Source organism: Humulus lupulus, chromosome 6, assembly GCF_963169125.1.
Source record: "Humulus lupulus chromosome 6, drHumLupu1.1, whole genome shotgun sequence".
In the NCBI taxonomy this organism is placed as follows: Eukaryota; Viridiplantae; Streptophyta; class Magnoliopsida; order Rosales; family Cannabaceae; genus Humulus; species Humulus lupulus.
Window position 1 is genome coordinate 222,724,741 of NC_084798.1, and position 72,089 is coordinate 222,796,829.

Sequence of the window (72,089 nt, forward strand, 5' to 3'; positions counted from 1 at the left end):
TCATTGTGGGGAAACTGAACATGGGACGCATCATCCTCAGTAAAGGTTATCGGTTGAGATTCAACCTTTTGGCACTTTGGAGCTCTAGGTTCGAGTTCATAGGGGGACCCTTCCCCAGTTTTTAGCTCGTTCACATATAACTTTTGGGCATTCTTGCCCGTCCCTGCGAGATGAGGCCCGCCCGAGATGGTTGTCACATCTTCTCCATCTATCGGAGGGGGTCTATCCTCTTCTCTAGCTCGAGAATTATTGTTTTGAGCAGGCTGTGGCTCAGCTGCCCTCTGGCTAGTAGAAGCCTGATTATTATTCTAGTTTCTAACATATTGTCTAAAATATCCTCTCGAGATCAGTCCTTTGATCTCTTCCTTCAACTGCCTGCATTCATCAGTAGTGTGCCCAGGGTCTCTGTGAAATCGATAGTACTTGCTGGAGTCCCTTTTGGACTTCTGATTTCTCATGGGGTCTGGTCGTCTTAAAGGGACCTGGTTTTCATTAGCCAGGTATATATTCTCCCGGGACTCGTTGAGCTCAGTGTAAACTTTTTATATGGAGAAATACCTTTCCCCTTTCTTCTTCTTTCCCCCTTTCGCCTCGGGGTTACTCCCTCCATTCTTCTTCCTTTTAGAAGGGTTTTCTGCAGGGGTTTTGAGGCTGATGGGTCTGCCAAAACCGAGGCAGAGTTTACGTTTATCGTTGTAGTTACGGGCTGAGAGGTCATATTCAGTGTTGGCCTCGCCTTTTCTACAATGACAAACCTTTGAGCTCGCCTATTAAACTCGGTCAAAGACCTCACAGGCTTTCTCTGCATATCATCCCAGAGGGGACTTCTCGGCATTATCCCAGCTTGGACGACCATTAGATGATTGCTGTCGTCCACATCTCGAGCTCGGGCAACCTCCAGGTTAAACCTCATAAGGTAGCTTTTCAACGTTTCGCCTGGCTGTTGCCGAACGTTGGTCAAGGTTGACGCTTCAGGTCTTACACCGATCATGGCTCTAAACTGTTTCTTGAAATCCTTTGATAGCTGGTCCCAAGAAGTGATTGAATGTCTCTTATATTTCTCGAACTAGCTTTTTGCTGGTCCTGTAAGTGATGCTGGAAATAACATGCATCTGAGCTCGTAGCCCACATTACTTGCTCTCATTATGGTGTTAAATGTACTCAAATGACTGTACGGGTCGGATTTCCTTTCAAAAGGAGGGACATGAGGAATCTGAAACCCTTGAGGAAACAGAGTGTTGGAAATATGGGGAGCGAATGGTTCGAGCTCCTCGTCAGAATCCTCATCATGACTCCGACCTTGCTCATTCTGCAAGAGCCTAAATGTCATTTCCAGCTGATCAATTCTTTCTTGAACCGGGTCCGCGAGGGGTCTCGCCTGAAATTGGCTATCATTGATCACAATTCCAGGCTCATGTCTTCGTAAGGGATCTTTGCTCCCATTTAGGCGATCTCTCAGGTCTGGGTTCGATGGATTACCACTTCCCCGATTTTGATTTAGGTGTTCCCGCAGGTCGGAGCGATTCCTATGGTTTCCAGTATTTCTTCGACCTTGATCATACATGCTGACTGATCTGGTGTCTCCTGAGTCGTCACTGGCGAGGCTTGTGGCATGGTTATTCTGAGATGGATTTCTTTCATGCTGCCTCGTCTCTGCAGTGCGAGACCAAGACATTTGGCTTCTCGCAGGCTGGGTGTCTCTCTGTTCCCTAGCAGCTCCTCTATTACCTTGTTTCCATCCTACCCGCCCTTCCTCATCACCCTGAGTTGGCCTTGAGTTCCTCCGAGGTGGTGAGGGATATCTTATTGGCGATGGAGGGAACCGTATGGGTGACAGTGGCTGCCACCCATTCCGGGGTCTGGATGGTCCCGAGTTCGCTCGCGCCGACTCGATTGCATTATGCGGGTCGCCAGGAGTCTGAGTCCGAGCCTCTGCAGGGGCTTGGTTATTCCCAGTTTCTGTTGGTAACTCTACAGTTGAGTTGACTGGGGCTCTAGCTCGAGTGTTTCTCCGAGCTCTCGAGGGAGCAGGTTGCTCCGCTGGTGGCGGAGGTTGCTCCGGTCTCCTTGTGGCAGCGTTCTTTCCAGGCCGCCCACGAGGCCTGCGGGGAGGGACATGAACGTCCCGAGGAGGTGGGGCTTGGTACTCACGCGGAGGTTGGGGCTGAGCCGCCTGGGCCTCCGCAGCTAACCTTGCCAATTCCTCGTTCCGCTTCTTGGCCTCAGCCAACTGTTTTCTTAACTGTCGGATTTCAAGTTCCACAATGGGGACGTACCATTCAGGATTGTAGTACATGTCCTCATCATCCCTTGGAATCGGAGGTGCTGGAGGTCCCCGAGAATCGGAGGACTCACTTCTCTCTTCAATTTCTGGTTTTACCATTGGCTGCTTCCCAGGGCATCGTGGATAGTTTTCTTTAGGAATATTCTGTTCATTCGCGGCCATAGCTATTCAAGGATTGTACTGCTTAAGGCTCTCAATGAAAGCACCAAACTATTGACGCCGTGCATGCCATAAGTTTACGTTGGGATTGTACGCCTGAGGTTGTGACCTCGAAAGCTGGATTCGTCAGGTGTGAGCTCGCAATATCTAAAGTGCATGTTCGTGGTCCAGGTGCCAAACCTCGAAGCAAGGTGGCAACCTCGAAGATATGTAACCTCGGAGTTCTTTTTAAGCTCGAAAGACGTAGCATCGGAGTATATCCATTGTCAGGTGTCTCGGATCAAGTAGCCCGAGCTTGGTATGGGTATGAGCTCGGAATGTGACAGCCTCAATGATATTTATCTGCTCCAAGCTGGTCTTGGGGAAAGTTATACAGCTCGTAATTTACCTAGAGACCTGGACTGACATGATGCTGACTGCTGACCTCGAACGGCTTAGTGAGTCATCTGATGAGACGCAGTCCATGCATTCAAAAGATATTTATTGTTGTAACTTCCCTACATTAAAGGGATATTAACTAGTCTGTTATATGCCCCCTGGTCTTCAAGGGACGTTTCCTTGTATATAGGAGTTACAGAATTTAATGTCATTATTCACATTAATGAAGAGGAGTATCTTCCTGAAATATGTGGGAATGAACTCTGAAAACCTCTATAAATAGAGAGGTCATGAACACCTGAGGATCAACAGTCCAAAACAGATAGGTGACAATAGCCAAAAGTCACAATAATGGGTATAGCTCCCTCTAGCCATGTGACGATAGGGTCACCAGGGCTTAATTGATAGGTAGTGCATTCACAAGTTTGATCAGGATAGGTGCATGGTGATTGGTCACCATCATAACCTTCCTCTCGACTCTAGAGTCGTAGCTAAGGATAGCGTCCCCCAGCCGTGTGACAAGCAGTCACCGGGGTCAAATACCCTGGCTATGAACATCTAGTCTTAGACCAGGCAAGCGCTTATAAGTTCTTCGACCTTAGGGTCGGTCCCGCATTAATGTCATTGAGCCATTCAATGCATGTTCATCGACTTTAGGGTCGGTCCCTGACTAGTCAGTGCCATAAACCAGTATTCAACACTCACTAGCATTTAATTTGCAATCCATGTCCACATATATCAACCAACATGCTTCAATAACAAACTATGCATGTCATATACATATACAGGGTGCAATTGTATCCATACACTGTTTTCTTACCTCTGATTCGAGCTAGAATGAACAAAAGAACGACCCTTGAGAACGGTTTAGCTTTTAGTCCTTTAGCGGTTACCTAATCATAAAACATTACAGGATACCGTCAACAACATGATAATCAAAGGTTCTCAAACCAATATCTAGCCTCCCAGAGATCAATCCAAACTAATCCAAGTAGTAGGGACACTCCCGAGGCCTAAAACTAGGTTTCCGGGGTCAAAATGAGCAAACGGGGCAAAAACTGGGGAAGGGCCGCGGCCCCCAGAGTTTCCTGAAGCAAGGGCCGCGGCGCCCAGCAGGCACACAGCCTCCACCTGCTTCTTCAAAGCAGGGCCGCGGCCCTCAACTCTGGGCCACTCCCAAATGAGTTCTAAGCACTCCAAGGCCTCCATAAACATATCTAAACATTCCCCAATCATCAAAACAAAGTTCCCAAGCTTCCCAATGCATCAAAACCCTCAAAACCCAAGGTTCAAACAGATCGAAAACTCAACAATTCACAAAATCAATTCAAAGCTTAGAAACTCGAAAAACTCAAAACTTAAACTTCGATTACCTTTGATTGAGTTGTTTTCTATCGAATCCTTCGGTTAAGAAGCTTCTAATCTTTCCTAGGATCGCTATGCCTCGATCCTCGCTCGATTCCGACTCCTAGAACTCAAGATTTCTTCGAAAAGGCTCAAATGGTGAAACGGACTTTGAAAAGGAAGAACGGGAGGTTTTCTATCGTACGTTCTATCTGATAAGCTACTTCAAGCTTAAGTAACCTCAAATAAAACCTAGTGCTCGGGGTACCGAAAACACCCCCGGGGACATTTTAGTCAAAACCTCCGAAATTTCACCCTGATCTCAAATATTCCCAATTTATCATCAAATAAACATTTATATTACCCCAAAATTTACCCCGTTATAACAAAACCGCTAATCCACTAAATATGACCGTCTCATGCCGAATAGCTCGAATATATCTCCATAATAATAGAATCTTATTCACAAATCGCATCATGCACCCAAATACACAAATTACCCTTAATGGGCCAAATTATCAAAACAGCATAATATTTCAAATGCGGACACACATGCATGAATATAACATCATATCATAATATAATTCACATAAACATGCATATATTCATTTAACGGCTTAATTAAACAAGTATGGCCCTCCCGGCCTACTTAACCGCCACTAAACCATATTAGGGAATTCGAGGCATTACATTTGGCCTTTTTATTTTTCCAATTAGTTCTTTTTATACAAATTTTTATTGCCCACTATCTAATAAATATTATCTCCATAAATATTATCCTTACAAGAAGGTGAGAATGATGGTGAACATCATACTCACACAAATATACATTTCAATCTCCTTATCGATACTCGATCTCTTCTAGTACAAAACACAGCATTTCTTTATTCTTAATATATTTTTTCGTCTAAATATATAATTTATTTATTAAAAGAAAAATCAATATGGAGTGGTTCTTTTTGAGCCCTTGATTGGACAAAAAGCATTATCTACAACACGGGTTAAAAGAAGGAAGATGTTTAGCGACATATTACACAATGACAATGGAGGAAAAAATTAGTCTCTTTGACATTCTTGATGATCAAGTTATCAAAAATGAACCAAAAGAAGAGATCTTAATTGTTGTTGACCTTGCACAGAGATGTTTACATTTGAGTGGAAGGAATCAACCTACCATGAAAAAAGTAGCAATGGAACTAGAGATGATACAAATAATTGATAAAGATTCTAAGGATAGTCAACATAATTATGAAAAGCTAGAATATGCGCAACCTAAACTTGTGGACTACTCTTGGAATGTTTCAGTCATCGAAAGACCAAATATTGTAGTCGTGTAAGAGCACTTCTAATGGAGAAGGTAAAATGTTTCATTCTTTATAATATAGAGAAAAAATGGCTAAATAGTCTTCCAATGAATGGTGTAAACTTATATTTTTTTTTACCTAAATGAATATTATTTCTCTATATGTAGTTAAACACTATTCATCAAGCTATAAATATTTTATTATTTTTTATAAACTTTTGTATATATATATATATATGAGTGTGATACTATTATATATTTAATTATTTTATTTCTTAAAATGAATAAAATATTTTTAAAAAATATAATATTTAAATGATGTAGAGAAAAAATAGAGAAGCTGATGTATGGTATAATGTAAAAGTTTAAAATAAATTATGTTTTGGTGATGTATTTTGTAATATAGAGGAGAACATCCATTCTGAGTGCTCTAACACGTGCAAGTACGAACATACTAGTCACCCAAGCAGCAAAGCCAAAGAACCATATCCCAACCATTTTCTGAGCATGAGGTCCTCCATTTACAAGTAGCCTCAATCCTTCATTACTTTTTGCATTAAGAGACTGCACGTTGGAAACATTTCTCAAAGATGCATGGCACATACTGACCTTGAATTGCATTATAAACTTGTTACTAATTTTTGAAATATAGGGTATTTGATAGGAATTTCTCTTATTAGATGGTACTAAAATTATTATATTTCAATGTGTTACTAAATTAGTATATAAAAAAAAGATTAATTTGTATATTATAGAAAATTTATTGACCAAAATAGTGCAGAATGTACCATTTAATTTTTTTTACAAATATAGGAACCGTATTAAATATGTATATTTCCTGTTTTTTTTTATAGTATGGTTGGTCAGTTATGATTATAGAGACTAAACATGGTCCTATCAGATGATGAATAGGCATACAATAGTTTGGTATTTATTTGTCAGTAAAAATGAAAGTTTTAGTATTTTAGCAGTAAATTTCTTAATCAAATATTTGTGTAGTGGGTCATCAACAATTTTCATCTCAACTTTTCTTCAATCTAATTAAATTGAAGAAAATCTTCAAGCAGTCACTGCCAATGATACAAACTATATGTTCTGCTTCTGTTCTCATTTTGGTGCACATTTTAAGTACATATATCATTATTGCAAAACTTCTTACAATATAACAATTGGATAATTTTATAGTATAATTTATTACAACACAAATGTAAACAATATAACATCCATCATTGACAACTAAAGAAAAAGATAGTATTAAAATATATTGTAATACTTTATCTAGTCTCGTGCTATTCACACCACTCTCTCACAACCTCATTCCAATATACAAATATCTTATCTGATCAATCAATGTTTCTCTGATACGTCTTCTTCGATCAAGCTTTTTCTAGTTGATCTCCATGAACGAAAATGTGGTAAGTTTCTTTAACCACAAAGGCCCTTATAACGTTTCAAGTTCCACAATGAGGAATTGAATAAACCACATTAGCTAAACAAGAAGAAGAAGAAAAACAAAGGCCGAGCATTATGCGTTTATGAAACAAATTTTTCTTATGACACCAACCAAAAGGGCAGGCATCTGCACAAATTTGTGCGGTAAGCTAGATTGTCTTGGCAACTTTTGGCAGAGATTTAAGAAGAGCGGGTGATGGCTTCCTCAGAGTGTGAATGAGAAGGATCATCAGTGACATTAGTGTCAAAGCCCCAGCTTGATGAGCACTGCCCAGGGAAACTGGCACGTATGACAAAAGGGTAGATATCCCCAAGGTAACCTGCAATGATTACAAGAATGATCATCAAATATCGTTCGGTCCTAGCTACATGTTCAAGGGGAAGAACCAAGTTTTGATCTTTAAAGTCAAAAGAACATTAATAGAAATTGAGTTATCGAAACATATGTACCTGAAGACCAGCCATGCCAACAGTGCTTCCAATCAAATATCGAACAGCAGGATGAAGATCCACCTTCCTCGTTAACCACCATAATGAGCCGATTGAAACTAAAGTGGCTGTTGCCAGGATACGATGGTCAAGCTGTAAATGAGGTTAAAAGGAATATTCTAAGATCACATTGATGAGTATAGGTTCACACGGATTTCAGGAAACTACTGGTCATGCGGAGTTTGAGCCATTGAGCTCGTAGTTCAATGGATTAAAATATATTTTTCTGAATTTGAGATCTCGTGAATACCTTTATGAATCAAAATTCAATGACCGACTGAACCTAAATCATGCTAAGGAATTCTCTCAATAATACACAGTAAAGAAACACCATAGGAAAATTACCTGCACCAACGAAGTATTCTCAAAGAAGTTGCGAATAAGTGGCTTCATTTCTAGAACATCCTCAGGTATCCATGTGTCACCCATCTTTGGAAAAGTATTGTAGGCATGCCCCTGGAAATTCACAGAATCATTATCATGATACGCTACTAGCAAAAAAAAGAAAAGCATACCACCTACTAACTAATTTGTTAAAAACTGAGCAATACAATAACAGTTGAAGTTACATACAGCATCATTTCCTGCAACAAATGCTCCTGAGACAACAGTAATGCCGACGAGTAAGCTGACAGGAAGAGCAAATCTCTTTACTTTTGCGGCACCCTTAACCCAGGACATTGAAACTTCAGGTGGTTCGGGCATTACCACCGAGAAACCTGTCCAAAGAAGGCCGCTGTATATAACAAATGCCGAAGTGAGATGAGCTGCAAGCCGATAAGGGCTTACTCTAGGCTGTGCATATTCAGATGGTGGTTCCTATTTGAAAAAAAGAGATCATTTAAAAAGGTGCAAACCGCAACATTTTTCGATTCAAAATTGCAAATACACTTAATATAAAGTGTCCTACCTCTAAACCACTTTTAACCATCCACCATCCAATCAGACCCTGCCCAGCACCAAGGACGAAAAGAGTAGAGAGTTTTAGTCCAAGTCATACGGTAATATATCCCTTACGAAGAAAATATGAAAATGGCAAAGCAAACATGATACCAAGAGCTCTTCCCCACATACGATGAGCATATTCCATCCAGTATATAAATTTGAAATCATCAATGCTCATTCCTTGATTAACCCTGCAAAAACCATCATCCATAAATTCAAAAAATATTAATAATATTATCGCAAATGCCATAAAATAATCCTTGTCCGAACTCCAAAAAAGTTCATCTCAAAACCGTTAAAAACTAGAAAGCTAAGCATCACAAACCATTAGCAATGCTACAAATACATGTACTGTTCTTTTCTTTCACTGACCGCTTATATTCAGGGGACTGCTTGTACTTCTCGAATTCCTGTAACCATTCTTCATCAGATAGAGGAGGGAGCCCACCACTGAACTTCCAATCAGTTATCGAAAGACCAGATTTTGTTAGTCGTGTAACACCTCCAAGTACGACCATACTAAACACCCAAGCAGCAGAGCCAAAGAGCCATATCCCAACCATTTTCTGAGCATGAGGTCCTCCATTTACAAGTAGCTTCAGTCCTTCATTACTTTTTGCATTAAGAGATTGCACGGTGGAAACATTTCTCAAAGATGGCACATACTGTCACTGAATTGCATTATAAACTTGTTACACAAGTATTACATTTAAATTACATGAACATGATACATGAATTGTGTTCCAATCCCCAAGTGAAACTGAGTTAGAACAAGGACTTCCATTACATTTAATTGTCATGGAATATAGGGTTGCCATAAGAAACACATAATATCAAAAGCAAAAATATGCAACTATCGACTTTTCTGCTTCTGTGGTTACTTCCCACTATCAAATTAGCAATTTAGAATATAATAGCTGAATATGTATGAAAAACCTAAGTTTTAGCCTATCTTTTCAGATTTACAATCTTTATCTTGATTTAAGCTTGTATATTAACTGAACAGTTATAAGAGTTGACACACAAGAATTACAAGCTTCATCTGCACTGAAAACACATTTCAGCCGACTAGTGCTTGGGTTCCCTGAACCAGGGTAAGAACTTTCACTATATTCAGAAGTAATTTTACATAAACCAGTTCAAGACACAAAATGTAAAATCAATACAAACTATCTCAATATACAATGAAGCTTTTACCCTAATCAACCAAATCCCTTGGTTATTAATGCAAGATCCCCTTGCTTCAATGTTGAACTCCCTTCAACACTTTCTCAAATCCGAAAACCTTCAAATCTACACCTTCAAGACCCAGCTGAACTCCTTCAGCAACTACGGCTTGAACCAGGAGTTTGCACAGAAACCTCCAGCTATCTTCAATGGAGTTTCTTGAAAAACACCTGCAAAAAATCAATAAAAGAAGAAGAAAGAAAACAGAGCAAAAACCCCCAATCAAAGCTTTCGAACAAAGAGAGTTAGTTATAACTAATTGCCCAGCCCATTATATAACCTTGGCTGCAATTAGGTATAATCCCGAACTAACTAACAGCTGTAACTCACTAACAGACTTGCTTTACACACATGCTGACGTGGACTCTAACTAAAAACAAATATACTCCAGACATAACAAAAGTCCATTCCAGACGCAACTGAACCTAATTTGTCATACACAAAATATTGGTCCTTACAATGTAGCTAAGTACTTAGATACCCAAAAACATATATATATATATGATACTTACAAGAAATAAATTTTAAAGCAGGGAATGAGGTCGAAATGGCATTTATGAAACCAATGAATTTTTGCAAGTTGAAAATTTTAAACTTTAATCTTGGGTTACTGCTAGCTGATGCAGTAAGAAGTAATGATGCTCAACTAAAATATAAAAATATCTACATATAAACTTAAATGTAAGAGCACATACTGATATGAAGCAAAGAACAGAAAATTTAGAAAACGAAATAAAAAGAAAGACAGCAGACAAGGAACCGGCCATTTAAGTCCTAAGAACCAATATTTATATATATATACTTATATCATAGCACAAAAGTTAAGAAAAAAATTGTTTCCTGATATCCCAAGCTATGATTTTTAAAATATCTACAACTGCAATAACAGTTTACAGAACTCCACAATCAAATCTATGACTACTATGAAAATGCTTTATGGATTACATATATATAAAAAATGAGAAAGTTGTCATTTTCGGGGTCTCGAAATGGCATTTAATGAAGTTGAAGCTAATCAATTCAGCTCAAAGTGTTTGAAGTTGGTTCAAGCTTCCATATAACAAAATTTAGCAAAGTACAATCTCTCAGTTCTAAAGATAAAGATAGAAGAACCTTAGGGGAAGATCGGAAGTCATGCAGAATTCTCCGTACGATTCCAGTGGAGAAAAATCTAGATGTCTCCTCCCTTGCAACTTTAGACGAAGATGATGTTGCTTGGGTGAGGTGGTTGTAGAGAGCCATACGGTTACTCTTCACCAACAAAAATGGTGATAATCGGCTCCGGAACATCTCTCTTTATTCTGTCTCAATACCAATGCCAATGTGTGAGGGTTTTACTAGCCCATATAGGGTTTTAGCTTCTACTAACTTTTTTTAATAATAAAAATGTATTTCTTTGAAAACTAGTAAAATAATTATATCATAAACCATTTTCAAATCACAACTGAGATTCTACTTGCAAGCAATTACAACTGTGGTGTGGTTGGTATAGAAATGGAAAATGCTAAAGGATTTCCAATCTAATCTCATGCCAAGTAACTAAAGAAGTTCGATATAAAGCTTCCTGACAAAACAGATGTAGAAATAGTTGTCAAAAGTTGAAACACATACAAGAGAAAGATGAAGTATTCAATCTAATGATGGGTGTTGAGACATTAGCTTTAGCCATACTATGGTTAATTAAGAACAACAAAACCTTGCGCATACTACTAATAATACATGATCCCTTAACTCAATCATTAGTTTCTAATAACATTAAACAACGAAACATGAAGTAGTTTGTCGTCACTATAACCAATTCTTCACATAGACATTTTATCAAACACTACACATACATTTGATCGAATATTATCTATCTATCTATCTATCTATCTATCTATATAGAAACATATACATATAACAACTACCACAATATTGAATACACAAAGCTATAAAATGGAGACAAGTTGAGCCTGCTCCGAGAGAGAAATGAAAAGGAGAGATTTTTACAGTGTGGTAGCTGAGTTGAGTTGAGGAGCGGAGAGTTGGTGCGTGAGGTGTAAGGAGGTCGACGATGACCGTGGGTGTAGCGTAGCCGCTGCTCGGTGTGACAGTCAGAATCCCGTGATCTATAAGGGGAAAGACCGGGTAAGCTGTGCAATCCCACACCGCCTGGGGAAGGTCAAGTGTAATGATTCTAAGACTATGTAGGTATGGGACTACACAGTTGAAGAGGGCTTAAATGGATTGATGGGTACTACCTATACCAGGAAGGTGCATCTTCTTTTCGGTAGCCCATCTCTTGAGAACTCCATTGTTAAGCGTGCTTGGCCTGGAGTAAGCTAAGGATGGGTGACCTCCTGGGAAGTTTTCCTAGGAAGTGTGCGAGTGTGGACAAAGCACGCTGGAAAGACTCATACTGGTTTGTAGGGCCAGTCGTCATTCCAGAAAGCAGCCATAGTGACGTGGGGCATCACATAATGGTATCAGAGCCTTGACCCAGCCGGAAGTGTGGCCGACGGGGACGTCAAACCCTTAAGGGGGGGTGATTGTGACAGTCAGAATCCCGTGATCTGTAAGGGGAAAAACCGGGTAAGCTGTGCAATCCCACACCGCCTGGGGAAGGTCAAGTGTAATGATTCTAAGCCTATGTAGGTATGGGACTACACAGTTGAAGAGGGCTTAAATGGATTGATGGGTACTACCTATATTAGGAAGGTGCATCTTCTTTTCGGTAGCCCATCTCTTGAGAGCTCCATGGTTAAGCGTGCTTGGCCTGGAGTAATCTAAGGATGGGTGACCTCCTGGGAAGTTTTCCCAGAAAGTGTGCGAGTGAGGACAAAGCACGCTGGAAAGACTCATGCTGGTTTGTAGGGCCAGTCATCATTCTAGAAAACAGCCATAGTGACGTGGGGCGTCACATAATGGTATCAGAGCCTTGACCCAGCCGGAAGTGTGGCTGACGGGGACGTCAGATCCTTAAGGGGGGGTGATTGTGACAGTGAGAATCCCGTGATCTGTAAGGGAAAAGACCGGGTAAGCTGTGCAATCCCACACCGCCTGGGGAAGGTCAAGTGTAATGATTCTAAGACTATGTAGGTATGGGACTACACAGTTGAAGATGGCTTAAATGGATTGATGGGTACTACCTATATCAGGAAGGTGCATCTTCTCTTCGGTAGCCCATCTCTTGAGAACTCCATGGTTAAGCGTGCTTGGTCTGGAGTAATCTAAGGATGGGTGACCTCTTGGGAAGTTTCCCCAGGAAGTATGCAAGTGAGGACAAAGCACGCTGGAAAGACTCATGCTGGTTTGTAGGGCCAGTCGTCATTCCAGAAAGCAGCCATAGTGACGTGGGGTGTCACATAATGGTATCAGAGTCTTGACCCAGCCGGAAGTGTGGCCGACGGGGATGTCGGACCCTTAAGGGGAGGTGATTGTGACAGTCAGAATCCCGTGATCTGTAAGGGGAAAGATCGGGTAAGCTGTACAATCCCACACTGCATGGGGAAGGTCAAGTGTAATGATTCTAAGACTATGTTGGTATGGGACTACACAGTTGAAGATGGCTTAAATGGATTGATGGGTACTACCTATATCAGGAAGGTGCATCTTCTTTTCAGTAGCCCATCTCTTGAGAACTCCATGGTTAAACGTGCTTGGCCTGGAGTAATCTAAGAATGGGTGACCTTCCTAAAAGCAAGTAAAGACATTTGTTTTTTCTGTGAATAAATAAATACGATAGTTTATTATTATTGTCATATTTAGATTGTTAAATTATTGTTTGAATAATTTTGTAAATATCAGAAAAATTTCATATTCATTATTGAGGATGTGATCTTGTATTAGTACGAGAGAATTAAGATCACATGAATGAATAAAAATAGTCAACAACAACAAATTAAAGTTATGGAATTCCTTAATTGGAGTTGTAAGTAGGGTTTACTGAGTATCATAATGATACAAATAATCTAGATTCAGATTATTGATGTGGAAAGACATCTCGGTAAAGGTGCTTTACATAATATGATTATATATGACATGGACCGATATGAATTAATGTCTTTATCCAAAAACTATTTAATAATAAAGACTTGTAATTCATATCATAACTGATGATCATTTATAGATCAACCTAAATCCTGAGTGTTCATGAACTCCTGTTCATGTTTATTTAATCTTTTGATTCATTTGTTAAGGTCTCTTCAAAGAATGAGGCTAATGACTTTTGTTTTGGAGATTTAATATCATGGATGGCTGGGAACATGTATCAACAATACAGAATCTAATCTTTCCTAATGGATCGTATATTAGTTCCCTTAAGGGTTAATTCTGGAACTGAATGATTTTGAGCTCAAATCAATAATTAGATTATAGATTAATTATTCACTAGTGAATTAATGGTACTTAAGGAATAAGAAGTAAATTAGAAATGTTAAATGGTAATTCTTCCATTCTAATTTATGAACTAATTAATTAGAGGGTTGAACTTGTAGAGTCCAAGAACTTTACTTAGCTAGTTAGATAGTAGTATTATAGTATTTATAGCATTATCTTTATGACTGTGGATTTTTGGTTTAGACCGGGAATTATTTGGACACTCATAGTAGTACTTGTAGATTTTCTAAGTTTAACCTATAGTTTAAGAATATTAATGTTAACCTAAGGTTTGATTAATATGACTGATATTAAGGATAATATTTATTATACTATAAGGTTTAGATAAGAACCAATAGGATTTTAAGCACATGTTATGTATGGGTGATTAAGGATTAAGTATTTTGAGGATTAAATTTAATAAGGGTAAAGTTTGAATGCTCTAAGGTCAGTCAGCAGCTTTGAATACGTTTGAGGGCTTAGTCAAGGCTGTTTACTCAATTTGAATTAAGCTAAAAATGTGTAATTTCGTGTTTAAATAATTAGTGAATGCCGATATATCGCAGCTATAGGGGGCGATATATCGCAGCACGTAAATACGGAAAACACGAAACGATGCACGTTTGCCTCGGGCATAATGGTCCTGGCGATATATCGCCTCCTTCAGCATATTTTGAATGCTTTTGAATTCGTTTTCCATTCAACCATTCAACCTTTTGATAAGTCCGGCACCTTTTTGAACTAGTCTTCAGCCTCTGCTGAACGATTATTCAAATTATTTTCACCTAAAAAGCCATTATTTTTATTCAAGTAAAATTAAGATCCTTTCATTCCTAAACTCTATAAATAGGACCTAGTACCCATCCATTATTCATCTTTTGCTCTAAGTTCAGAGGCTGCAAGTTGCTAGGTGAGTGTGAGAGTGTAAACACTTGGGTGGGGAAATCATAAGCTTGGTCATCATAAGCTTATCAAACACTTGGGAAAGTAAGGATTTATAGTATTTCGGTTCGAGGTTTAGATTGGTCTACAAATCTTCAAGGTATTTCTACACCTTAGATCATTGGTATTATTTTATTTTAAGTTCTCATAGTCTTCTACTAAGCCTCTAACCTTAATCTTTATTTTGGTTAGGAAATCTAAGTTCTTGAGCAAAAAGGTTTTGGTAAGTATTTTTCTCAATGGTTTAGTCCTTCCATTCCTTTCATTTCTCTTCTTCTCTATACTCACTCTTTTTCAAATGGTTCTTAGGAGTGTTCCAAAGTCCCACCTCTATCCTCTTATCCCGGTAATTTTGGTAAGGAAAATAGGATAGAAATTCATATGTTATATGTTTTATATGTTATCTTATGTTTCTTATGTTATGATAAGTGTTATGATATGTATGTTTGTAGGCTTGGGCATATGACCCATATGACTAACAAGACCCAAATAGATTATGGGCATATGACCTGCTTAGCTAGTAGGACCCCACTAATCTAATGGGCATATGACTTGTTTAGTCTATGGGACCCCAAGTAATAATGGCCATTATAGTATGTGTATGATATAAGTGTAATGTATGTTATGTTATGTTTTTATGTTTCTTATGAAATTTATGCATATGAACTATGTGGTAGATTTTCCTTGCTGGGCATTAGGCTCATTCCTTTTTGTTTATGTGTGCAGGAAAATAGCTATAGTGGCGGTAAGATTCGTGGATGCTTGGGGAATGTGTATCGGTGATGAATGGATTCAAGGAGTCGAGAGTTCGATTTTCGAGGATGTAGTATTGTTTTTATGGTTTTACATGTATTTTTCCGAACTTGCTATGTAACTCCTTTTTATTTTAAATTATGTTTTGTTTTTAAAACAATGGGATCCCATATCCTACTTGATATTTTATGTAAGTAACTCTTATTTTTACAAGTTCCTAATAAAGTTATGGTATTTTCACAATGTAAGTTTTATTAAGGATCAGTATGTGTAGTTTCGTTACTGGTCCAAAAGTCTAGAGTAGTTGGGTCATTACAGAACTATTGTAAGATGGTTATATCAATGGACGACTTAAGAAAAATATTTCTGTAAAAGTATATCTATAACATAAAGAGTGCAATTCTGAATTTATAGTGGAGTAATATCAGACTTAATAAACTAACTATTATAATTAAAGAGTTTAATTATTTAGGTTCAATTTATTGGAGCTTAATGTTATACGTCCATGGTCCCCGAAATGGCTCAAACAATCACTGTCAAAGGCAAATACAAAAAAAAAATGGCAAAAATGACTTATGTGATAAGTAAATATTTTTCTATGTATCAAACATAATTATTGTTTAATTATGTGTAATTAATTAATTAAGAATTAATTAATTATTTTGATTTAACAAAAATATAATTAATTTTGAATTAATTTATTTTTGGGATTTTTGGTATTTAAATAATAATAAAAATTGAGAAAAATCACATGCCATCACAGGCATGTGGTACACGTGTGGCACAGTGCACAGGCACTGGGCTACACGCATAAGAGAGTTTACTCAGTCTCTTGATTCCACAATTTTAGTTATTTAAATATTAAATAAATAATGAGATATTTTAATATGATTAAAATATTATTATTTAAACAAAAATCTGATAATTGATCAGTGATTTTGAATTTGTTTAAAATAACAAATATTTTAATATATTGGATATTATTAAATATTGGAGATCAGTTTTTCCACAGACGTAATTTTTCAGGGATAGAAAAATATCTATGAATCTCTCTCAGAGAAAGAGAACAGTGACATAATCAAAAGTCATTGTTCTTCACAAAACCTCGGTCCAAAACTTTATCAGGTCTCATGTGTTGAGAACATCTGATAAATTGTTTATTGCCTATTATTTGTATAGCGAACCCACACTCGTTCTTTGTGTGCCTGAGAACATTTTGGAAGATCTTGGTGTGAGATCTCAAGGATTCAGCCATACGAAAAGATAGCAGCAAGGAAGGACCTGAGGTATTTTTTCTATTCATGTTCTTGATTCAATATATATGCATGTGAAGAAGTAGATCTAGAAATCTTATGGGATTAATCTAACAATTTGATTGTTGTTCCACTGCGCATAATCTCTGATTTGATCAATAAAAACCAACAGATTGGTAGTCTTCTTTATCTCACTGCTAGTCGACCTGATTTGAGTTATAGTGTTGGTGTGTGTGCCAGGTACCAAGGAAATCACATGGAGTCTCATGTTGCTGCTGTCAAAAGAATCATTCGATATGTTCATGGGACTGTTGATTATGGTATTTGGTACTCAAAAGAAACTAACCCTAATCTAGTGTGTTTTAGTGATGCTGATTGGGCAGGTAACACTGATGACAGAAAAAGCACTAGTGGAGGATGTTTCTTCTTGGGAAATAATCTAGTCTCTTGGCACAGCAAGAAACATAACTCTATTTCTCTCTCAACAGCTGAGGCCGAATACATTGCAGCAGGAAGTTGTTGTGCACAACTTTTGTGGATGAAGCAAATGATGATGGATTATGGGTTTGATCTTGACATTTTAACTATTTTTTGTGATAATACAAGTGCAATTAATATTTCAAAAAATCTTGTGCAACATTTCCGTACTAAACATATTGGTATTTGTCATCATTTCATAAGAGAATTAGTTGAAAATAAAGTTCTTGTCTTGGAATATATTGAAACACATAATCAAATTGCTGATATTTTCACTAAAGCTCTTGATTCGGTTCGCTTTGATTTCCTCCGAAAATCTTTGGGGGTTTGTTCTCTTTAAATTTCCTTGTTATTTTGTTGTCCTCTTGATCAATTGTGTGTTATTTAAGTTTAAGAAAATTGTCAATTAATTTGAAAATTTGTTGTGTGTCAAGCTGGATAATCTGACTTGTGTTTATGAGCTTTTAGTCGTATATTCTTGAGAGAAAAATAATCAATTCCTCCTAGGCATATTCGAGTAAATTAATCAATGTTAAATGTTTGAGCTTCCTTTTGTGTAGCATTGTTTCAAACTCCTGTGAAAGAATAGAGCTACCTACATCAGTGTGTGAAAGCCGTCTTTTGAGTAAGTTGGAACTTTGTAATTCAGAGTTATGAAGAGGATACGCTACCATAGAAAAGGGCTACCACTGGTGTAGTGTGACAGCGTCTTCATGGGTTACAATTATTTTTAATTTCAAAAAAGACTTATTTGTCATTGGGCAATGTTCCCTTGCATACACTGTCACACACTTATACTTGAAACAATGCAATAAAAAATTGTACACAGTTTATAAAAAAAAAATGTGTGTAAGACTCATACATGTTGATTGATTCACTTAAGAATATGTGCTTGTGACTGAATTGTGCTTTATTTATCTCGAATATTCTTTCTAAATTTTTATTTTCACAAGTGTTTTTATCCATGGTATACACTAACACTTTTTTTCATTTGATTGATTTTATTCTTATCAGGATGACTCGCATTGATCAAAGCAGAAATTTTTGGTTGAGTTTTATATTTTTGTGCATTTATATATATATAATAAAAATAAAAAAATAAAAATTTTGACAAGGAAATTCATGGTGGACCGAATCTTTGTGGTAATTGTGTGAAATTATACATTAATTTTGTGTGATTTAATATATTCTTTATTTCTAAGGATTTTATTTTTGTCTTCTTCCTCAATTTGGAATACCATGATTTGTATCATTATTGTCATGTACCTTATTTAGAATTGTTAAAAAGAAAAAAAAAAGGAAAAGGTCAATAAGAAGATCGTGTGGGGTATTTTTTCTGGTTATTTTTTATGGATTGGAATTTTATATCTATTTCCTTTTATAAAATAAAAAAGGGTAAGTTTTTATGTAGATCGTGTGTCTTAAAGGATGTTTCCTTTTATTTGTTAATTAAAACATTTTAAAAAAAAAAAAAGGGGGGGTGGGGGGGGGAACCTCTTATTGCCGTGGGTGTCCAAATTGGGTAAGTGTTGCCCTTAAAAAGCTTGCCATTACCCTTTTTCTTCTCACCCACGATCTCTCTAAGTCACTTCTTCTTCTTCTATTTTTTTTCTCTCATTTTTTTTGTAAGTACTTTCTGTTTTTCAGAGAAGAAACAATGGTGAGAACTCATGGTGCTTCCTCTAAGAAGACCCCTGCTTCTCAATCCAGGAAGGTGCCCTCTCCATCGCCACCTCCATCTGTGTCAACGGCGGCTCCATCTGTTCCAGGACCTGCCTCATCTGTTGAAAAGACTTGCAAATCCAAGGTGCGCAAGAAGGTGTTCTCCCTCTCTCATGAACACCCCCTGGTGTTTCCAGATATCTCAGCTGACATTGTCGATGTTGCACCACCATCTGAAGTGGTGGTGCCCTCTCGAGCCAAGGACCCATCTCCTCTTCCGATTGATTCGTCTCTAGCGGCTAGGGCAAAATCAAAATCTGTTTCATCTTCTTCTAAAGCTGCTGCTGCTGGGTTGCTCAAATTTCCCTTGAAGCTGAGGTTGGACACGTCTTCTTCCCACTTGACTGCTGCCAAGAAAAGATTGAAGGCTCGTCCCCCTTCTCTGTCTTCCTCCGAATCTGACCCTGAGGAAGAAAAGTCTGAATCTGAAGCAACCTGTGATACCACCTTATCTAATGAAACGGTTCTTGACAATGCAGAATCAGAGGCTGAGTTTGATGAGCCAGAAAAAGAAGACATTGTCCCATCTGAACAAGAAGCCGAATCTGACTCAGAACCAATTGCAACTCCTTTGTCATCCAAGGCTAAAGGGAAGAGACCTATTTCTGATCCTACACCTTCTCCAAAACGTTCAGGTGTAAATTTCAAACCTTATTCTTTAACTTTTTGTTATAATGATAATGCTCGTGATATGGTTCTCTATGCTCAACGGAAATTTATCATTGAGAGAAATTATGTCTTGAGTGATCATCGGCCTTATGGTGTGCTAACAATGCTTCAAGATCGAAAATGGACAGGTTCTTTGGTTAAATGTACTGGTTTTATGGATAGAATATTCAAGGAATTCTATGCCAATCTTACTAATGAAATTATTGAACCTAAATCTTCTCTGTATAATAAAGTGTTTGTTAGGGGCCATTGGTTCTCTTTTTCTCCTCAAGACATTGCCCTTGCTTTGCATCTTCCCCTTGATGTCGGAGATGATGATGATCTTGCCTCTCTTGACAAGGATATGGTTATCACTGAATTAGTAGGGCAAAAAATGGTATGGCCATCTCATACAGTCATCTCGGTCTCTAATCTCACCTACACTTATGCTGTCCTCCATAAGTTTTCCACAACGAATTGGAAACCCACTTCTCACACTGCAACTATCTCATTTGACATGGCCTCGTTTTTGTACAAGGTGGGGACCGGTATTGGTATAAACTTGGCTATGTTCATCCATTATCAAATCATTGGATTTTGAAAAGGTAATAGGAAAAACTTGAATATTCCTTTTCCTCAAGTTATTTATAAAGTGTTGAGTATGCAGAAAAAGATCTCCAACGTGATCAAGAAGACTTGGTGGCTCCCACTATTGCTGCTTCCTACAAGGCCTCTGCTCCTCCTGCTGAAGCCACTGATGCTCCATCAACCAAGAAAGTCAAGCCTCAATCTCTGAAGTTTGCCTCGGATGACATTCCTCATGCATCCTCCTCTGTTGCCACAGATTCATGACTTGTTGCAACAGAAATAGCTGCTGTTTGAGCCTCTGTTGATTCTTTAACTGCTCGAGTGATGTCCATTGAAGGACTGCAACGTTCTGTGTTGGAGGCTGTTCAAACTCTGTCCAAAGATCCTGTTGTTTAGTTTTATTTTAGTCTTTGTCTATTAAACATTGATACTCTCTTTTGTTTTATGGTTTATAGTCCTTTGGCTTCTTTGAAAGACACAAAGGGGGAGAGTAGATACTTTTAAAAACCTGTTTGTTTGTTGTTTTGTTTAACTCTGGACCTTCTTATTTTGAGGGGGAGTTAAATCTAGTTTCTTTATATGTTTGTTATAAGTTAATGCATGTTTGCATGGGGAGTTCTTTCTCTTTACTTGTCACTAACATTTGTGTTGCAAGTTTTTGAATTAATTTTGTCTATCAAATTGCCAAAGGGGGAGATTGTAAAATCCTTTATTGGCATATTTGACAATATTGACAAAATTAATGAAAGGAGAATTTTCGAAATGGGTAGTTTCCTGTTTTGTTGAAATGTGTCTTTTTATAATCAGATTATTATATATATGTTAATAAAATAAATATATAATTTCCTATAAAAGAATATATTTTCTTGAATTAGAAATTATTGGTATTTTTTTTTTATCTGATTTATTTGCCCAGAAATCGTGTACAGCTTGCAGAGATAATGTATATATTGTTTCCTTATTTATTTAAGGAAACTGGGTTTAAAATACTATTCAGGTTCAATGAATCTGTTTGAACGGATTGCCAGTCTGTTTGAACAGATTCTGACTTTCTTGTTTTGGAAGATTTTTCATTTATTGGCTGATTGGTTTCTGATTTGTTTTCCACGACCTAAAGGGATTCTAAAAATTATATAATCATCCTTAGGTCGTTGGTTTTTGATCATCTCTCTTGGTGTATTATTTTCCAAAAAAAATTCAAGTTTTAGAGAGACTTTTTATTATGTGAAGAACTTGAGTCCAGCATGTTCTTAGTGGTTTATTACAGTGTACTTTTGTATTGTTTTCTTTGTGTTAATTGTGCATATTGAACACACTTGGACATTGGTCATCAAGCTTCGGGAGAAGTCTTGTTCGTGAGTCACTTTTCGGGAGGAAAAGTGCAAGTGTTATGATTTGAAAGGAGTTCAAGATCTTAGCACTTCAGAAATTTGATTAGGAGTTTAGATTATAACAGTTGCGACAAATTCAAGAGGGAGTCTTTATTTGTATAAGTCAATTTGGTTTTGTAATCGTTTAGATATTCTTCTAATAAATTTCATTCTTTGGGCGTGGCCCCGTGGACTAGTAGCAATCTGCAAAGATTGCTGAAACCACGTATAATTTCGTGTGTTCTTTACTTTATGTTCGTTTTTATCTTCTGGTGATAAACTATTTAAACATAATCGCTTTCTGTTCAAACAGTCTCTGTGTCCGTTTCAACATTTCTGTAATAGTTCAACAATTAATTATTTAATTTGAATAATTAAGTGGGTAATCATAAAAAAACGAAATTTCACAACTCCTAATTACCTTCTTTCAATGGGGTAGGGAATGATTCAAGTTATTTAGAATAAGAGTACTCTAGAGTTAGACGTATATAATTGTGGACTTAGACGTATATACATTTATGACTAAACAAAAAAGTCCTCTAAACTATTGCATTCAAAGACTTTTAAGCTGTTGATTATTGCTCGAGTCTTCTTTGCAATCCACTGCAAGATGAAGATCCACCTTCCTCGTGAACCACCTTCCTCGTGAACCACCATAACAAGGTGATTGAAACTAAAGTGGCTGTTGCCAGGATCCGATGGTCAAGCTGTAAATGAGATTAAAGGAAGCTACTGGTCATATGGAGTTTTGAGCCATTGAGCTCGTACTTCAATGGATTAAAAGAAAATTTTCTGAATTTGAGATCTCATGAATCCCTTTATGAATCAAAATTTAACGACAGACTGTCCCTAAATCATGCTAAGGAATTCTCTCATTAATACACAGTAAAGAAACACCATTGGAAAATTACCTGCACCAACGAAGTATTCTCAAAGAAGTTTCGAATGAGTGGCTTCATTTCTAGAACATCCTCAGGTATCCATGTGTCACCCATCTTTGGAAAAGTATTGTAGGCATGTCCCAAGAAATTCACAAAATCATTATCACGATACACTACTAGAAAAAAAAAACGAAAAAAGCATACCACCTACTAATTAATTTGTTAAAAACTGGGCAATACAATAATAGTTGAAGTTACATACAGCATCATTTCCTGCAACAAATGCTCCTGAGACAGCAGTAATGCCAACAAGTAAGCTGACAGGAAGAGCGAATCTCTTTACTTTTGCAGCACCCTTAACCCAAGACATTGATTCTGCAGGTGGTTCGGGCATTACCACCGAGAGACCTGTCCAAAGAAGGCCGTTGTATATAACAAATGCATAAATAGATATCATGTATTTTTTAATTAAATAAATAAGCAAATTTTAAAATAAAAAAAATATGAATCCCTCTTTCCCTCTATCTTCCTTCTTTTCCCTCTATCTTCCCCGAGCTCTATCTTCCCTCTTTCCCTCTATCTTCCTTTTTCCCCCCTCTTTTCCCTCTATCTTCCCCAAAGCTCTCTTCTCCGAAGCCCTCTTTCTCTCTCTCTCACTACTGTGTTGCCTCTGCCAGGCCCGAACGACCATCATCCCATTGTCGGAACAGTACACGTGCCAGCCCAATCGAACCGCCGGCCCTCGAAACGTCGACCCACGCGAGCTCAACACCACACGCGCTACCCAGGGCTGTCGACCAACGGTCCGAAGCCGTCCGCCTCTTGTATTGCTATATGTTTGTTGGCTCTTGTATTTCCATTTTTAGTTTGATTAACTTCCAATCTACAGAGAGATGCTTTTGCTCGTACAACTAAGAAGAGGTGTTGGTTTCTTTCTTCTGACAACATAAAGTCTTTTGTTTGTATGGATATTAGGTAAGTGAAAATAAAAGTTTTGATAACTTCTTTTTGCCACTTTGAATGCTTTGTTTATGATTTTCTTATAACTCTGGGCTCAACAAATTTATCGGTCATCAAATATATATATGTATTTGTAGTACGTAAAGAAATAGTATATATATATATGCATATCATGAACTTTGGGTAATGTAGAGAATTTGATTTTTGTGTATGTACATATACAATAATTTTCCTTGGAAAAATGCACAGAGCAAGACCTATAGAGAAGAGTTTGTTTTGAATTATTTTTGGTGAAAAGTATGTTGGGTCATTTCCTTACCAGATTTTCAACACTTGATTTTCTTTTGGAAATTTTCCAACAATTCTAGGCACCACCTGCTACCAGTCTAGAGTTTCATTATTGTACCAAGCTAAAGCCCTTCATAATTGATTTGGATTGTTTTGTATAGATGTCCAAGAAGAGCAAGAAGCGAGGAACAGGTGAGTGAAAAATTGATTGACTTTGAAGCTTTTCCCACTACAAAAAACCTTACTTTTGCCGGCGTAAATTTGCGCCGGCAAAAGTCATATATTTTTGCCGGCGCAAAACCCCGTCGCTAATTTCAGTTTTGCCAACGCAAAATTTAATGCGTCGGCAATAGTACCTTTTGGCGACGAAAAAATGCGTCGGGAAAAATAAGGATGCGTCGGCAAAAGAAATTGTCACGTTGTTGTGGAAAATGCTTTATAGCGGCGTAAAAATGCGCCGGCAAAAGTTGACTCTTTTAGTGGCGCATTTTTGCGCTGGGAAAAGTGTATATATCACTACAAGAAATCTGATCTTTACCTGCCAATATTTTACCTACCAATATATATTGGTAGGGAAAGTAATGTTTTGCCTACTAATATTTATTGGTAGATAATATTAGTAGGTAAATGCTAGTCCATTATATTATATTTCAGAACATAGCTTTACCTACCAATAATATCAGTAGGTAATGATATTTACCTACGTATATTATGGAGGGAAATTTTTTAACCATTCCCGCTCAATTTTCCCCCCATTTTTTATTTTCATTATATTATTTTATTATTATAAATGCTTATTTGGAAGCTTATGTGGAGTAAATAATATGATGTGTACACATTGTATAACATGTGGCATGCCACGTGTGTACATAGTTGGAAAAAATATAAATAAAATATATTTATAATAAATTTTTATTTAAAATTAAAATAAAAACTAAAAATTCTACCTACCCACGTTTTTTTCTTTTCCCCCTAAACCCTATCTCTCTATCTTTCTCACTTCTCAGCCGCAACACTCACTCTCTCAACTCCCTCTCCCTCACGCTCGGCGAACAACACGAACGACTTCAGAGTTTGTTGAAACCTCTCTCCCTATGACCCCGCCACATGACGCGCCGGAGATCACCGCAGGTGGAGCTCGGAAGTTGCACCGCAGTTGTGGATTTCGAAGCTTTTTCGGACCTCCACCGTCGTCCAAACTAGATTCCAAGGGAATGGTTGTGCTCCGGACACCGAGAGGATGAAAAGCCACCAAAGAATCTGGGTAATTATGAAAGCTCTTAAATCTGAAGACGTCAAATCGCAAGGTTTGCTTTCTATCTCATTTCATTTTCAGAGCTTTTAGTTATTCAAGCATTATATTGGATGAGGTGATTTGGCATAATGCAATTACAGTGTAGTGGTTTTGAGTTAAATAAGTGAAATGTTGTTATGCTTGCTTTTTCATGGGCTCCTTCTCTAACCTCTGTTTGCATCATTGCTTGTATTTATAGTACTTTTTTTTTCTTACAGATGATTTCATTTAGTTTCAAATCTCAGATGATAAAATTTGTCTACCACCTGCTAAATTTATAAATACTTTTGTAACTATGCGGACCTTGTCTTTCAATCGTAGGCTCATTATATTAAATCTAGACGATGTAATACCGCCAGAGCTGTTCTTTCTTTAGAGTCCTCATACAAATGGGCTTTAAGTGGTACTCCTCTTCAGAACCGTGTTGGAGAACTTTACTCTTTGGTAAGTTTACTCTATGTTTACAAATGTTGGTTAAGCTTAGTGGCCTTCCTTTTTTCTCACTTATATTAGTTATTATGAACAGCTACACTTTCTACAAATTGTTCCATATTCCTATTACTTCTGTAAGGACTGTGATTGCAGAGCTCTTGATCATAGGTATGATTTAAGAGGATATAGTCATTTACGTTGTGCATGCCTTTAAAGATGAACAAAATTTCAATAACTTGGTATCATATTTCACGATTTATATATGTGTGTGTTTTCTCTACTCCAATTATTTTCTGCAGTTCCTCATCACAATGTCCAAATTGCCCTCATAAATCTATTAGACATTTTTGTTGGTGGAATAAAGTGAGTATCCAATTTATATTCTTCTATTATCTCACAGTTGTTTTTGTGGCAAGGTATTCTTATGTGCTAATGTGAGATCTTACTCTTGCAAGTTTATTGCTACACCTATACAAACATATGCGAATCAAGACCCTGGGAAAAGGGCGATGATGTTGCTAAAACACAAAATTTTAAAGAAGGTAGTGCTGAGAAGAACTAAAAGAGGGAGGGCTGCTGATCTTGGTCTTCCTCCACGAATTGTAAGTTCTAGATTTATGGCTTCTGTTGCCTATTGCACTTGATGATGTGTTAAATGTTCTAATGCTTATCCTGATTCTACCACAGGTATCATTGAGGAGGGACGTACTGGATATCAGGGAGCAGGATTATTATGAGTCATTGTACAATGAGAGTCAGGCACAGTTTAACATGTATATGATCTATCCCTTCTTTGTTTTCTTTTAATGCGCTAAATATAAGTGTTTTCATTAATTCTCTGTAATAGAATTTGCTAGAGATTGGAACTTGCAACTTGTTCTGTAAAATTCATTTCTTGTGGTTGCTTCTCAGTAATACTAAAATATAGTGCACGAATCTTTTTATGGTTATTTAATATGTTTTATTGCTTCCAGATATGTTGAAGCAGGAACAATTATGCATAACTATGGTCACATTTTTTACCTTCTCACACGTTTGCGTCAGGTGAGCAGTTAAAATAATGATTCCATCAATAAAAGATCTGGTTGCCTTGTTTCAAACTTCACATGTTTTAAGTATGATTTTGTATCGTATGTGCAAAGCAAAAAGAAATCTTATATCATCCTTGTCTGCATTATGCATTCTGCTTTTTATCATTCATATTGTTGGTTCTAATTACTCTCTTTGTTTATTGCAGGCAGTTGACCATCCTTACCTTGTGGTATATTCTGCAACTTCAGCAATGAGAAACACAAACAAGGTGGAAATCGATAATGAAGAGCGCATATGTGGCATTTGTCATGAGCCAGCAAAAAATCATGTGGTCAGTTCCTTGTTTTCTATTTACAACAAATCCTCCCTTTTGTTTACTATTTCAATTTTCAAATATTCAACTCTAGATATGAGACTAAACATTTTCCAATCACTGTGTCCAATCAAGTACGATGCTAAGTGATGCATAGCTATGGCTTTTAAAGTTGAAATTAACAGTAGTTAAGTTACATTTTAGGTTGAAAGAAGTCAAAGAACTAAACCTTCTTCTTTGGAGTAGAAATGGACGAGGCAAAAACATATATAGATGGCATAGCCTCTCACAGAGACATTTTCTGTCTGGATAAAGGATAATTTAGATTAATTCAAAGATAATTTCTATGGGTATCCCCATGGATTGAGATAAAGATTGGGGTACATATGGATCTCGATTCACTTTTATGGTTAATTTTAGCTAAACTCTCTGTTTTTTGGTTTGAAATGTTAAAGTGCTTTGGCAACCAAGGAATGGTTGTAACAGATTATTTTCTGAAAATAAATTAAATGTTTATTTGTTGATTTCTTTCATAAGTCCTGAAGTAGTGTATATTTTTCTTTTAAATGTTTGCTTTTTAGTTTTACTGAGTTTTGCTTGGATTTTCCTCTCTTTTCAGGTTACCTCTTGTGAACATGCATTTTGCAAAGCTTGTTTGATTGATTATGTTGCTTCCTTGGGACAAGTCTCATGCCCTTCTTGCTCGACACTGCTTACTGTTGATTTGACAGCAATTGCAGATAATGGGAATCAGACCAGTAAAACTACAATAAAGGGCTTCAGGGCATCAAGTATTCAGCCAGTTCACATTAAATTAGGGATATTTATTTTGCTAAAATTAATTATAAAGTCCTTCTCACTGGCGCCAATTCGAACCCCACCTCTGGCCATTGTCGGTGTCCACCTCCCAAAGTCATCATCGACATTCACAATAAGTTCAGTCAAAGAAAAGGAGGCTCTCATGCAATGATCCCAAAGTGAAGAATAGAAAGAATGTCATGAAAAATGACATTATTGAGTTTTCAATGACCTAAAAATAATGTATAGATATTTTTTTTTTATGAAATGTGCTTCTTAATAAGCAATGAATATTGTAGAATATATGTTTGCTTATTTTTTTTATTAAAGTTAAATAATTTATTTGATTAATAATGTTAAATATTTTTCAAATTAATTACTTTCATTTATTATTTATATTAAATAAAATTTATATATAATTAAAATTACCTACATAGAAATATTATATTTACTCACAAATAAATAAGTGTAGGTAAAAATAAGTGTCCTACAACATGTCACGTGGACCAATCATTTAGTGCCACTTAACCGATAAAAAGGGGATAAGTAACACAATCATTCGAATTTCTCGTAGCACGTGGACAAATTATTGTCTAACACGTGGAGCAACCATAAGATGCCAAGTGGCGGTTTTGATGTATGCCACGTAGGATGCCACATCATCAGACGCATAAACTATGGACACCATGTCAGCAGACATGTAGGATGCCACATCATCAAACACGTCATCTGCTGACTCATCAATTGATTTATAACTTAGTGGGGTCCACTGATTCTTTTACCTACCAGTATTAATAAGTGTAGGTAAAGACTCTTTCCCCACTAACCTTTACCTACCAATCTCTACCAATTCAATATTGATAGGTAAACCATATTACTCACCATTAGACTAGTTTTACCTACACTTACAATTGGTAGGTAAAGACCCAATTTTCTTGTAGTGTATCCAGTGAATATTAAAACTTTTGCCGACGTAATTTTGCGCCGGTAAAAGTATTTTTTAAATAACATTTTTTATTTATTACTAATTTTATCTTCAATATATTAATATTAATTAATAATTTTCGATTTTAATATATTAATAATTATTTAATGTTTTAGTAATATTATTTAATTAGATATAAAATTAAATTTTATAAATAAATAAAAAAAATTACAACTATTAATATTTAATGTCTTCACCAAACATGAAAATATAAAAGTAGTTAGTAAAATAAATGTCTAATAAATTAAACTTTAAATAAATAAATAATAAGTTCTACAAATGAGTACTGGCCACCTCATCATCCCCACCCCCGTCAGCATCGTCGTCATCATCTGAATCCTGTTCTGGTAAGTCAACAGTAAAACCAGGAGCCATTTCACCAACCTGCTTCAACAAAGCACTGAGCAGGAGATCTTGACGTCGTTGACGACTCTCAAGTTTAGAATTATGCTTTTTTAGGTTCTGATTTTCTAGCATAATGTCCTAAGTTCACTGCAAAAGGCTATCCACTTCAGGTGGCAATTGCCCGGACATTTGAGAAGTTGACGAAGATGCTGCCCTCTTTGCGCCAATTGCCTTCAACCTAGGCAACCCCCCAAACCCTTTCTTATAACGCAAGCGGGGTCCAAGGACATCCGTGACAATATCCATATGAGGCGGGAACTAACCGTCGACATTATCGCCGACACAAGAAGCAGCAGATGATACAGGAGCCGTACTCTGCGATGCTCGATGCTCGGTCATCTCAGTCTGCACAATAAAAAGCACGTATCTTGAATTCCAATATAACATTATTTGAAAACCTAACTTATAAATTTTTAATATAACAACATATAAAATATAACTTTATTATCTATCTGCCAACATCCTATCATTAATGACTGCAGACCAGTGATTGAAAAAGAATGTAATTAATTTTGTTCCCGTATCAAGGAGCAGGTGGGCTAAAGTAAATTTGGTCATGAAAATCCATATCTGAATCAAAATCATGAAGATGTTGTTGATATATACAGTAAGTGCAGTTAATTCCATTAATGGAGAATTTATGTCTCTAAACATATACATCAACTATATTTCCATGTTTTTTATTCAGATATGGATTTTCATGACCAAATTTACTTTAGCCCGCAAGCTCCCTGATACGGGGACAACATTAGTTACATTCTTTTTTTTATCTTAGTCCACAATCATTAATCATAAAAATATTGGCACATAGATTATAAAGATTTCATTGTTAAAAATTTAATTAATAATTAATAAATAATTACTAATTGACAACAACCAATTAATAATTAATATTTATTAATTATTTACTAAACTTTTTTAAAGTTAAATGATCATAAATTAGTTAAGGTTATGCAACTTACATGTTTTGTGGCCGCTACATCACTAATCCACTTATCATTCTTCTTGTGGAGGTGCTCGAATGTGTCGATCATGCTCGGGAGCTCGCTAGTAGATGGGTTCATCTAAAAAAGCAAATTATTTAAACATTGTGACATTTATAATATTTTCGTAAATGTAAGGATATAGGTTATTATAATTTACGTGATCATAAACATGGGCAACGATGGATTTGGAACCGTGTCCTCCTCGTATGGTCATTTTTGCTCTAGCTTCTTTATTTTTCTTCGATATACGCTTCAAACAGAAAACAATACTCATTAATCTAGATTGTAATTTTATAATTAAAAATTAATGTAAAATCTACGGCATACCTGGTGAGAATCAGAAGCCCAAAAATCACATAGAATTGCCCAATCAGAAGAAGTAATCGACACAAAAGGTTTTGACTTCGCTCTCTCATTGTCCACCTCTCCTCCAACCTCTACCCAGTGTTTCTTCATCGTGTGGCGCCAATCAGTCAGATGTTTTTGCATTTGTCTTACCATGGCATCGTTGATTACTGGATTGTCTTGTGGGTAAATGAATTTGTCCTAAAATCACAATTAAAATTGGAATTTGTTAAAATATTATGAAGATAGACAAAATATTTAATAGTTAGTTATTAAAGGTTTAAAAAATGCTTACAGATAGCCTATTTCGAATGACTTGGATATCAGCTGATTTTACTTGTTCCCAAGCTAGTGTAGTTGGAGGTACGGTGTTACGCAAATAACGAGCCATGGAATTGTTGAACCACTTGCCATACGTTTTAATAGCTTTTCCAGTTTGTGCATCAAACTCTACTTTCAGATGGCTAACTTCTTTATTGGCACCGTAATAAGCTCCCCTGCCTCTCTTGGAGCCACCACCTGTGTCATTACTTGGTTCGGCCATTCTACATTAAAATATTCATTAATTAACTAATTCAAATTATGTATGTCTGTTATTTTTTGTTATAAAATTAACATTTATTCATTATGGTATTTCCAAACCTACTCTATTCCGACCTAGTGGATCCCTTGGAGATAGTAAGGAATCATGTACTTCTCCTCATTTTTTTAAAACGTTTCTCAAACATTTAAAAAAAATGAGGAGCAGTACATGAATACATTGGCTATCCCCAAGGCATCCACTAGGTGCATCACTATTATTTTTTGTTATAAAATTAATATTTTATTACTTATTGTATTTCCCAACTTACCTTATTCCGACCTAGTGGATCCCTTGGAGATAGTAAGCAGTCATGTACTTCTCCTCATTTTTTTAAGAAGTTTCTCAAACATTTTTAAAAAATGAGGAGCAGTACATGAATTCATTGGCTATCCCCAAGGCATCCACTAGGTGCATCACTATTATTTTTTGTTATAAAATTAATATTTTATTACTTATTGTATTTCCCAACTTACCCTATTCCGACCTAGTGGATCCCTTGGAGATAGTAAGCAGTCATGTAGTAATTCTCATTTTTTCAAGATATTTCATCAAATATCTTGAAAAAATGAGAACCAGTACATGAATACATTGACTATCCCCAAGGCATCCACAAGTGCATCACTATTGTTTTTTGTTATTGAATTAACATTTTATTACTTATTGTCTTTCCCAACCTACCATATTCCGACCTAGTGGATCCCTTGGAGATAGTAAGCAGACATGTGCGAGTACGCATTTTTTCAAGATATTTCATCAAATATCTTGAAAAAATGAGTACCAGTACATGTATACATTGACTATCCCCAAGGCATCCACTAAATGCATCACTATTGTTTTTTTTTTATTGAATTAACATTTTATTACTTATTGTCTTTCCCAACCTACCCTATTCTGACCTAGTGGATCCCTTGGAGATAGTAAGCAGACATGTGCGAATACCCATTTTTTCAAAATATTTCATCAAATATCTTGAAAAAATGAGTACCAGTACATGAATACATTGACTATCCCCAAGGCATCCAATAGGGGCGTGTGTACCTATATCTGATACTATCATTAATTAATGATAATAAATAAAGTTTTCATTGAATTAAATAAAAAGTTACATACACTTGTTTAAATTACATATCACTGTCCTCATCATCACTAACTACAACATCATTACGAACATCACTATCACTATCACTATCGACTAGAAGATTATCGTCATCCTCATTGTCTTCATACTCGGCCAACGTGTCGTCTTCAAATTCAACTTCATCATCGACAACAAATTCATCTGAACCTTTGCCAACCAAATCATCAACGTTGTACACTTCAGTGGCATTGACATCAACCCGATCATACTGAAGATTATCAAAAATTGGAAGTTCTACCCACAACTGAAATGAAGAAGAATTAACCTCTTGCAATATTGGTATATCATTTGTGGTCTCAGTATCATCAACATCGGAATTTGAGAAATCTCATACATTCCTCAGAATGTATTCATTAACGAGCCTCCAATCATCCCCATTTTTCACATCTCGAAGATAATACACCAACTTCGCTTGAGATGTGAGAACGAAAGGATCATCTTTATAACATTCTTCCTTCATATATACGCTCGTAAAATTGGATTCCACTTTAATTCTACTTGTATTGAACCATATACACTTGAATAGGACAACACTGTAACCCATCAAGTAGGACAATTCAATTACTTCTTCCAAAACTCCATAGTAGTTCACTCCTTCCTCACTTGGCACCATTACACCGCAATTTTGTGTTTTAAGCTTCATATCACGACCACGAGTCACAAATTTCACACCATTCACTATCATCCCTGGATATGAGTACACGGTGCTGCTTGATTTGTTTCCGAAAGCATACAATTCATTATTCACTTCAGTAGGTGCTGACTCATGCAAACCGTTCACCTATCAACATTAACATTGAAAGTTAGTTTTGGATTGATTAAGTGGGGTTTCGAAAAAGAATTGCCTAATATACATACTCTTTCTTTGAACCACTGAGGAAAATTAGTTTCTTGTTGAACTTCAAGATTCGAGCCCCCCCGTCTTCTTAATTCATCCATATTCTCACTACAAATGGACAACAATATTATGATTTTGGCCTTTAATCGGTATATAAACCAAACATAATTATTGAAAAAAGACTAGAAAACACACCTAAGGTACTCCTTAATTTCGGCACAATTGTTCAAGATATACCCCTCAGTCTTTTGCTTTAATTGCGAATTGAGGAGCATACTTGATTTCTTACCAAATGGAAGACCAACAGCCTTATAAATAGAATATTCCCGATTTGGTTGGGATTCAACGCGATCGTCATTCCTCTCAGGTCGATTGAATCGAGTCTCAACCCCACGAAGGTACATTGAGCAAAAGGTTAAGGCCTCGTTCACCACGTAAGCTTCTGCGATTGAACCTTCCGGATGTGCACAATTTCTTACATACTGTTTATAAACTGCCATCGAACGTTCAATGGGATACATCCACCTAAAGTGCATGGGATCGCAAAGAATTTCCTCTTTCGGATGATGCAAAACCAAATGCACCATAATGTCGAAAAATGCTGGAGGAAATATCATTTCCAACTTGCATAAAATGGTGATAATGTCTGTCTCCATCTTCTCAAGGTCTTTCACATTCAAAGTCCGTGCACAAAGTTTTTTGAAAAAACCACACAACTCAATAATTGGCTTCCGAACTTCAGGAACCAAAAACGACCTAATTGCAGCGGGCAACAACTGCTGAAACAACACGTGGCAATCGTGTGATTTCAGCCCAGTTATCTTGCCATCATTGACATTGACATTCTTCGAAAGGTTTGCAGCAAAACCATTCGGGAATTCAACTGACTTCACAAATTCACAGAAAAATCGATGCTCCGGGACACTGAGGGTGTAACTGGCGTGCGGTTTCTTCCACTTGTTTCCTTCTTTGCGGAGGTGGAGTTTTTCCCTAATTTTCATGTCTGCTAGATCAAGTCTCGCCTTGTCAGTGTCTTTAGATTTTCCCTCTAAGTTCAACAAAGTTCCCAAGACACTGTCACAAACATTCTTCTCAATGTGCATTACGTCCAAGTTATGCCTCAACAATAACTCCTTCCAATAATCAAGCTCGAAAAATATGCTCTTCTTCGACCAATTAAGTTCAATCGGAGCCCTTTTGCGTTTCACACCACCAAATTCTTTGTGTTTCCCAGGATGTCTAATCTGCAAATTCTCTAATTGCTTCAACACATCATCACCGGAGTAATCTTTCGGTGGTGGCTTGAGTTCCTTGTTACCGTCGAATAGTGCTCGTTTGCTCCTCCATTCATGGTCCATATCAAGAAACCTCCTATGGCCAATGTATGCAATTTTACTTATAATCCCTACAGAGGGAGTTTCTTCATTGCATGTGGGACACGCCTTGTACCCTTTTGTGCTCCACCCAGACATCATAGCATAAGCTGGGTAGTCGTTAATGGTCCACAAGATTGCTGCACGCATATTGAACAAGGTACTATTGTATGCATCTCGTGTCTCGACACCATTCACCCATAACTCCTTCAACTCGTCAAGCAAAGGTCTCATATAGACATTGATATCTTTTCCAGGTGAAGAAAGACCTAGAATTAGAATAGACAACATTAATGATTGTGGTTTCATGCACTTCCACGGCAGAAAGTTGTATGGGACAAGTATCACAGGCCACATGCTGTAAGAGTTTCTCATGTTCCCAAAAGGATTGAAACCATCTGTAGCCAACCCAAGCCTAACATTTCGAGGTTCAGCTGCGAAAGATGGGTACAACTCATCAAGGTGCTTCCACGTCTTACTGTTAGCGGGGTGCCTCATCACACCATCTTCCCTTGGCCTTTTAGAATAGTGCCATCTCATATCCTCTGCAGTATATCTGGAACTATACAGCCTTTTCAATCTCGGCGTCAACAGAAAGTATCGCATGACCTTATGGGCCACTTTCTTCCCGTTCCCACGATTATCTTGCCAGCGACACTCACCACAAACCGGACAGAATTCCAAATTCACATTCTCCTTCCAAAACAGTGCACAGTCATGCTTGCAAGCATCGATGGACTCATATCCCAATCCAATACTCCGCAACTTTACCTTCGCCTCATAGTTAGACTTAGGTAAAATTGTTCTGTCAGGCATAGCGTCGACTAACAATTCCAGCAAACCATCAAAGTAATGATTGCTGCACTTGTTAATAACTTTCAGATGCATCAGCTTCACCAAGAAGTTCAACGCGGAATACTTTCGGCAACCCGGGTATAGTTCACTTGACATCTCCTTAAATAAATTGTCATACTTGTCGCGATGTTGAGGATCATCTTGGGGAGGATCATTATAATTTCCAGCGGGAACATCATCTTCAGCGTAAACATCCTCCAGGATATCTGCTATCTCATCTCTATCATGATCTCGTACCACAGCTGGTGGCGACGGCAGCGCCTCTCCATGGTAATGCCACACTTTGTAGAACTGTACGATGCCATTGTTGAATAAATGCATCGAAATTGCATTTATAGGCTGGAACTTAACATTCCCACATTTCTTGCACGGACAGCGAACCAAACCCCGATCGTTCAACTGATTTTTGGCGATATCGAAAAACTCCTTAACACCATTTCTATACTCCAGAGACCAACGATTCCTCGCACTCATCCAGCTTTTGTCGCTCGCCATCTTTAAGCGAAATAATTAAGAAAATATTAATAATTGTCTTAAAATGAGGGAAATGATAGTCAAAGTATTTCATGACTGTTTGTCTCCCTAATTATCACTAACTGATAATAATATCCTATCTCTGGAAAATATAATTATTTATAGAGATATTTGCGGCTAAATTACTCAAACTTACAACTTACTAACACTTAAATGACACGTGGCACCACATGATTGGTACACATTATTATTATTATTTTAAATACTTGTTCATAAAAAAAATCATTTTATATTTTTCATTTAAAAAAAAATCCAATTTATTGTTTTTCAATTTAAAAGTTACAAAAAATAATTTTTTCTCATTTTAAAAAAAATCAAATTTGTTGCTTTTAATCAATTATTTAAGATTAAGTAAAAAATATATTTAATCTTAAATTATTGCTTGGATTTTAAACAAAATTACTTAATCTTTAATTGAAAAAAAGTAGACAAAATTATAAATAGGAAGATTTTAATAATAATAATAATAATAAATTAAAAAATTTGAGGATATTAACAATAAAAAATTAAATTTAAAAAAAAATGTATTTTTCATACTTAATCATAAATTGAAAAAAAGATTGATTTCTTTATTAAAAAAATGTAAATTTTATTTTTTGTTAAATTGAAAAATAAATTTAAAAATATTTTAAGAATAATAACAATGTGGATAAATCATGTAGTGACACGTGTCATTTGACTAGTCAACTTTAACATTTACTTATTTATTACTTTTATTTTAAAATTAATTTAATTTTGTAATTTTTTATTAAATTCTTCAATTTGTATTGGATTGTTTACTTAATCAATAACAATTTTATTATATTTATATTTTACTTAATTATATTTTATTAAATCATTTATATTTTTAACTTTTTTCAATTACAAAACATCTAATATTAATGTTAAAATTAATTATTATGATTGGTAATTTTATTTTATTTAAATTATAGTTACAAATTATTTTTTTGATGAATTTTTAATTATACTTAAATTTTTATTTAATTAATTATTAAACTTTTATTAATTTTACTAACTCTAACAAAATTTGGGCAGCATAACGACAATATTTCAAACTATCCCGAAAATTGAAAAACCTACAAATTAAACACATATATACCCAGAATATTCCCAGATCATACAAAACATATATATATATACATTAACAAATACATCAATTTACATATATACAAATATTTAATCACAAAAAAACATATACCAAAACTGATTTTTTTATTAATACAAAAAATATATTATTAAATACATATTTACAAACATATCACATTTAATATAAAACAATTTAAAAATATAAACATACATTATTAATCTGGTTTTTTTAAGTTCATACTTTAACTAAAATACATATATCGCAAAATACAATATAATAAATATTAACAAGCAAAATTAAACAAATACATATAAAACATTAAAATAAAAAAATACATATTCAAATCAGTTTTTTAAATTTTACAAAAAAAAAATTAATAAATACAAAAAACATATATTATAAAAGTAACTTAAATATAGTTGTTATTAAGAGAAACAAATACATAAAAAGCATTAAAATAAAAAATTAATGTTAACGACTATATTTTTTGTAATTAATGTTAATTTTCCTAATACTAACAAAATTTGGGCAGCATAACAGCTATATTTTAAACTATCCCAAAATTTTATAAAACCTGCAAACTACACACAAAAATATACATAATATTACTAGATCAATATACAAAATATTCCCAGAGCATGCACAACATAAATGCATATTTACTTAAGATTTCTAAAATATTTTAAAATTTGATTTTTAATTGCTAAAATTTAATCTTATTATAATATCAAATCTAATCTCATAATCTTAAGATTAATCGAATTCTAATTAAATTAATTTCTAATTATGAGATTATATTAGATCATCTAATGTAATGATTTTTACTATATTATCATGCACAACATAAATTTTGATTTTTTCTTGTACCTATTTTTCTAAAATTTAAAACAAAAAATAAAAATTAAAAAAAAAACAAAAAACAAAAATTAAATCATATATAAACAGAAATAAATAAATAAAATAAAAATAAATAAATAAATAAAAGAAAATACAAAATAGAAAAAAAAAACATAAATATAAATATAAACATATACATTTTAAAACATAAAAAACATATATAAATATAAATATATATACCGGTTTAAATATATATAAATTAGTTTAAAATATATATCAGATTATATAATATATATATATATCAGATTATATATAATATATATCAGTTTATATATATAATATATAACATATATAAATATATATATTAGTATATACCTGCAGCGTGGTGATCCGGTGGTGGCGGGGTGGTCTGGTCGGCGGGGTAGTTCGGTGGTGGTGGAGTGGTCCCGTCGGCGGCGTGACAACTGAGAAAAAAAAATGAAATGAGAAGAAAATTTATGGGAAAAACATACTAACAAACAAAAAAATAAAATAACTTACGCTTGAGAGAGATAGAGCCCTTGAAGAAGAGAGGGTATGAAAAAAAAAATGAGAGAAGAGAGGGAAGAAATGAGAGAAATGAGAGAAACTGAAAAAAAAAATGGAGAAGAAGACTCGGACGGCTGTGATATAATGTTATGACTTTTGCTGGCGCGTTTTGTTGCGCCGACAAAAGTATAAAATTGCGCCGGCAAAAGTGTATCAGAGAAACCCTAGTTCAAAACGACGCCGTTTTACTAAGCATACTTTTACCGGCGCAATTTTTGACTTTTGCCGGCGCAACGAAACGCGCCGGCAAAAGTCTGGCCACCTACCTCCTTAAAAACGTGCACAGCATAATATATTATTAAACTTTTTTCGCGCAACTCCGAAATGCGCCGGCAAATGTTACTTTTGCCGGCGCAACTCCGAAATGCACCTGCAAAAGTAACATTTGCCGGCGCAATTCACCAAATGCGCCGGTGAAAGTCATTTTTGCCGGCGCAATTCTGAATTGAGCTGGCAAATGTGCCGTTTCTTGTAGTGTCCTTTGGTGTTGAGTTATGAAATAAACTACTGCATCTTTAAACTAAAAGATTAACAGGATGACTAAAGATATCTCAGTGAAAAAAGAGTTAAAATATGTATGATGGCTATATATTATGTATGTAAGTGTAGTGGGGTAGTTCATATGGAGGTGTGTGTGAATAATGGATTGGTTGGAATATATGATGGTGTGGTGAGGTTATGCAAGTTAGGCGTGTGTGTGTGTTAGAGGTGTAGTGGGATTATGTAAGTTAGATTAATATATTCAAAAGGGTAGAACAATTAGTGGTCTGTGAACAAAAGTGTAAAAAGAAAAATTGGTAGTGGAGACATGAAAAGATAAGGGCTATTTAATTGCTAGTGGAAGAAAAAATGAAACATGAGAAGACAAGAACTATTTGACAATTTAACCCAATTCCTAGTATTATTAGTCAATGCTCATTATTTGTTTATGTTGTAGTCAATACATAAATTATATTGCATTTATCTTATAAGAATATTGCTTTTATTATAATATTTTTTTTGTACGTTTGCTTGCTTACATTATATGAGCATTGCTTTTATTATATTATTTATATAGTTGATCCATTATTACGCTAATAGTAACCAAAACTATAAGATAACATGTGATTATTGTAGGCATTATTACTTTTACGTGGTCGGTGTAAACTTTAGACCTTTATTAGTTTCTTTTCTAGTTATTATATTGCTTTTATCTCATATGAACATCCGTTTATTATAATAATTGTCTTGTACCTACTTGATTGTTTGCTTTTATTAGAAAAATATAAAGAGTTGCTTTTTTTAATTGATGGGAAACATGTGAAGACCCTCAAAATAAAAAATTGTCATAGTTTATTTAGTAGTATATTCCTGGGAAAAGTAGAATAGATAAATTTCATGCGCAAATATTCATCTATATATGCTGTCGTAGAGACATCGTTGTTTACCTCTATTCATCTATATATTTTATGTTTTGCTTTGCATATGCTCCATTATTCTTTTTAATTCTAAAATTAAATAACAACAATATATAATAGAAACGACAATTGTCACACACCACATTGTCGAAGCCACTGAGCTGAGAGCTAAGAATGGCATACAGTGTTTTTGTGGAAAAAATTATTGAACATTTTAAAAACTAAAATTTAAACAAAATTAATCAAATCCCCACCTAATTTGATTCTTTTTGGTGCTCTCTTCCTTTTCATATGTTCAAAGCATATTAAAGAGATGAACTTTTATAAATATACAATTCAATTTTTCAAAAGATAATTTAGAAAAAAATTAAGTCAAAATACGAATCTTTTTGTGTTGTAATTAGTAGTGACCTATATCGCTACATGGGCCACATGTCCCTTATTGCTTTTTAGTACAAGGCTAAAATGAACTTAAATCAACCTTAATTATTATAAAAAAAAAAATTGCATGCTTAGATAGCCTCAATTTTAGATGCTTACAATAACTCAAATTTCACTGAAATTATTAAAGTATTTTACACCAGTTTGTGTAAAACATTTAACACATGATAGTTAACCGATTATAATATTTCTCCATTTGGTGCATAGAACATTATCAAACATATATTAGAAACTAAAATCTAAACAAAATAAATAAAGTCAAATAAATCCAACTCCTAAATTTCTTCTTTTAATATGTTCAAATTAAATAGGGAGGTCATGATTCGAGTAGTACTTTATGTTTGAATATCATAGTGTCTACTGACTAGCACTACAAATAATAAAGGTAATCTTTAGTGTCAATTTTTTAATCCCAATATATATATATATATATTTTGTGTGACTATAGTCTTCTTTAATGCATAAATTTATGATTGACTAGTCTTCAAATGCATGATTAAGTGGAGAGAAAATGTTTAGTTCAGTAAAGGCATTTCAGCTATGGATGTTTCCTCGAGTTTTCTAGACTGGTTCCTTCAGCAAAGACTTTTCACTTGTGGAAAAAAACATGCACATACTGATAGGTTGTCTTCTTCTTTTCCTTTTTACTTTTTTAAAAAAAAAACAAAAATTGAATTTCACGTGTCTTTGGAATATTATATATAATTCTCACTAATGTCACATAAATTCCTCATTCACACAAATAACATTTCCAACTTTGTCATCTCTCTCTCTCTCTGTCTCTGTCTCTGGTGGAAATAATATCACAAAGACTCCCTTGTAGCTAGCTAGCTAGTACGTATCACAACATATCCTCTTTTATTAATTCATTGTGTTTTCTTTTTCTTGTTATCTACCGTACGTCTTCTCAATATATAGTTTTTATTTAGAATAGAATATATAAATTTCATGCACAAATATTCATCTATATATATATGTGTGTGTGGTTGAGACAACGTTGTTTACCTCTGTATTTATTTTATATCTGGCATATCATTTTTTTTTCTGCTGAAAAGAACATGCACATACTGATAGGATGTCTTCTTCTAAAAAAAAAAAAGAAAAATTGAATTTCACATATCTTTGGAATATTATATATATTCTCACTAAAATCACATTAATTCCTTATTCACACAAATAAAATTTCCAACTTGCTCATCTCTCTCTCTGTGGTACCTATCACAAAATATCCTCTTTTATTAATTCATTGTTTTCTTTTTCTTGTTATCTACAGTACGTCTTCTCAATATATATATATATATAGTTTATTTAAGTAGTATATTCCTGGGAAAAGTAGAATAATATATAAAATTTAATGGTATCATTCTATTAATTTCGACATGATGCAAATATTTTATATCTGGCATATCATATTGCCATAACTTTAATAGTATAAGAATGAAAAAAAAAAACAATATTGCATGCATATCTCGACTGTTTAAAAAAAAATAAGACCTCACCTGTTATTAGATAAATTTCTTACTGTTTTTATTTTTTAGATACGAGACGTACGTGAAAGTGATTATTAATAAAGAAGAAAGAAGAAAATGGTAGTGACTACTATGCTGAACTACTACTTGTTTGTTATCATAACTGGATGGTTATTAATGTCAAGGTCGTCAACAGTACTAGCTGCTATATATGCCAATCCTGATTGTCAAGAAAAGTGCGGAAACATAACTATTCCATTCCCATTCGGAATTGGATCGTCCAATTGTTATTTTGACAAATGGTACGAAATCTCATGCCACAACTCTACTACGCCTTTCCTCAAACACATTCAACTACAACTACAGGTACTTAACATTTCGTTACATGATGACGACAACGACAATAGACCATTCTATTGGGTTCAGGTGAGAAGCCCCATCAGTTTCTTCAACTGTGCAAATAAAACAAGCAAAAAATCAGCAAATTTAACAGGAACCCCATTTTCCTATTCATCTTCCAATGAATTCATCGCAGTAAGTTGTGGTGCTTTTGCCAAGTACGAAACAAGGACAGGTAACAGGGTCATCCAGGATGGGTGCAGTAGCAGCAACTCCACATGCTCGTCGTCATCATCATCATCATCATCCAATAGTATTGATTTTAGTAATTGCGATGGCGTTAAATGTTGTCGTACTTCTTTCGATATGGGTAGTGGTGGCAGCATTGAAATCTCCATGGATAGTGATTCTAGTACGACTCTTGCAACAAATCGTGATAGCGAATATTGCAAATATGCATTCCTGATAGATCGTTATGAAATTGATAAATACAAAACATCCCATGATGATGATCTGGATTATTATGTTCCCGCCCTACTAAGTTGGGACCTTAATGTTACGTATTTCGACATATTCAAAACACATGTTATCCCAACCAGATCTAGCAGCTTCAACTGCGAAAGCTATGATGTTATTACTTTAAATTCCTCGCTAAATTGGATATCCAGCTGTCGCTGCAGAAATGGATTTCGAGGGAGTGCGTACATTCAGGATGGGTGTCAAGGTAATCCTCAATCTACTACTAATTTTTTTAAAATTAATTCATATATATATATATATATTTGGGTGTATAATAATTATTTCTAAAAATAATTTTGATTTTTACCTAATGAAAAAAGTTTATTTATTATAAAAATATAATATTGTAAAGTTTTCATTTTTTAAATACATTTTAATTTTTAAATATAGCTAGTGTCTATCATTGGTTGGAAACAACATTAATTATGGCAAAAAAAAATAACTAAATTCGAAATTAATGTAGAAAAAAATTATTTAACTGTTGGTGACTTGCTATAATTGTTAATACTCATTTATAAGTAGTAACAATTGAGAAGTCTTCCATATATATATTTATATATACTTGAATGTTTTTGTTAGTTATGTAAATAATTAGTTTTTTTTTTTAATTTATGTTTTGCTTTGCATATGCTCCATTCTTTTTAATTCTAAAATTAAATAAGTTGTTATAATTTTTTTACCCTTTAATTTTAAAGATGTTCTAATAAATGTGGAGAAAATATACTTTAATTATTTTTATTTATATAAAACACTTGAATACAGAAGAGATATAAACTTAATTAAAGAGCATATATTTTTTAACATGATAAATGTCATTAATAAGATTATTTGATGTAATTACTTACATTATTTGCTAAATATAATAAAAATATGTAAAACTATATTTTTTTTACAATGAATTTTAATATTAAAGTTTATAATATTTGTTATAATATGAAAATTGTGTTTCAATTTCTATTTATAAAATTATTAACAAATATAATAAAATAATAAATAATTAGAAATAGAAATACATGATCATTTTTTATTTATACATAACTAAAGGACTAAATAAATAAATAAATTGCTTTAGTTGGATAACGGATATTGAATGTCTATAGAATATTTAATTTATTATTATTTTGACAATATATTATTTAATTATTGATTTTAGATATTGAATTTTATGAAAGTATATGCACGCACTTATTACACAAAAACGTACAAATATGTATTATGTAATGTAAACTCATGGAAATACAAAGATATATATATATCATAATAAATACATATAAAATAGTAATATTTATTTCAAATATATATTAACAAGAAAAATAATACAAATTAATTGTCAGATATTAATGAATGCAATGATGAGAAAATCCCGAATCCATGTCATGAAGGCAGTACTTGCGTCAACACTATTGGGGGCTATCGTTGTAGTTACAAGAGCAAATTTATCCTTATAGGTATGGTTTTATATACAATGCATATTTAAAATTTGGTATGTATGCCTGCTTATCAATTCATCATAAAATAATATTTTATAATGCACGCACGGTTACTATAAAGTTTTGAAATTGGAATTTTGCCACTTTTTTACTCGAGCATTACTACAATAAAATAGAGACATTTGCATCCCTTTTTTAAGTGACACAATAGAAACTTCACTTCACTCTACAAAGCAATGTGTGTATGTGGGTCATCTCATAGAGTAAACTTGTTGATATGAATGAAGATTAAATAAAAAAAATACAAAAGATCAATTTTCATAATACCTTAAAAAAAATAAGTTATTGTGATAATTCTGTTTATTTATCATAAAATTTATATTTGAAAATTAAAGTTTTGAAGAGAAATAAAAGTAATATAAAGTTTTATTTTATTTACGCCAATTTAATATTACAAACTAATTGTTAATGCTTTGATTAAAAAATGACATATATTTGTGTTTATTTATTCATAAATTGTCAAACAGGAGTTGGGAGTGCTCTTGGAGTCTTAGTACTTGTTTTTGGTACATGGAGACTATACAAATTCATAAAGAAAAGAAAAGAAATTAAACAGAAGAAAATATTTTTCAAACGAAATGGTGGCCTTTTGTTGGAACAGCAAATACACTCGAGTGAAAACAATGTCAAGCAAACCAAGGTGTTCGATGCAAAAGAGTTAGAGAAGGTAACAAATAACTTTAGTATAGACAGAGTTCTTGGACAAGGAGGTCAAGGCACTGTGTACAAAGGAATGTTGGAAGATGGAAAGATTGTTGCGATAAAAAAGTCTAAAATAATTGATGAAGCCAAACTCTCTGAATTCATTAATGAAGTTGTTATTCTTACGCAAATCAATCATAGAAATGTTGTCAAGCTATTGGGATGTTGTTTGGAGACAGATGTTCCACTTCTAGTTTATGAATTCGTCCCAAACGGAACCCTTTCTGAGTATATTCATAACAAAAATGCAGAGTTTCCTTTTACATGGAGCATGCGATTACGAATTGCAACTGAGATTGCGGGAGCTCTCTCATACTTACACTCAGCAGCTTCTTTTCCAATTTATCATCGAGATGTTAAGTCTACAAACATACTCCTTGATGAAAAATTGAGAGCTAAAGTTGCAGACTTTGGTACATCAAGAACTATTTCCTTAGAGCAAACACACTTGACCACTGTAGTTTATGGCACATTTGGTTATCTAGATCCAGAATATTTTCAAACAAGCCAATTTACAGATAAGAGTGATGTTTATAGTTTTGGAGTGATTCTTGTTGAGCTCTTGACTGGACAAAAAGCAATATCTGCAGCAAGATCAGAGGAAGGAAGAAGTTTGGCGACATATTTTATAATGACAATGGAGGAAAATAGCAGTAGTCTGTTTGACATTCTTGATGGTCAAGTTCTCAAAGAAGCGTCAAAAGAAGAGATCATAGTTGTTGCTGATCTTGCACAGAGATGCTTACATTTGAGCGGAAGGAATCGACCTACCATGAAAGAAGTAGCAAAGGAGCTAGAAAGGATACAAGTCGTTGATAATAAAGATTCAAAGGGCAGTCAACATAATTACGAAGAGTTGGCATATGCACAACCTGAATTTATAGACTACTCTTGGAATGCTTCCACGTTATCAACTTTTGATAGTAATGCTACTAGCTCCTCATTGCATCAAGAATTACAATTATTTTAAGGTATCTTTTTTGTAATACTCTTCACTTATATTTTGTTTTTCAAATTTGGATAGTTAAAAAAAAAAACAATAATATATATTTGACTCTTCAATTATAATTTGGAATACTTTATAGGTTATTGCAGTAGCATATCTAGAGGTGACTAATTAATAAAGTAATTTGAATGTGTATATATATGTACTGTTTAATTGATTATAAAGCCAATTGGTTTCTACTTGGGGACGATCTAGTGTTGGGAATGCTTAAGTTTATTATTATAAGTTTAATTAGACAAATAAAAAAATTTAAAAGTATTTGGCCGAAGCCTCACAGCCTCTCATTTCTTTGTTTCGTGCAGCTCTCAGCTCACATTATTCTCACGCACCCCACTGTGGTACAGTCTCTCTCTCATTCTCATTTCTCTTATAAATATATATATATAGAGTAAATTATATGTTATAGTTTTGTATTTTAGAGTTTATAGTGTATGCATAAATTAATACAGTAATTAGTTCAAAATGGACTTTATTGTATGGAGTTATCAACTTTGGCTGATATTGTTGTCATTTTGCAGAAATATATATATTGCTTTTGGATTGAAGTTGGTTCTGATGAGTTGGACTTTATTGTGTGGAGTTATCAACTTTTTATTTCATGAGACTTTGTTTTGAACATTTTATATATGGACTTTATTATACATGTACGAGACTTTGAATATTTTAGACTTGTAGACTTGTATAAGTGTGAGATTTTAGATAATTTAGACTTGTAATCTTTATGTTGAATATTATGTATATTGTAGACTTTATTATGCCGGTACGAGATTTTGGATGAAGACTTTATTATACCTCTGACTGACTGTTGTAGTAGTTGATTGAAGAGCAGAACAAGTTCCACTTATATAATTGAGACAGAAACTGGTTACCCTATTAAAACATTCCTGTATAATCACTACAATTTTATTCATACAAAATATATCAAAGATGAAGAAGACAAAAACCAAAGAAAATAAACCATTTCTACAACCGAAAGATGAAAGACATAACCAATGACGAAAATGAAACTTTGTAGATTGAAACAAAGACATAATCACAATACATGTTTGTGCTTCATTCTTCCACCGCTCTCATTTACATTCTGGTTTAGTAGATGATATTATCATAACTGGCAGTGATTCCACACTTGTTGATAATTTCATTCGAATGCTTCATAACAAGTTTACTCTTCCAGACCTTGGGCAACTTCGTTACTTCTTAGGTATTGAAGTTTCCTACATTTCTGGCCAACTGCATTTGTGTCAACAAAAGTACATCCATGATCTTCTCACCCACACTGATATGCTTGACTCCAAAGCAGCTCAAACTTCTGGCTCAGTCAGCAAGTCCTAGTCTCAACATGACGGCGATCCCATTGATGATCCTACTGAGTATAGACGTGTGGTTGGATCTCTTCAATATGTGACTATGACGAGACCCGACATTGCCTTTGATGTCAGCAACGCATGCCAGTTTATGCAGCAACCAACTTCTGCTCATTGGCTTGCTGTGAAACGCATGCTCCGGTACCTCCGAGGCACACAAACACATGGTATTACAATGTCAGCTACTTTTTCTCTTCATATCTCTGCCTTCACTGATGCAGACTGGTATCTAGCCCCGATGATATGCGGAGTACTAGTTGTTTTTGTGTACTTTTGGGTGACTCCCTTGTGTGGTTTCCCGTAGCAGCACCGAATTTGAATACCGTGCTCTCGCAAATGTGGCAGTTGAACTGGCATGGTACAAGCATCTCTTCCGTAAACTTCACCTTCCTCTTGATTCAGTTCCAGTGGTGCGGTTTGACAATATGAGTGTTACGCATTTGGTTGCAAATCCAATATATCACGCTCGAACCAAACACATAGATATTGACTTTTATTGAAAAGAACTCAATGTTAACTTTGTGGCCTCGGAAGATCAAATCGCTGACATTTTCACCAAGCATCTGTCTTGTGCCGCAAATTGACCGTTTTGCCAAGGCTGATCAATTTGAGGGCATGTTAATCTGAGTAGTTAGTGTGTCTGTTTTATTGTAACAAGAGTTAGTTAAGTACTTAATTTTCTGATGTAACTCTTGCTTTATAAATACCAAAGTGCTCTGCTGTTGATTCATTGGTCACAGCTCATTTTCAATTATACTTTCTTCACATTAACTACTACCTCTTCCATTAAACTCCGTTAACTTAAACTATATTATACATATGTTCGATTTTGATTGGTCCATCTTTAATTGATCTATTTAGAATAATATAAATTAATATTAAGATAATAAAATCATTTTAAATAATTGAAAATAACAAAGTAACAAAATTTTAAAAAAAACTTAAACAAATACATCCATATCTTCTAAACTCATATTTTATTTATTAAATTTTGTCGAAACAATTATTAAACATTTTATTAAAAACTAAAATTTAAACAAAATAAATCAAATCACTATCTAATTTGATTCTTTATCGTGCTCTCTTCCTATTAATATAATTGTGGACCTAGACGTATAACAATATACATATGGGACAAAACAAAAAAGACTAGCTATAGCTTCAAAATTAATGGTTGATGATGACTAGTCCTCTAATTAATGCATTCAAAGACTTTTTAGGCTGTTGATTACTCGAGACTTTTATATATATTTTTTTCTATATAATAAGCGAATAGATAACGATTTTTTTTTATTTTAATAGTTTTTTATTTTTTTTAATATTAATTTTAATAAAATATTCTTATATATAAAGATATTTTATAAACACTTAAACTTAAATAATTAAAAAAATTACAATATAATATTTTTGAGATATTTTATAATAATAATTATTTAAAAATAATAAATAGTTAATCAAATTAAAATAGAATACTTTTGAGATATTTTATAATGATAATTATTTAAATATAATAGGATATTTTTAATATATTTTACAATGATAATTATTTAAAAATAATAAAATCACACGTTTTATAACTTAAATAAAATTTAATTAAATTTAAACTCACTTATTAGAATAATATCAAATATAATATATAATATAATTTACTGTCAATTAACAAGAAAAATATCACTTATTAGAATAATATTACTTTTTGAAAAATAACTAGCAAGAAACTTAAATTTAAAATCCACGTATAATATTTAATATTACATTAAAAATATAATATATAATCTCTTGTTGTCACTCTCAAATTCAAAAGCTACAACAAACATAAACTTAAACAAAAATAAATAAATTATTTAATCAAAATAAGATATTTATTTGAAATTTATATGACATTAATGTAAATTTAATAAAAAAAATTAATAAATTCTATAAATAAAACTAAGCAAATGTGCACACATTGCTTGTATCTAGTATTATACAAATGTGAATAAGTGGGTGATTGTTATCCATCTTTTTTGTCTTTTTTATAATCTATTTTAAACAAAGTTTATATTTACTAATTATGTAAACAACTCATATGATAAACTAATGAAAGGATATTATATAGTTTGTATTTAGGAAAATACTCCCTTGTCATCTTTCATTTTCTCTTTATTTGATTTAAATTTATTTTACCTTTTATTGACTTAAAATTTAGCAAACCTAATTTAAAAAGAAAAAAAATAGTTATCCATCTCTCTTTCTTAAATACTTTTTTTTATATTAACTATCATCATATTTATACGTATGGGCACATGCCACAAGACATGTGATTTCATACTAGTATATATATCTCTTCTATATAATAAGTATGTAGATAGTTATTTCATTAATGTTTATATATATTGTTGTTTATTTTATGGAATAGATTCTTGTTTTCATATTTTTGTTTCAACATGATGAATTGTGATGCTCTGTTAAGCAACTGAAGTTGTCAAGTTTGTGTAACGTATGTTAATTCGTTTTATTACACATAATAATAATAATAAAAATAATATGTTAATTAAAGAACTGAAGTTGTCAGCAAGTTTGTGTAATATTAATTTTTCTTATGAGCATTTCAGGTTTATCATCCAAAATAATATTTTGGAGAGTCTCTTATTTATCCTTGGTTCAACAATGGATTTTGTTTGGGGGTGATAATGTTGTCATTTTGCAGAAATATATTGCCTTTGGAAGTTGGTTTTGATGAGTTGGACTTTATTGTATGGAGTTATCAACATTTGAATTCATTTTATATATGGACTTTATTATACATGTACGAGACTTTGAATATTTTAGACTTGTAGACTTTTATAAGTGTGAGATTTTAGATAATTTAGACCTGTAATCTTTATGTTGAATATTATGTATATTGTAGACTTTATTATGCCGGCACTAGATTTTGGATGAAGACTTTATTATACCTCTGACTGTTGTAGTTGACCGAAGAGCAGAACAAGTTCCACTTGTACAATTGAGGCATGCCCACCCACTTGCAAAAAGTTGCTATCCAGTTATTCTGTTACAAATTTCTATTTATAATGAGAAATAAATTTTCATTGTAGATACATGTTCTACAAATTATATATATAATTCAAATTTAATTTCAATTTTATCAAAATTTGGTGGACTTTTTTTAAAAAAAAATAGACATTCCACCTCGGTTTTTATATATAAACGGAAGTAGAAAATAGACTTTATACTTCAGTTTATACATAAAAACCGAAATGGAAACACATCAATATGAAGGCGCTGCCTCAATATGAACACCTCTAAAACAACTTGTGTGTTTTCTTTGCAGAAAAGTTGTAAATTTAATTGAAAATTTCAGTTTAGGTTTGGTCCTTCTATTTCTCTCACATTCTCAATGCGGTATGTCTAGACGACCATTTTATTCCTTTTAAATTAACTGCTTGTTTGTTATCCTCGTTTTGGATGAAAACTTTCTACTTAAACATTTCTTATTATGAAACTAAGAACTCCTTATTATGTTCTCGGTGCTCTTATTTATAACTATATTATATTTATATGTGTATATATGTATATTAATTTCTCGTTGTTTATTGTATATTTGCTAATGTGCTATGAATGATTTGTAATTGGGTTTATTAATGTCTATGTGATTTGATAAACTAACTAGCTAAGACTAACTACTTAAGTTATGAGAAAGTGTCAATATTCTTAGTACTAAATACTTATAATTTAAGACTCAATTTTGCAATCTCAAATTCTCTATTTATTTTAGTTTTGGTTTGACTTTAATGGTGTTTATTCTGTATTGTAGGCTAAAACTCTACTTGGATATTTAAGAGAACCAAGACAATTATATAAGAGAACCAAGGCAACAAGAAATTCTTCTTCAAGTTGTTGGGTATTATTTTCTTTCTTGCTTGCAAGAATTATGTACAGTGAGGTTTTTATTTATGTATATAGTTTTGTTGTGTTCTAACATTGGTGATGATAGAATTTGACTGTAGTATAAACTATCATGTAATATGATTTTGTAGGCCGAGTAAACTAAATATTGAAATTATATTTTTGCGTAACTAATAAAAAATTATTTTGTTGTATTTTCTTTTGAAATTTTTAGAAATCTAACATATATAATATATTTAGGACTCTCAAAGGGATATATATTTTTTAATCAAAATGAAAATTGTAGCTGCATTTTAAAAAAAAAAAATACTTTTAAGGGCATGCAAAGCGAGTCCTAAAATCTTAATTTTAAGACACTCAACGTGATCTTTTAGGACTTGCATTGCTTGTCCTAAAAAATTACTTAAAGGCACTCAACCCGATTCGTTGCGAGTCCTAAAAAATCTTTTTTGTAGTAGTGGTGGTTTCGTTCGTGCAAAGTCGACGTATTTTCTGAATCAATATTTTAAACACGTTTTTGCACTTTTCAGGACAATTTGAAATTGATTAAAAACTACTTTGATAGAGTAAAACATGATCCTAACAGATAATGGAAGGTTCTAGAGCTTCTAGATCTTTCTTTTAATTAAACTATTCATCAAAAATACTTAAATCCTTATTAAACATGCTTGTGACAAGTGTCATGCTCTTAATTATTCTATCTAAACCTTAGGTTATAATAAATAATATTCTTAGGACCATATTCATTAATCAAACCTTATGATAAAATTAATATTTCTAAATCATAGGTTAAACTTATAAAATCCATAACTATTTCTACGAGTTTCTAACTAAATCCCGGCTTTGACCAATATCTATAAAACTAAAATTCTACAGCTACTACTATTAGCATTCTCTTCTTGTGCACCTACACTTTCAAGTACTATTTCTGGAATATCCCATAAGTGGCGATGATTTACCTTATCCACCACCCTCCATTTTCTACCAAATTTGTAATCTTGCAAATATAATACTTGATTTGCTTGGTCTGCAAGGATGAAAGGTTCATCCTTTTACCATTTCGAGCTCACATTTATGCTTGTGATATGGTATTGTTGGTGTTTTCTTTTCTTTTTAGTATCAGTGTCATACCATTCACACTTAAAAAGTACCACTTTCACTACAAGAAAATGGGGTCTTTACCTACCAATTGTAAGTGTAGGTAAAACTAGTCTAATGGTGGGTAATATGGTTTACCTACCAATATTGAATTGGTAGAGATTGGTAGGTAAATGTTAGTGGGGAAAGAGTCTTTACCTACACTTATTAATACTGGTAGGTAAAAGAATCAGTGGACCCCACTAAGTTATAAATCAATTGATGAGTCAGCAGATGATGTGTTTGATGATGTGGCATCCTACATGTCTGCTGACATGGTGTCCATAGTTTGTGTCTGATGACATGGCATCCTACGTGTCATACATCAAAACCGCCACTTGGCATCTTGTGGTTGCTCCACGTGTCAGACAATAATTTGTCCACGTGCTACAAGAAATTCGAATGATTATGTTACTTATCCCTTTTTATCGGTTATGTGGCACTAAATGATTAGTCCACGTGACATGTTGTAAGATACTTATTTTTACCTACACTTATTTATTTGTGAGTAAATATAATATTTCTATGTAGGTAATTTTAATTATATATAAATTTTATTTAATATAAATAATAAATTAAAGTAATTAATTTGAAAAATATTTAACATTATTAATCAAATAAATTATTTAACTTTAATAAAAAAATAAGCAAACATATATTATACAATATTCATTGCTTATTAAGAAGCACATTTCATAAAAAAAAATATCTATACATTATTTTTAGGTCATTGAAAACTCAATAATGTCATTTTTCTTGACATTCTTCCTATTCTTCACTTTGGGATCATTGCATGAGAGCCTCCTTTTCTCTGACTGAACTTATTGTGAATGTCGATAATGACTTTGGGAGGTGGACACCGACAATGGCCGGAGGTGGGGTTCGAATTGGCGCCAGTGAGAAAGACTTTATAATTAATTTCAGCAAAATAAATATCCCTAATTTAATGTGAACTGGCTGAAAACTATTCCTTTTGCAGAACCATCCTTCTCAATCATGAATCTGATTTCTTCCCTCTGGATCAACATACTTAACTTAGTAACAGGTAAATATTACAAGAACATCATGCATACAAGAGATAACAGAAGCAGATAAAGGCCTTCTAGTCATAGTTCTCCAGCAACATCAAATGAATAAAAAACAGACTAGTACACATGATGCCTGTTATCAGCAAAAAGATTTCTCACTAAAATTTTTACACAAGATGGTGTACGCTAACAATTTTGCCACTGTAATCATGTCACCAACTTTGTCCCTAAACATATTCCAAAAATAAATGATGATAAAACCACGTTATCTGAAAACAATTAAAATCCTAAAGCGATTACAAGTAATGAAATGCAATTAACACTAGCCAAACGGCTAAAGTCGATAATTGGAAACTATCTGTGTTCCTCTCTATATTCATTTAAATAAATATATACATCTAATTTCATTGTCAGTATCAAATATGACAAGTTTTTTTTTTTAAAAAGAAACCAAATATTTTAATCTTTTACTTTTTTTTTCTTTTTCTTCTTTTTTATACAATGGGAATTTGATCCCCTCCCCTTCCCATACAAATATTTTGGGCAGCATCATAACTAAATTAACAGGATGACAAAAACTATGGCAAGTATTTTTAAAAGAGACTATATACATGAATACTTGTCAAATCAGGTAGCAGCATGCCTATTAGGTATACATAGAACATGATCACATGAACTAAAGAATTCAAAGACAATACATGATTTATTAAAATTATACATACCAAAGCCTCAATTTTTGTGCTTGTTTGAAAATTGTCAAGTTGAACTCTGTTTAGAATACTTGATGCCCTGAAGCCCTTTATTGTAGTTTTACTGGTCTGATTCCCATTATCTGCAATTGTTGTCAAATCAACAGTAAGCAGTGTCGAGCAAGAAGGGCATGAGACTTGTCCCAAGGAAGCAGCATAATCAATCAAACAAGCTTTGCAAAAAGCATGTTCACAAGAGGTAACCTGAAAAGAGGAAAATCCAAGCAAAACTCAGTAAAACTAAAAAGCAAACATTTAAAAGAAAAATATACACTACTCCAGGACTTATGAAAGAAATCATAAACATTTAATTTATTTTCATAAAATAATCTGTTACAACCATTCCTTGGTTGCCAAAGCACTTTAACATTTCAAACAAAAAAATAGAGAATTCAGCTAAAATTAACCATAAAAGTGAATCGAGATCCATATGTACCCCAATCTTTATCTAAATCCATGGGGATACCCATAGAAATTATCTTTGAATTAATCTAAATTATCCTTTATCCAGACAGAAAATGTCTCTGTGAGAGGCTATGCCATCTATATATGTTTTTGCCTCGTCCATTTCTACTCCAAAGAAGAAGGTTTAGTTCTTTGACTTCTTTCAACCTAAAATGTAACTTAACTACTGTTAATTTCAACTTTAAAAGCCATAGCTATGCATCACTTAGCATCGTACTTGAACGGACACAGTGATTGGAAAATGTTTAGTCTCATATCTAGAGTTGAATATTTGAAAATTGAAACAGTAAACAAAAGGGACGATTTGTTGTAAATAGAAAACAAGGAACTGACCACATGATTTTCTGCTGGCTCATGACAAATGCCACATATGCGCTCTTCATTATCAATTTCCACCTTGTTTGTGTTTCTCATTGCTGAAGTTGCAGAATATACCACAAGGTAAGGATGGTCAACTGCCTACAATAAACAAAGAGAGTAATTAGAACCAACAATATGAATGATAAAAAGCAGAATGCAGAATGCAGAATGCAGACAAGGATGATATAAGAGTTCTTTTTGCTTTGCACATACGATACAAAATCATACTTAAAAAATGTGAAGTTTGAAACAAGGCAACCAGATCTTTTACTGATAGAATCATTATTTTAACTGCTCACCTAGCGCAAACGTGTGAGAAGGTCAAAAATGTGACCATAGTTATGCATAATTGTTCCTGCTTCAACATATCTGGAAGCAATAAAACATATTAAATAACCATAAAAAGATTCGGGCACTATATTTTAGTATTACTGAGAAGCAACCACAAGAAATGAATTTTACAGAACAAGTTGCAAGTTCCAATCTCTAGCAAATTCTATTACAGAAAATTAAAGAAAACACTTATATTTAGCGCATTAAAAGAAAACAAAGAAGGGATAGATCATATACGTGTTAAACTATGCCTGACTCTCATTGTACAATGACTCGTAATAATCCTGCTCCCTGATATCCAGTACGTCCCTCCTCAATGATACCTGTGGTAGAATCAAGATAATTATCTACAGGCACAGACTAATCACCCGTCAAGTGTTCGATAGTAATGGTTGCATTGCCTTGAAAAACTTCACAGTCTACAGGCACAGACTAATCACATAACGGCTTCTATTAAGTTGCTTTCATTCCAAGTATCAGTTAATCACAGTTTCCATATAAGATCCATATTATCTACTAATTAACATGATGAGTTAAAAAAAACGCTTTGTAACTTACAATGGCAAACTAAAAGAAATGATTAAATTAAGTGAAATGAAAAGAACATAGACAGAGCTAGATCATTGCTAAATGAATTCAGAAAGCTACAAATATGTATATATATATTTATATACGTATGTGTGTTTGTGTATTTTTCTTTCTTTTTCAATAACATCATCCAAAAATCACAATATTGATGAGTAACCACTTGACATCTATTACAACAGAGGATTAATGTTTTCACACCATAATTCTTAAAGATAGATAAACCCATTCATTTGATAGTCCATCACATTGGCAACATTTTCAGTCTTGAAATTGTTTTCAGACCATCATTCAAGCAGCAAAAAGCCATCCACATGATAGTCTAGGCACATGGATAGATTTTTTAGTGTTAAGAGACAGAGTAGTGCAAGTCAAGAACTCACATTAATGTGAAAAGTTTCAGAACATAACATGCATTTAAAGTTAATTGATCAACAGCTAGACTTTCACTAGGTTCAGAGAATATAAATCCTAAGAAAACAACAATCAATTCTATATTATACTCCTTTCACCTCAGAATTTGAACATTCTAGCTTACTATTCCAACAAACAAAACTGAAATGAATAAAATTAGCATCACATACCTCACCAGCTCTAACCAAAACATTGGATCCCACTTCTATATTATGTACAGGAACCCTTTTGTATGCCAAATCGGTTGTGTTAGGAAGTCTATCTTCATTCATATCCAGCACAAGAGATGACTCAGGATGATTTTGGGGCCTGGTTCGCGCAAAGAGAAGGGTGGCCTGAACGAGCCTGGTTCGCGCAAGGAGAAGGGTGGCCTGAAGCTTTTGGGGCCTGGTTCGCGTAGGGAAAAGGGTAGCCTAAAGCTTTTGGGGTCTGGTTCACGTCAAGGAGAAGGCTCACCCGAAGTTTTGGGGTCTGGTTCGCGTAGAGCCCCGTCGGAGTCTCCATCGAGCCTCCCGCGCCAGCCACCTGCAAGAGAAAAGGGTGAGACAGAGAGAGGGAGAGAGAATGAGCTGAGAGGTTAGATGTGAGGGAGATTGAGAGGTGCGGCTGAGAGGAAGAATGAGAAACAAATGAACCCTAATCCCCCCCAATCTGATTTTTAGGTCTGTTTTTTTTAATTAAAATTTTCTTATTTAATTAATAAATAAATATATTTTATTTATATTTTTTCCAACCATGTACACACGTGGCATGCCACATGTTATACAATGTGTACACATCATATTATTTACTCCACATAAGCTTCCAAATAAGCATTTATAATAATAAAATAATATAATGAAAATAAAAAATGGGGGGAAAATTGAGCGGGAATGGTTAAAAAATTTCCCTCCATAATATACGTAGGTAAAGATCATTACCTACTGATATTATTGGTAGGTAAAGCTATGATTATAAATATAATATAATGGACTAGCATTTACCTACTAATATTATCTACCAATAAATATTGGTAGGCAAAACATTACTTTCCCTACCAATATATATTGGTAGGTAAAATATTGGTAAGTAAAGATCAGATTTCTTGTAGTGTTTGTGGTCTAATATGTACGATACTTCTAAAATTTGTGTTATGACGCCATAAAAATCACATGTACTGCCACCATGTTCACCCTCAACCCAAACACCATAGTTTTGAGTGATTCGTCCAATGTCCCAAATTTCTGTGTGATACCGCACACCATTAACTATACATCCATTATATGAGAAGATTCGTCGATCTGGCATATTTGCAAGAGCAAACATTGACTCACTACTTTCACGAGGAGATGATTTATATTCTGCAACTATCTGTAAAATTATTTAAAATATTATCTTTTAGTAAATTTTATACTTAATTTAACCATGTCTAAAAATTTAAAATAATAAAATAACTACTCACTTTTTCTTTGAACCAGGATGGAAACTCTAATTCTTGAGCTTGAATGATATCTACTATGCCTTTAGATTGCAATAATTGTCTGTGCTCACTGTTAAATAATGACCTAATATAATTATTTATGAAAAATCTCACAACTAAAAAAAATATATATGTGATGAAAAGAAATCTTACTCAATATAAGGTTGCAACTCGACACAATTATTTAAAATGTACCAATGCACCTTGTTATACTCCATAGGTTGTAACTCAAGTAATTCTTTTCTACCAAATAGTCTCGTAGGTTGATCAAAAACCGATAATGTTGATTTATTTCGTACTTCATCAAGATCCCAATTTCGTTCTGGACGATTAAATCGTGTTTCAATCCCATGAAGATACATTGAAAAAAATGTTAAAGCCTCATTGGCAACATATCCTTCAGCAATTGAACCTTCTGGTCGGGCTTTATTCTTGGATAATTTTTTCAAAAAACCTAAGAACCTGATTATAAAAATTCATTACTTGGAAAATAAATATTAAATTTTAAAATAAGATACACTTCAAAATATATTATTTTACCTTTCAACTGGATACATCCAACGTGTATGTACAGGACCGCCCAACTTTGCCTCGGAAGGTAAGTGAACTGCTAAATGGATCATGACATCAAAAAATGCTGGGGAAAAAATGGATTCAAGCTTACATAAGCATTTTACAATTCCCTGTTCTAGTGAATCCAAGTCTTCAACATGTAGTGTTTTTGCACACAACTTTCGAAAAAATAATGAGAGCTCAGAAATGGCAAATAGGCTAGAATCAATATGTTATATGCTTATGTTATCTTATGTTTTATGTTATTAAATGTATTATGATATGTATGTATGTATGTATGTAGGCTTGGGCATATGACCCATATGACTAACAAGACCCCAAAAGATCATGGGCATATGACCTACTTAGCTAGTAGGACCCCACTAATCTAATGGGCATATGACTTGTTTAGTCTATGGGACCTCAAGTAACAATGGCCATTATAGTATGTGTATGTTATAAGTATTATGTTAAGTCTTTATGTTTCTTATGAAATTATGTTTATGACTATGTGTTAGATTTTCCTTGTTGGGCATTAGGCTCATTCCTTTTTGTTTTATGTGCAGGAAAATAGCTTTAGAGGCGGTAAGGTTCGTGGACGCTTAGAGGTTGTGTATCGATGGTGAATGGAGTCAAGGAGCCGAGCGTTATTCGATTCGAGGATGTAGTTTTGTTTTATGTCTTTTTATATGTATTTTCTGCACTATTTATGTAACATCTTTTACTTTAAATTATGTTTTGTTTTTAAGACAATGGGATCCCATATCCTACTTATTTTATGAAAGTAACTCTATTTCTACAAGTTTCCAATAAAGTATGGTATTTTCGCAAAAATGTAAGTTTTATGTATAGTTTCGTTAATGGTCCAAAAGTCTAGATTAGTGGGTCATTACACTGGTCAATCTTTGGTAACGGAAAACAGTCTTTTGGGCAAGCATTGTTGAGATCTGAGTAGTCAATACAGGTTCGCCACGTCCCATTTGGCTTTGGGACCAACACCGGATTGGCTACCCAGTCCGGGTAAAAGGCATCCCTAATGAATCAGTTTGCCTTTAACCTGTCAACCTCCTCCTTTAGTGCTTTCTTTCTGTCTTCGTCCAGCTGTCTTCGCTTTTGTTGCTTCAGGGGGAAGCTTTTGTCTATGTTCAGTGCGTGGCTTGCTATATTCGAGCTTATCCCCACCATGTCTGAGTGCGACCACGCGAAGACATCCTGGTTTTTCTTTAGAAAGCAAATTAATTGCTATTTTGTTTTGTCTTGGAGGTGTTTTCCGACCTTCACCTTTTTCGAGGGATCGGCTTCTTCGAGCTCCTCTAAAGGTCCGAGGTCAACTTTCTCCTCAATCCTTGGATCAATCTCTTTGTCAATCTCTAAGACTGTTCCGTCTTTGTTTTGTATGATGACAAGTGCTTGTGCGCTCGTCTGTTTCTTTCCCCTCAAGGAGATGTTGTAGCATTCCCTCCCTGCTAATTGATCTCCTTTCAATGTTCCGACCCCGCTATGGGTCGGGAACTTAAGGGCCAGATGCCTTACTGATGAAACTGCCCCCAGCCCGACTAAGGCGGGTCTCCCGAGCAGCACATTGTAGGCAGATGGTAAGTCTACTACCACGAACTCCATTATCTTGGTTGCCGAGACTGGGTAGTCTCCCAAGGTCATGGGGAGCTCGATGGATCCCATGCAGGTGGTTCCTTCTCCTGAAAAGTTGTACAAAGTAGTTGCACATGCTTTCAGGTCGCGAAGGGAGAGTCTCATCTTCTCGAGGGTTGCTTTATAAAGAATGTTGACTGAGCTCCCATTATCTATGAGAACTCGGTGGACCCTTTTATTGGCCAGCTGAAGAGTAATGACCAGCGGATCATGATGAGGAAACTGGACATGGGAGGCGTCTTCCTTGGTGAAGGTTATTGGTTGTGTCTCAATCCTCTGGCTTTTGGGGGCCCTAGGTTCAGGTTCGTAAGAAGACCCATCCCCGGTCTTCAGCTTGTTAACATATCTCTTTTGGGCATTCCTGCCCACTCCTGCGAGATGAGGCCCTCCCGAGATGGTTATTACATCCTCTCCATCTATCGGCGGGGGCCTGTCTTCTTCCCGAGCTCGGGAATTGTTGTTTTGTGTCGTCGGAGGCGCGACTACTCTCTGGCTCGCGGCCGCCTGACTAGTACTCTGGTTTTTGACATATTGCTGGAAGTAACCTCTCGAGATCAACCCTTCGATCTCGTCCTTCAGTTGTCGACATTCATCGGTCGTATACCCGGTGTCTCTGTGAAATCAGAAATACTTACTGGAGTCCCTCTTGGATTTTTGATTCATCATCGGGTCCGGACGCCTAAAGGGGACCTGGTTTTCATTAGCCAGGTATATGTTTTCCCGAGACTCATTGAGCTCGGTGTATACTCTGTATACGGAGAAATATCTCTCCCCTTTCTTTTTCTTTCCTCCCTCGGCTTCGAGGTTACTTCCTTCGTTCTTTTTCCTCTTGGAGGGGTTCTCCGTGACAGGCTTTGGAGCTGCTGGGTCCGCCGAGATTGAGGCAGAGTTGACGTTTATCGTTGTAGTTTCGGGCTGGGAAGTCGCATTGAGCGTCGACCTCGCTTCCTCTACATTGACAAACCTCTGCGCTCGTCTATTAAACTCGGTTATGGACCTTACTGGTTTTCTTTGCATGTCGTCCCAAAGGGCACTCCCCGGCATTACGCCAGCTCGGACAGCCATTAGGTGCCCACTGTCATCCACGTCCCGAACTCGGGCGACTTCCAGATTAAACCTTGTTAAATAACTTTTTAGTGTTTCGCCCGGCTGCTGTCGAACGTTAGTTAAGGCTGATGCCTCTGGTCTGACCCCCATCATTGCTCTGAACTGCTTCTTGAAGTCTCTAGACAACTGTTCCCAAGAAGTTATTGAGTGTCTCTTATATTTTTCGAACCAACTTTTGGCAGGTCCTGTCAATGATGCTGGAAACAACATGCATCTGAGCTCGTAACCTACGTTACTGGCTCTCATGATGGTGTTGAACGTGCTCAGATGACTACACGAGTCGGTCTTTCCTTCAAACGTCGGGACGTGAGGGATTCGAAACCCTTGAGGAAATGGGGTATTGGAAATATGGGGAGCAAACGATTCGAGCTCCTCGTCAGAGTCCTCATACCGACCATTTTCTCGTTCATTCTTCAAAAGCCTAAAGGCTTTTTCAAGCTGATCAATTCTTTCTTGGACCGGGTCCGCAAGAGGCACTGTCTGGAATTGATTGTCATTGATCGTGATTCCAGGCTCGCGTCTCCGCAAGGGATCTCTACGCCTATTCAAGCGGTCCCTCAGGTCCGGATTTGTTGGGTCACCATTACCTCGACTTTGGTTTAGATGCTCTCGCAGGTCGGGATGATTTCTGCAGTTTCCAGTATTCTTACGACCTCGGTCATGCTTGCTGACCGACCTGGTATCTCCAGAATCATCACTGGTAAAACTCGTAGCATTATTATTTCGTGATGGATTCTTCCCATGTCGCCTCGTCTCCGCCGTGCGAGACCGAGATGTTTGGCTTTTTTCAGATGGGGCGCTTCTCCGCTCCTGGAAAGCCTCCCCGTTTCCTTGTCTTCCCCCCGTATGCCTTTCGCCCTGATCTCGAACGGGTTGAGCATTCCTCCGGGGGGGCGAAGGATATCTTATGGGTGATGGAGGGAACCGTATAGGTGACGGTGGCTGCCATCCATGTCATGGCCTAGACAGTCCAGAATTTGCCCGAGATGGGTCGGTCGCATTTGGTGCACTCCCAGGTATCTGAGTCCGAGCCTCTGCAGGGGTTCGGTTATTCTCAGTTCCTGCAGGTACCTCCACAGGCGGGTTAGCCGAGGCCCGAGCCCGAGTACTCCTCTGGGGCCTAGGTGGAGCGGATGGCTCTGCTGGTGCCGGAGGTTGAGCTGGCCTCCTTGTGGCAGCATCTTTTCGTGGATGCCCACGGGGTCTACGGGGAGGAACGTGTACGTCCCTTGGAGGAGGGACTTGGTTTTCGCGCGGAGGCGGGGGCTGAGCCACCTACGTCTCTGCGGCTATCCCTGCCAACTCCTCATTCCGTTTGTTGGCCTCTGCCAACTGCTGCTTCAATTGCCGGTTTTCAAGTTCCACAATGGGAACATACCGCTCAGGATTGTAATACATATCCTCATCCCTTGGTGGAGCAGGTGGTCCCCGGGAATCGAAAGATCCACTTCTTTCTTCAACATCTGAGTTTTCCATTGGCTGTTTCCCAGGACGTCTTGGGTAATTTTCTTCAAGTGTGCTCTGATTATTAGTGGCCATGACTTTTTTCAGGGATGAATGCTTAAGGCTCTCAATGAAAGCACCAAACTATTGACGTTGTTTTTCATCAACAGTGAAAGAAGAGCACATAAACAATAACTAGTTATGGCCAATTAAAATATAATAATACAAAACACGATTTTTATGTGGTTCAACAGTTAAATCTGCCTAGTCCACGAGTCTTTGTTATTAAACTCAAGATTATCTCTTAAAATTCTTAAGCATGAATTCTTCAGAGTTTTCTCTCAAGATCCAGAAATCCCGTCCTTTACAATGGTGCATGACCTCTCTATTTATAGAGAAGGTTGCAGAGTACTATCCCACATATTTTGGGTAGTTACTCTTTTTGTGTAAATAAATTAAATGGCTTTAAATGCCTGCAATCCGATATAAAAGGAAACGTCTCCTGAAGACCAGGGGGCGTATAACTAATTAAATAATATCCCACGATTTTAGGGGATTTACAGTAATAAATGAAGACTACGTCCCTTATGGAAAACACTTGTAGATATTCAAGGTTATTATCGTATATCTCCAAGGTCTTATTCTCCCAGGTCTCTCATCAACGTTCAAGCTAACGAAATCTCCCGAGGTCACATGGCTTTTGAGATCGTACGCGCGACAGGCTCGGAACCCCTGATCTGAGTTCATCCCTGAGGATAGAGGCGTCTCAGGAGCTACCCTTCGAGATCGTGAATATTTCGAGGCCACCATATTCGAGGTTGTCTCAATCTTGCAGGCTCGATATTTAGTCCTAGAGCATACTTCGAACTTTACGAGTTCATTCGCTGTGAATCCAGCTTTCGAGGTCATATTTAACATGGCTCGAAATCTGGGTATAACATATACGATACTGTTTAATTTATTAAAAACATAATACACAAATATGACAACTGTATACATTTACCATATCTACCAATTTAAAACAAAAAATAACAATTAAAAAATAAAAAAAATCTGTTTAAAGTACAATATATTCATTCAACATTAACAAAATAAACAATGCCCAAAAAATAAACATAAACTTAGTTTTATATTCATAGGAAGAAATATTCATAAAAATAAATATAAACATAACTTTATATTCATAAAAAGGAAAAAAAAATTTAACATACAAAACAATCCAAAAAATTAAAAATGACATCATGAGCATAAACATAAAAATAAACAAAATTGCTACTAATAATAACCAATATATTAAATTTAAAATAAAAATATACTAGTGAGTTTATAAAAATAAACAAACAGTCACGTTAAACAGTATCAATGGCGAGTCTCCTCGGGTTCAGACTCAACCTCCATCTCTTCTTCCTTCTCCGGCAAGTTTATGGAAAGAGTATCACTGGCGCTCCTGGTTGAGACCATCGGTTTGGAAGATGAAGAATAGAAATGGGTTTGAGTATATGAGTTTTCGGTTGGGAATGGAGAGAATAAGAGGTTTGGGGTTTTGAATTTGAATTTGGGAAAATGTGCAGTGTTTGGGGAAATGTATATAACAGGTGTTTTATGGCAGAGGTTCAAAAAAAATTTGAAATAAACCAAAAAGAGAAAATATTTAAAAATGGTAAGTTTTAACTACATACCCTAATATCACGCTTCTCAATTAATTAGGTAATATTTGTATAAGAAATAATAAAGACAATTTTAGTAAATAAAATGAAAAATTGGTTAAGATTTGTATATATAAATGAAAATATATTAATTGGTATGAATATAGTAATTAAAAATAATATTGTAATGAATTGTGTAAAAACTCCATTTAGATAATTTTTTATGTAATTTTAGAAATACGCCACTAAATCATTTAAGAGCTTTTTAAAAAAAAAGTTAAAAAATAAAATTTAAAAACATTAAGTATTAAAACAACTCTAAGTTTTGAAATTCATGTCAAAATGGCCTTAAATATGAATATGGGGGATCCATTGTACAAATGTCACTTCTAGTTTTTGGGCTTCTTTCCCTAAAAATGTCATTTTTCAATTGGCTTTTAATTTTCAAAAATACCAATTTCTCTTTCAAAGCTTGCATCTTTATTTCTTTTTAATTTCTTTCTTTATATTTGCCACAGTGCATTATTATTTATGCAAAATAAACATAAATTCAAATCAAATCAAATATTTTCAATAATAAAATATATTACATTAATTTCATAAAAATATTGATTAAAACTTAATTATTTTAACACTTAAGAACATTAAATACACATTTTCAAGAACTAATCAAGCTATCAAATTGATTATGTAAAATCAAAGTATTATTTCAAGAAAACATGATATACCTAAGCAACTCACTCAGTTGACTCAGCAAACCAATCACGAACCTAGTTCACCACATGAACCATATTCATTTTCGAAAATTTTAATTCCTGGGTATATATTTTTCATAACAATTAGTAAATAGTGAAATCAAAAGAGTGAATGTTATATATATATATTTATATATATATATGTAACAATTATGCACCATGGAACTAACGTTGGAAAGTCCTTTAGACATTTAAAATGTATGTGGAGGTCAGTTTCATTACTTCTACACCATATAATACTCGTCCAAATTATCATTCAGACACAAGAATTTTCCAAGCCAAAATATAAGCTTAGAAAATTCATATAATTGATGATATGATCAAATCATATTGTTATGTCTCAATCGACAATGATAATACTTTTGTTTTACTTTAAAAAATTTTGAAAAATTCATAACTAATTAATATGGAATGAAAAGTCAAAGTCCAAAAAATAAATGTTGAAAGAGCCAAGTAATAGATGTATATATTATGCCATAAGAGTCGCCATTTGAAGCAAATACTTTGTTAGATCAACCTTATCATTTCTAGCATAAATTATTAAATTGTTAGCAAATTTAATCCTTATTAATTATACTTGTAATAATTTTCTTCAATAACACACATAAATAAAAAAAAATTAAAAACTGACCAAGTTCTTTCAGCAAAATATGGTTATCGAGAATAGTGATTACTAATTGAAGTGATCATAATATCAAAATATCAATGATAAGAAACCTTTTGAAAAAAATTCATGCTTTTTTATATACAAATTTATTTTAAAAAAACAGAAAACAAAGAGCTTGTCTATATATATGTCCTTGCAATGAAATTGAAAAGTAAAATTTTATGTCAATATTCAAAAATCTTTTTAAACAAAGTGTTTAACCAACTGGAAAATCAGTTGTTGCAGCAAAAAGTAAAGAACATACTTCAAAGGTAATTTTATATTTTTTTTATAATCTATTATTCAATGTGACTGCCCAATTTTAATATGTTTACTCCAAATTTTATATATAAATCAATACTTACTTAACAAGAACATGCACAAATTAAAATGATGACAACACTAAATTTCTCATTCGATTTTTATTAAATAAAAAAGTGCTAATTAGAGGGAAAAAAATCCATTCAAATAATTTTGATCAAGTAAACAGTGAGATCGATGGATAGAATGAAAGTAAATATCGCGAACTAAGAAAATTCAGCTAACAAAACTTCATACAGTCAAGTTTGGAAAAAAAAAAAACTCTACATCAAAGTCTTTAATGCAAGTCACGTCTCAGACCATAATATTATATGTACAATCAATAGATGTGTTAAAAGTCTAGCATAGAATAAGATAGGATGAATCAAGATTTCCAAACGCCCCAAAAAAAAGTTTAACGATCAATTATTAAAATGGTTTTGTTATGTATACTTTTGTTTTACGTGGAAGACTTGGAGATGTTTAATAATGAGGTCCATAGTGTCTTAATCATAGATAATAAGAAGACATGACGAATAAAATACCATATTAGTTTCCAATCTAATAAATACATTAAGGTGATCCATTCTTATTCAAGACTTTACACTTTTTAAAAAAAAAAAAAAAGTAATTAAATCACCATAGATAGAATTGTAGAGAACAAACTGAATGTGTGGATCATTTCCATCCAATTAGTTTATTGTTGTTTAACGCCCAAACGTGACTTTCACTTAGCGGTAGTTGTAGTATAAATGGGCGGTCGATTCCACAAGAAGGTAAAGAAACAAAGAACAAATAAAACAGTTAGAAGGCAAAGTAATGTGAAAGTAGTAAAAGGAATTATATTTTTGTTGTTTTGAAGAATTGAAATGAAAGGAAAATAAATGATAAAAGGGGTTTGGTGAGGCATCGAGGTTCCACAATATATTTTGGTCACCTATTTACTTTGATAATTTGCTAATGTATTTGAGTAATAAAATCTCTTAGTTGAAGTACATGCATATGTTATTGTTATGAGAAACCTAGAATTGACATAATGCCATTGGCAATATGCAATAAAAGACTGTTCACAAAATAACAAACTAATATCTAATGCTAATACTACTGTTATGAGAAATCTAGAAGTGACACTATACCATCTTGGCGATAATGCAGTAAAAAACTACACACAAAATAATAAAATTAATATAAATTATTTTAGTAAAACTACATAGAAAAAGCTTGACTGAATCTATATAAAATTAATAATAAATATTAATTGCATAAATAATTATAGAAATAATAAAACTCAAATATTTGAACATTAAAACACTTTTATAAAATCAAAATAAAAAGATTACAAAATATAAAGCTTCACTCATATCCTCATCAAAAGAAAACTCTAGCCTAAGTTAAAAGTCATTCTCACATTTTCCATTGAAAATGTGAGAAAACTATGCTTAGAGATAAAACGGAGAAGAGGAAATAGAGAGAAATGATGGTAGGGAGAGAAGTGTGTAGAAAATGTGTGTTTTTCAAATGAAAACTACATCATATTTATAGGTGTAGAATACAAATAAACTATGGTGGAAATGACATGTGGCAAGCTACCATTGGTTGAGAGGGAAGCACATGGATTGCTAATTTTTGTTGAAAAGAAGACACTTCTATTGGTTGAAAATGAAACACATGGATTGTAAATATTTGTTGGAATGAGTTGTAATTAACATCTCTTATTGGTGGATAATAAATTTCATGGATTGCTGACATGACATCTTCATGAATTGGATTGAGCTTTTTCAATTTGGGCTTGACTTCTTCAAAATGCGAACTTTCTTCATTTTCTTTTTGCTTTATTTTATTCAACCAAAATTGTATCATTTTCCTACAAAATAAAACAAATTAAATCCAAATTAAATATTTTCATTTATAAAATATATCACATTAATTTCATGAAAATATTAATTAAAACTTAATTTATTTTGACAATTAAAATCAATAAATGTGTATTTTCGACCCTTAATCACAACCTCCAACTAGCTTATTGCTAGTCCCTAGCAATTCAAGCGGAATAAAATTATTGCCAAGATGAATTAGTGAACTAGATTATGCAAAATCATTTAACAAAATGTTTAGTGAGAATTTAGAAAATGTTATTTAAAACTATCAAAATTGTAATTCAAGAGCTTTGTGTGTGTGCACCAACCCATATTGTTCTTTCCAAAAATTTACAACACAAACAATATTGAAAAATCACCAAAGAATAAAGTCTCAACTCCAAATCCTCACAAATGTATTGAAAATATTTTTATGGGAGATGGTTGACACTCTTCGAGTTGGAAATTTATCAATTAACGCTAAAAAATGGATGTTATCGTTTTAGGGCAAACAATGTTAACGAATATTGATCAAAATATAGGCTAATCAATTAATTGGAATCTAAATGACATAAGAACCTTCGAGATTTTACAAAATGATATTAAGAGCCAAAATAAAGAACAAAAATAAAATACTCAATTTTTTTTATGAAATTAATTGAAAACAAATGTAGTAATGTTGATTTTGTTGTTTTTTTTATTCGACATTTTTTTTCTTCAACAAAACTACAAAAAATGAAAATGAAAAATGTTGCTCTTGTTCTTTTTTTTTTCATTCATTTTTTTTACATATTTTTTTTTCTATTTTTTAATAATTTTTTTATTTTATATATATATATTTGACAAGAGACAACATAAGAATAAAGAAAAAAAATTACAAGAAATTAAAAAGAACATATTAAAAAGCTAATTTATACAAAATAAATAAAGCCAAATAATTCCAACTCCTAATTAACTTCTTTCCTGCTCTATTTAATATGTTCAAATCAATGGGGGTAGGGAATGATTCAAGTTATTTACAATAAGAGTCGTTAGACATATATAATTGTGGACTTAGACGTATAACAATATACATTTATGACTAAACAAAAAAGACTTTTAAGCTGTTGATTATTGCTCGAGTCTTCTTTGCAATCCACCTCCTAATAATTTAATATATATCTTTAAATTAATGGGGTAGGCCATGTCTTCTAATGCATGAATGTTTGTTTGGTGAATGTTTGTTTGATTCAGTAAACACTTTTCAGCTGTGGATGTTACCTCGAGTTTTCTATATTGGTTCATATATATCAGTAAAGATTTTTCAGTTGTGGATTTTTCCTCGAGTTTTCTATATATGCTTATTTCTTTTTTTCTTTTTTTTTTTAATTTTTTTTCTGCTGAAAAGAACATGGATGTCTTCTTCTTTTTCTTTTCTTTTTTTTTTAAAAAAAAAGAAAAAAAAGAAAAATTGAATTTAACATATCTTTGGAATATTATATATTCTCACTAATGTCACATAAATTCCTTATTCACACAAATAAAATTTGCTCATCTCTCTCTCTGTGGTACGTATCAGAAAATATCCTCTTTTATTAATTCATTGTTTTCTTTTTCTTGTTATCTACAGTACGTCTTCTCAATATATATAAATATATATAGTTTATTTAAGTAGTATATTCTATTAATTTCGACATGATGCAAATATTTTATATCTGGCATATCATATTGCCATAACTTTAATAGTGTAAGAATGAAAAAAAAACAATATTTCATGCATATCTTTTAAAAAAAAATAAGACATCACCTTTTATTAGATAAATTTCTCACTGTTTTTTATTTTTTAGATACGAGACTACGTCAAAGTGATCATTAATAAAGAAGAAAGAAGAAAATGGTAGTGACTACTATGCTGAACTACTACTTGTTTGTTATCATAACTGGATGGTTCTTAATGGCAAGGTCGTCAACAGTACTAGCTGCTATATATGCCAATCCTGATTGTCAAGAAAAGTGCGGAAACATAACTATCCCATTCCCATTTGGAATTGGATCGTCCAATTGTTTTCTTGACAAATGGTTCGAAATCTCCTGCCACAACTCTACTACGCCTTTCCTCGAACACACTCAACTACAACTACAGGTACTTAACATTTCGTTATATGATTATGACGAATGGGTTCAGGTGAGAAGCCCCATCAGTTTCTTCAACTGTGCAAATAAGACAAGCAAAAAATCAGCAAACTTAACAGGAAGCCCCTTCTACTATTCTTCTGAGAATGGCTTCGTTGCAGTAAGTTGTGGTGCTTTTGCCAAGTACGAAACAAGGAGTGGTAACAGGGTCGTCCAGAATGGGTGCACCAGCAGCAGCTCCACCTGCTCATCATCATCATCCAATAGTATTGATTTTAGTAATTGCGATGGCGTTAAATGTTGTCGTACTTCTTTCGAAGATGGTGATGACAGCTTCAAAATCTCCATGGATAATGATTCTAGTACGACTCTTGCAACAAATCGTGATAACGAATATTGCAAATATGCAGCCCTGATTGATCCTAATGAAATTGATAAACACAAAACATCCCATGATGATGATCTGGATTATTATGTTCCCGCCCTACTAAGATGGTACTTTATTAACAGTACGTATTTCGACATATTTAAAACAGATGTTATCCCAACCAGATCCAGATCTAGCAGCTTCTACTGCGAAAGCTATAATGGTACTGGATTTAAAACACGTGTAAATTCCTCTCTAGATAGGATATACAGGTGTCGCTGCTATAGTGGATTTCGAGGGAATGCATACATTCAGAACGGGTGTCAAGGTAAACCTCAATCCATCACTAATATTATTTAAATTAATTCATATATATATATATATTCTTGGATGTTTTTGTTAGTTATGTATAACAAAATTAAGCTATGACTAACAATCTCAAAACATGTAAAATGATAATCAAATGTGAAATAATTGTGTATATATATAAGTTATATAAACTTAATTAAAGAGCATATATTTTTTAACATGATAAATGTCATTAATTAGATTTGATGTAATTACATACATTATTTGCTAAATATAATAAAAATATGTAAAACTATAATTTTTTTATAATGAATTTTAATATTAAATTTTATAATTTTTGTTATAGTATGAAAATTGTGTTTCAATTTCTATTTATAAATATTATTAACAAATATAATAAAATAATAAATTATTAGAAATAGGAATACATGATCATTTTTTATTTATAACTTTCTTCATCCAAATTCTTCATCTGTGCTCAACTAATTCTTCACATATGATTTTTTTTAATATTGTTTCCAATGAGTAAGATATCATCTACATAAAAAACTAGGAATACAACTATTTGATTTGCACTTAGTTGGTAAACACAAAGCTAGTCAATATTTTGTTAAAAGTCATAGGTTTTGATTATCTCATCAAACTTAAAATTTCAGGAACGAGAAGCTTGCTTAAGATTTCAACTTGCAAAGCATTCTAACTGATCCATATAAATAAATGACTTCTTCAAGCTAAAATATGTCTTTTTCATTTAATTTATGAACATAAATATTGGTTGATGACTTGACTATTGGACCACATCAAGTACTAGTTCTAATACATGGACCAAACACAGATAATTAAAAAGGTAGGGTCTAAGCAAATTAAGACATTTTCTTTCCTCGAGTTCAGCTAAGACTTTTCAATGGTGGATATGTTTTTCCAATATTTGCTTTTTCTTTTGTGTTTGAAACAATTCCATTATTATGTAGGGTAATTCTATAATCATCCCCCAAAAGGGGCATACCATTACATTTTTCTTGTTTTCGGCACGTGAAATTTTTGTATGAAATAGATTTGTTTGATCCTTGGTTTCTACAAAAAAAATTTAGTTTTAGTTATAATAAATTTTGTGACTAAAATCAAAAAATTTGTGACTAAAGAAAAATCATCTTACTTATGTCATCACTAAAAAGTCTGTGGCTAAAAGTATATGTAAAAAAAATTACAATTTATTGTCACTAAATGTATTTTTAGTCACAACAAACTTTATCACTAAAAATAATAGGTTGTGACTAATAAAACTATTTAAATTAACATTTTAAGTTGACGAAAAACGGCGTCAACAGTAACATTTAAATTTATATTAATATAATTATTAAATATCTAGTCTTGTATTATATATTCTTATAATAATAGTATTTAATAACATTTGAATTTAAATTTAAATGCATATTAATATAATTATTTTATATAGTCTTATATTAAATATTATAATAATAATAATATATTTTATAATATTTGAATTTATATTAATATAATTAATAAATATTATTTTTTAGTTAATTTTAAAAATATATTTCGTTAAATATTTAAAATATTCTGTTAAAGTTAACCAAACAAATTTTTAAAGTCAAGAATTTCTGCACTTTTTATATAGAAAGATTTATGAGTTCCTCATATATAAAGGTTGTTCATAAATGCAATTAGTTAAGACTTATTATTATAGTTACAGTAATTTTTTTTATAATCTATATATATATGATAATAAATAAATAAATAATAAATTTTATATTAACTAAAAAAAGTATGTGCTATTTAATTCTCAGATATTAATGAATGCATTGAGGGAGGAGCGTATTGCTACGGAGGATCTACTTGCGTGAACACTTTCGGGGACTATCGCTGTAGTTATAAACGCAAAGCTATCTTTATAGGTATGTCTTTATACCCAATGCATATATATATATATATATATAT

At 33.8% G+C, this 72,089-nt stretch overlaps 5 protein-coding genes and 1 pseudogene across 5 annotated transcripts in view; 4 read left to right on the top strand and 2 right to left on the bottom strand.

Annotated features, from left to right (window-relative positions):
- Positions 1 to 6,966: 6,966 nt before the first annotated feature.
- Positions 6,967 to 10,871, bottom strand: LOC133786193 (cytochrome c oxidase assembly protein COX15-like; annotated as a pseudogene).
- An 8,148-nt stretch (positions 10,872 to 19,019) lies between these two features.
- On the top strand, positions 19,020 to 20,584 carry LOC133786194 (uncharacterized). Its single transcript, XM_062225399.1, has 2 exons — positions 19,020 to 20,286; positions 20,400 to 20,584. Exons 1-2 carry the CDS (start codon positions 19,020 to 19,022, stop codon positions 20,582 to 20,584), a joined length of 1,452 nt encoding a protein of 483 aa, XP_062081383.1.
- A 4,349-nt stretch (positions 20,585 to 24,933) lies between these two features.
- Positions 24,934 to 27,860, top strand: LOC133786195 (ATP-dependent helicase rhp16-like). Its single transcript, XM_062225400.1, has 9 exons — positions 24,934 to 25,083; positions 25,435 to 25,557; positions 25,640 to 25,713; positions 25,845 to 25,908; positions 26,001 to 26,147; positions 26,233 to 26,318; positions 26,520 to 26,589; positions 26,783 to 26,908; positions 27,510 to 27,860. Exons 1-9 carry the CDS (start codon positions 25,060 to 25,062, stop codon positions 27,858 to 27,860), a joined length of 1,065 nt encoding a protein of 354 aa, XP_062081384.1. The 5' UTR covers positions 24,934 to 25,059.
- A 13,806-nt stretch (positions 27,861 to 41,666) lies between these two features.
- LOC133786197 (wall-associated receptor kinase-like 1) lies at positions 41,667 to 46,371 on the top strand. Its single transcript, XM_062225401.1, has 5 exons — positions 41,667 to 42,612; positions 43,742 to 43,855; positions 44,365 to 45,570; positions 45,908 to 45,943; positions 46,124 to 46,371. The coding sequence occupies exons 1-3, from the start codon at positions 41,667 to 41,669 to the stop codon at positions 45,567 to 45,569; spliced, it is 2,265 nt and encodes a 754-aa protein (XP_062081385.1). The 3' UTR covers position 45,570; positions 45,908 to 45,943; positions 46,124 to 46,371.
- A 6,265-nt stretch (positions 46,372 to 52,636) lies between these two features.
- On the bottom strand, positions 52,637 to 55,255 carry LOC133784549 (ATP-dependent helicase rhp16-like). Its single transcript, XM_062223844.1, has 5 exons — positions 55,167 to 55,255; positions 54,896 to 54,965; positions 54,570 to 54,695; positions 53,745 to 53,975; positions 52,637 to 53,010 (listed from the first exon to the last, which is right to left on the bottom strand). The coding sequence occupies exons 3-5, from the start codon at positions 54,648 to 54,650 to the stop codon at positions 52,933 to 52,935; spliced, it is 390 nt and encodes a 129-aa protein (XP_062079828.1). The 5' UTR covers positions 54,651 to 54,695; positions 54,896 to 54,965; positions 55,167 to 55,255; the 3' UTR covers positions 52,637 to 52,932.
- Positions 55,256 to 69,174: 13,919 nt separating this feature from the next.
- Positions 69,175 to 72,089, top strand: part of LOC133783545 (wall-associated receptor kinase-like 6) — a 7,952-nt gene continuing 5,037 nt past the window's right edge. The window contains exons 1-2 of the mRNA XM_062223202.1: positions 69,175 to 70,149; positions 71,939 to 72,046. Coding sequence (XP_062079186.1) covers positions 69,216 to 70,149; positions 71,939 to 72,046 — 1,042 coding nt within the window. The 5' untranslated portion in view covers positions 69,175 to 69,215. The remainder of the gene's footprint in view (positions 70,150 to 71,938; positions 72,047 to 72,089) is intronic.

What these genes read in the sequence shown, in the direction of transcription:
- LOC133786194 (XM_062225399.1), top strand. Translation starts at nt 19,020, where the DNA reads ATGGTGAGAACTCATGGTGCTTCCTCTAAGAAGACCCCTGCTTCTCAA. An exon ending in CAAGGTGGGGACCGGTATTG is followed by an intron (nt 20,287 to 20,399) that starts GTATAAACTTGG and finishes TTGAGTATGCAG; the next exon opens with AAAAAGATCTCCAACGTGAT.
- LOC133784549 (XM_062223844.1), bottom strand. Translation starts at nt 54,650, where the DNA reads ATGAGAAACACAAACAAGGTGGAAATTGATAATGAAGAGCGCATATGT. An exon ending in AGCCAGCAGAAAATCATGTG is followed by an intron (nt 53,976 to 54,569) that starts GTCAGTTCCTTG and finishes TCCTCTTTTCAG; the next exon opens with GTTACCTCTTGTGAACATGC. An exon ending in GCACAAAAATTGAGGCTTTG is followed by an intron (nt 53,011 to 53,744) that starts GTATGTATAATT and finishes ATGTTGATCCAG; the next exon opens with AGGGAAGAAATCAGATTCAT.
- LOC133786197 (XM_062225401.1), top strand. Translation starts at nt 41,667, where the DNA reads ATGGTAGTGACTACTATGCTGAACTACTACTTGTTTGTTATCATAACT. An exon ending in CATTCAGGATGGGTGTCAAG is followed by an intron (nt 42,613 to 43,741) that starts GTAATCCTCAAT and finishes ATTAATTGTCAG; the next exon opens with ATATTAATGAATGCAATGAT. An exon ending in GAGCAAATTTATCCTTATAG is followed by an intron (nt 43,856 to 44,364) that starts GTATGGTTTTAT and finishes ATTGTCAAACAG; the next exon opens with GAGTTGGGAGTGCTCTTGGA.
- LOC133786195 (XM_062225400.1), top strand. Translation starts at nt 25,060, where the DNA reads ATGAAAAGCCACCAAAGAATCTGG. An exon ending in AAAGCCACCAAAGAATCTGG is followed by an intron (nt 25,084 to 25,434) that starts GTAATTATGAAA and finishes TTTCAATCGTAG; the next exon opens with GCTCATTATATTAAATCTAG. An exon ending in AGCCAGCAAAAAATCATGTG is followed by an intron (nt 26,909 to 27,509) that starts GTCAGTTCCTTG and finishes CTCTCTTTTCAG; the next exon opens with GTTACCTCTTGTGAACATGC.